The sequence below is a fragment of the Miniopterus natalensis genome, chromosome 6, assembly GCF_054644295.1.
Source record: "Miniopterus natalensis isolate mMinNat1 chromosome 6, mMinNat1.hap1, whole genome shotgun sequence".
In the NCBI taxonomy this organism is placed as follows: domain Eukaryota; kingdom Metazoa; phylum Chordata; class Mammalia; order Chiroptera; family Miniopteridae; genus Miniopterus; species Miniopterus natalensis.
This window is the reverse complement of record NC_142086.1, coordinates 88,450,217-88,520,497: the sequence shown is the minus strand read 5'-3', so window position 1 is coordinate 88,520,497 and position 70,281 is coordinate 88,450,217. Positions and strand designations below refer to the sequence as shown.

General features: G+C 52.9%; 1 protein-coding gene and 1 long non-coding RNA gene across 3 annotated transcripts in view; one reads left to right on the top strand and one right to left on the bottom strand.

Annotated features, from left to right (window-relative positions):
- The window catches only part of LOC107537464 (uncharacterized), a 5,001-nt gene extending 4,405 nt beyond the window's left edge, over positions 1-596 (top strand). Inside the window, exon 4 of the long non-coding RNA XR_015714658.1 lies at positions 531-596. This is a non-coding gene — a long non-coding RNA (uncharacterized LOC107537464). The remainder of the gene's footprint in view (positions 1-530) is intronic.
- Positions 597-13,568: 12,972 nt separating this feature from the next.
- Positions 13,569-47,348, bottom strand: LOC107537472 (interleukin-10 receptor subunit beta-like). Of its 2 annotated transcripts, XM_016213506.2 has the most exons (11): positions 47,093-47,348; positions 45,660-45,783; positions 44,198-44,370; positions 41,642-41,802; positions 39,325-39,493; positions 29,777-29,900; positions 26,251-26,408; positions 22,874-23,040; positions 19,328-19,475; positions 15,091-15,248; positions 13,569-14,226 (listed from the first exon to the last, which is right to left on the bottom strand). In XM_016213506.2, the coding sequence occupies exons 2-11, from the start codon at positions 45,662-45,664 to the stop codon at positions 13,954-13,956; spliced, it is 1,536 nt and encodes a 511-aa protein (XP_016068992.2). In that variant the 5' UTR covers positions 45,665-45,783; positions 47,093-47,348; the 3' UTR covers positions 13,569-13,953. The 2 variants fall into 2 exon arrangements, with proteins under 2 accessions (XP_016068992.2, XP_016068993.2); XM_016213507.2 differs by lacking the exons at positions 13,569-14,226; positions 15,091-15,248; positions 19,328-19,475; ... (1 more) ...; positions 26,251-26,408; positions 29,777-29,900 and adding exons at positions 32,552-34,695; positions 36,828-36,961 and having other exon boundaries at positions 47,093-47,344.
- Between the last annotated feature and the right edge of the window lie 22,933 nt (positions 47,349-70,281).

The following is a 70,281-nucleotide window of genomic DNA, read 5'->3' as shown; positions in this document are numbered from 1 at the left end:
GGGGCAGGGGGGCAGGGGGGCAGCGGGGCAGGGGGGCAGGGGGCAGGAGGGCAGGGGGACAGCGGGGCAGGAGGGCAGGAGGGCAGGGGGGCAGGGGGCAGCGGGGCAGGGGGGCAGGGGGCAGGAGGGCAGGAGACCAGGGGGGCAGGAGGCAGGGGGCAGGGGGGCAGGAGGGCAGGGGGGCAGGAGGCCGGGGGGCAGGGGGGCAGGAGGGCAGGGGGGCAGGGGGGCAGGAGCAGGTGCTGGAGAGAGGCCCTTGGAGGAGGGGTGAGGGCAGTGAGAGGCGCTCCCCGAGTGGCGGCAGCAAAGGTGCAGGGTAGCCCCCTAAACGTGCCCAGACGTCGGGGAAGCGGACCTTGTCTCGGTGGATCTGCATCAGGAACCGGGCCTCGGTTCCTCTGAGAGGCTCGCGGCGGCCGGCGGGGGGCGCTGGAGAGCAGGGCGCCGGGGCGGAGCTGGAGGCGGGGCGGGGCTGCTGAGCGCGCCGCGCGTGCCACCTGCCACGTCGCCTTTATTACACGTCCCTGTAGGTGCGCTAAGAGTTCCGAGGAAGGAACACGTAGACTCGGGGAAACTGTGATGCATCTGATGACAGGTAGGTGAGGCGTTTGTTCCGGGAAACGGGAGTTGCCTGATACGTCGCCGATGGGCACACGGGTGATGTGCGGCCACCGCAATAACCGACGCCGCGTGGTGTGTGATTTCAATTCACCACCGCAGTGGACGGGTTTTTGTTCGCCAATCTGCTCCCCCCCCCCAAAAGTATGATTCTGATTCATGCGCACCAGACGGCGGCCGCGTTGGCTGCTGTCATTTTTTTATGGGACAGTCCAAGGGAAGAGAGGTCAGCGCCCCCAACTGGACAGCCGGGCGTCGCGTGCTTTCAGCATCCCTGGGGCTCGGGGTGAAAATCGCCGCTCCACACGACGGGCGTCGGGTGGTCTGGATACTCGACTGGCTCGGGGAACTAGGGGTTAACTGGGGGTCTGATGGGCACTGACTGGACACCTCAAAAGTTCAAGTTCCCAGACTAGTTAAAACAAGAAGAGAACCTTTCCTTCACGCCTCAGCCCTCCCGGGGTTAGCATCTAGCAGCTCGCCGACGGCGACTCCGTTTTACCTGTTTCACGCCGTCACTCTGTTCCTCGGGCCCTGGCTGACGCGGCCCCCGCCGTGGGCCAGGCCCCGGCGCAGCCTGCGAGGGAGCCCATCTGCCCGGTTCCCGGAGCGCCTCCGCCCCCGGCCCTCACTCTGGCCCCTGGCCCGCGGCCGCCCTGCTTCTCGGGTGGCCGGGGGGGGGCTGTCCCGCCGTCCGGCCTTGGACGCGGGCTCCTGCCGCCCGGCCCTTACTGCGCTCCTCTCCGCTTTGATTTGCCAGAAGCCCGCCTGTCCTTCCCCAGCTGACCCGGCTCTTTGGTGGCGAAGCCAGAGAACAGTAACAGAGCAGTTCTGCTTCCTTTTGGTTTTCCTTTCACAAAACATCCTCTACCCGGAGCACAGGGCCCCCCTGAGCGACCTGGTAAAATGTTTAACATCCATCTGCCCTAGTTTTCTAACCTGTAGCATGGAAGGTGGTAAAAAGGACACCCATCCTGAAGACAATTAAGGGTTAAATGGGGCAAGGACCTAAACTGACACCTGATTAGGGGGAAAGAGTTCTGTGGAAAGTAACCTATAGGGTGATCTGATCATACATTTCTAACCGGGCGGGTCATGCTGGGCAGTCACGCGCCAGGCCACTTCTAGATGCCCATCTCCAGATCACTGACGCCTGACTGGTGACCATACTGGACCATCCCATCCTCGGACTAAAGGTGCAGGACTGACAGTTCTCCAGGCCCAGAGAAGCAACAGCTGACCTCAGGACCAGCTGCGCTGGATAATGACCCCTGCCCTGGTGCCGACCAGTCGATCAGTGGAGGCCACAACCCTGGAAGGACACTTAAACTGCTTAATACTCTATTAAGATCTTCCTCTGGAATCCCCCTAAAATCTCCACCCTTAAAAGCCTTAGGGCGGAGAACCCAGTGTGCTTTTCCTCCCAGAAGGGCGAGCACACCAACCAGTGCCTTTCCCTTCCCCCTCCCCTCCCATCCTCCCAGGTACCTTACCATCACCTTCCTCACTCCCACGCTCCAAGGGCCCTTCCTTTGCCTCTATAACTTGTTTTCTTAAGCCCATTTCTTCTATAAATTACTCCTTTCACCTCTGCGATTTTACAAATAAATGTTCCCTTCTAGTTTGGTTCTTGGCTCTGAATTCATTCCTGGCCAGAACTCCAGTACCGAGGTTGCTGGACCCAGGTGTGGTCTGACCCCAATGGTCTAACACCTGTCACCGTTCCCTCCGCCTGCTACAAATCCACTGGATTCAATTCTCAGGAATCCTCTCCTTCCCTTCCCAACTATCTTTTTTTTTTTTTAATATATCTTTATTGATTTCAGAGAGAGGAAGGGAGAGGGAGAGAGACAGAAACATCAATGATGAGAGAGTCATTGATCGGCTGCAGCCCATAACCCGGGCATGTGCCCTGACCAGGAATCGAACCCTGATCTCCTGGATCCTAGGCTGATGCTCAACCGCTAAGCCACGCCCGGCTGGGCAAATCTTTTTTTTTTTTATTTTTTTAAATATATCTTTATTGATTTCAGAGAGAGGAAAGGAGAAGGAGAGAGAGATAGAAACATCAATGATGAGAGAGTCATTGATCGGCTGCATCCCGCAACCCGGGCATGTGCCCTGACCAGGAATCGAACCCCGATCTCCTGGATCCTAGGTCGATGCTCAACCACTGAGCCACGCCCGGCTGGGCTTTCCCAACTATCTTATTTCCTAGCCAGCCTGGGCACAGATCCTCCAGCCTACCCCCCCCCCCCCCCCCCCAGCGCTCTTCCTCTTGGACGCACATGGGGATACAGGGAGATCTTGGCGACTCAGGACCGGCCAGAGGGCTGCAGCAGACATTGTAAGAGGGGAAAGACTGAGGAGGAGATCAGGAGGAGCTGGCTTGGGGAGGGGTAGGAAAAGCATGTAGAACTTTACCAAGAAATGTGTCTTCACTCCACAGTGAGTGTCAAGGCCATTAACGGACTGAGGAAGATGGGCTGCGGAGAACAGAGAGCTTTAAACGGGCAGAACCCCCGGCAAACATCTGTGAGCACCTGTGTCGTTCCAAGTGCTGGGGAGTCAAGACAAGAAGAGGGTCTTGTGGGTCTCAAAACCAACGGTGGGACAGTCGCTGTGAAGCGGTCGGTTAAACGCGGAGAGCTGCTTTTGGAAACAGGCCGGCCGTTCCTCGAACAGCTAAAAAGTGCCGCAGGACTCGGCGGTTCTACCCCCGGGTACGTCCCTCCAAGGGAACCGAGAACACACGTCCGCACAAAAACCGGCGCGCGGCTTGTAGCGGCATTGCTCCTGGCGATCAAACAGTGGAAACACCCGAATGCCTCTCCCCCGATGAATGCATAAACTAACTGTGGTTCGTCCATACGACACAACGGGATACTATGTTGCAATCAAAACAAACGAAGTATCGCTACGTGCGGCAGCGTGGATGAACCCGGAAAGCACGCTCAGCGAAAGAAGGCCGTCTCAAGGGATCACACACTGTGTCATCTCACTTACCTGAAACGTGCAGAACAGGGAAATCCACAGACACAGAGGGAAGACTGGTGGCTGCCTAAGGGCTGGGGCGGGGCGGGGCGGGGCTGGGAGTGACTGCTGATGGGTAGGAGGCCTGACTTGGGGGAGACGAAAATGTTGCGCACTGAGACGGTGAGGATGACTGCACAACCTCATGCACGTACTAAGGACTTTCGGGTTGTACACTTCACGGAGGTGAATTGTACGGTATCTGAACTGTACCCCAGTAAAGCTGGGTTTGTTGTGTTTGAAGTGCTGAGACTGCAGTCCCCACAGGATGCCGGCCAGGACCGGGGAGGGCTCGCTGCGCGCTTCGTGTTCTTCACACCGACACCACTAGCTCGCCCTCCGTGCTGCTTCCTGGAAGGCCCCCGGCGTTGTCAGTTGCGAAGGCTTCCTCTGGTTTGAAACAGAAACTGTCCTCGTGAGACTGTTCCTTTGTTTAAATAAATAAGCAAATGCAATCTGTTGTTATAAAAAAAACACCCAAACCCGTATTTTCTAGTTACGAGTTCTACATAGAACTTCTGGAAAGCTAGAAAAAGAAAGGGAAAATACTGATTAGGAAAAACAAAGCTTGCCCTGGCTGGTTCGGCTCAGTGGTTAGAGCCTCGACCCGAGGACTGAAGGGGCCCGGGTTGATTCTGGCCAAGGGCACGGACCTCGGTTGCAGGCTCCCCCGAGCCCTGGGCGGTGCGCCTGCAGGAGGCAACCGATCGGGGTGCCTCTCTTACTTGGTCTCTCTCTCTCTCTTCCACTCTCCCTGAAAAGCAACCGAGAAATATCCTAGGGCGAGGGTTAGAGAAGAAAACAAGGCTTTTCTTCTGGGTCCAGCCGTATCACAGACCTCCATCGCTTCCTTCCTCACCTTCTGGGGAGTGTCCGAGGCGGGGCAGAGGCGTGCGGCCCGGGTGAGAAGGTGTGTGCAGATGGAGAGGCGACGCAGGTGACTCCGTGGGATGTGACAGGATGTATACAGGGCGACTGACTTGCGGGAAGATTGGGTCGGAGCGGAACAGGCAGCCCGGCAGTCCTGTGCAATTATTCTGTGCCCCAGGCCCCTGTAACTCGGGTGCTAATGACCAACAAGACAGAGGGACAAGGAATGCAGTCGTGCGGCCGATGGAAATGGGTTTCGTGGGGTGTCTTGAGAAAGGCACTTTGGGGACCGGGCATGGGAGGAGACGCATGGTGGTGAGACGTACCGAGCCCGAGCTCCACAGAGGACTGTCCCGGGTCCGCTCGGTCTCGCTGTGGAAGGAACCCGGCCTCACCATCGAGCCCGGAGCGAAGACCAAGCGCCAGAAGTTCTGCGCCGTCGGTGCAGCCGGTGCGGAAGCTAGTGCACTTCAGCTCAGCCTCGGCCCGCGGGCCAGCCGGGGCTCTGTTCCCGCTGGGCTCTGGCCCCGCTGCTGCTGTAGGGGGAGGGAGGAGGGGGAGGGGGAGGGGGAGGAGGGAAGGGGGAGGGGAAGGGGGAGGGGGAGGAGGGAAGGGGGAAGGGGGAGGGGGAGGGAAGGGGGAAGGGGGAGGGGAGGGGAGGGGAGGGGGAGGGGGAGGGGGAGGGGGAGGGGAGGGGGATGGGAGGGGGAGGGGGAGAAAGGGGAGGGGGATGGGAGGGGGAGGGGGATGGAAGGGGAGGGGAGGGGAGGGGGAGAAAGGGGAGGGGGATGGGAGGGGGAGGGGGATGGGAGGGGGAGGGGGAGGAGGGAAGGGGAGAGGGGGAGGGGAGAGGGGGAGGAGGGAAGGGGAGAGGGGGAGGGGGAGGGGGAGGAGGGGAGGGGGAGGAGAGGGGGAGGGGAGGGGAGGGGGAGGGGGAGGGGAGAGGGGGGAGGGGGAGGGGGAGAGGGGGAGGGGGAGAGGGGGGAGGGGGAGAGGGGGAGGGGGAGGGGGAGAGGGGGAGGGGAGGGGGAGAGGGGGGAGGGGAGGGGGAGAGGGGGAGGGGGAGGGGGAGAGGGGGAGGGGGAGGGGGAGAGGGGGAGGGGGAGGGGGAGAGGGGGGAGGGGGAGGGGGAGGGGGAGAGGGGGGAGGGGGAGGGGGAGGGGGAGAGGGGGGAGGGGGAGAGGGGGAGGGGGAGGGGGAGGGGGAGGGGGAGTCCCACGTGGAGGCCCGAGGCTGTGGTTAACAAAAACGTTTGTGTCTCCGTTTTAAGGAACACGGACAGTCACCCACTTGGACGGGCTGGTCAAGGTCACAGCGTGAACCCTGAAAAACGAAAGGACCCCGGGACACAGGTGGGGTGCTTCTGCTGACATCTGCTCCGACGATGAGAACAATGGCTGTTGGGTTAAAACGGAGTCTGCCCCCAGGGCGGTGTCTCTGACCCATTTTAGCAACACGAAACCAGCATTAAAAATGGGGAACAGAACTGAGATGCTGCAGAATCAGAATTGCGAGGGACTTCAGCTGGAAAGCGGTGGGCCTAACCTTGCAGAGCGCGCGCCCTTCCCGCTGGCTTTGTTTCCCTCTTCGTATGTTTCATGGTGCTTTGTTAGTGTACTTACAGAGAATCGCCTCTATTTAATCTGTGTGTTAAAGGCGCTCTAATCTGCATGTATAACCGTCATGTATCCAAGGTGGCTTCAGTTCACCACTTTTTTTTTTTTAGGCCTCCCCTGAGGATAGTTTTTCCGCTGCTTTTCAGAGAGAGTGGAAGGGAGAGACACCCATTGACACGAGAGAGACACATCGACTGGCTGCCTCCCCCTTGTGCCCCCACCAGGGCTGGGGATACAGCCTGCAACCAAGGCCTGTGCCCTTGGCTGGAATCAAACCCCCAACCCTTTGGTCTGCGGGCGATGCTGTGACCGCGGAGCCAAACCGGCCAGGGCCCAACAGGTATTTCTTAGCAGCGGGCGCTGCGTCAGGTGCTGACTTGGAGAAAGGGGCCGTGTCACGTCCTGTGTGGGTGGCTTCCCAGGTGAACCGCAGTGAGTGGGCTGCTCAGAAGCCTGGAGCAGTGATGGGAGGGAAAGGTGTGGGCCACGGGAACATGTTCCCGAATGTGCCTCCCCAGGTCAGGTAACTACTGACCTTCCTGCAGGGGCGCGGGGCGGGCCCTGCCGGCTGGGTGTGGAAGGCAAGAGCGGCTCCTTGGGAGGCTAGAGGACAGGGTGACGTCTGGGATGCTGCGAGCCGGTACTTACAGCCTGCAGACCCGCTCTGCACCTGGGCTGCACACCCGGGGAGCTTCCAAACGCAGGGGTGCCTGAATCCCACCCCGGAGAGCAGGAGTTAAGTGGTCAGGGCGAGGTCTGGGCACTGTCCTTTCTTAAGCTCCCAGGTGGGTGCAGTGGGCACCAGGGCTGAGAACCAGTTGCAAGAGGAGTAACAGAGTGCCTGGAGGCGCATCCAGTCCGGGGGGGCCAGGCAGGGGCCCCCTGGGGAAGTATCATGAGCACCTTTCCCACAAGCCTAGGCTGCCAGCAAGAGCCCAAGGGAAGGGGGCAGCGGGGGGAAGGGAGAGGAGGGGGAAGAGGGAAAGGGGGGAGCAGGCGATGAAGGGGCAGCTCCACTGGCTTCCCTCGGGGCCTTTCAAACAGGCCCCCCGTTTCTGATGGTTAGCCGTAGTCCCAAGGGGACCTGCTGCATCCCGCTGGACCCTTGCTCACACGTGTGCCTCCTCCTGCCTCTTCACTTCCAGGCTGCAAAGTCTGCAGCCTCGGTCTGTCGCCCACATCCTTCCCCATACAGAGTGCGCCAAGTCCCAGCAGGGCACGGACGCCCCCCCCCCCCCCCGCCGTTAGGCATCGTCTCATGGGCTCTTCCTTCACACGGTTTCAGAAGTTTCCGTGCAAGGTTCAACCACAGAGAATCAAACATAATAAATGTCACGTCTTTCTTACAAAGCTGGGCACACCGTGAGCACTCGGTACACGTTACCTCTGTCGAAAACAATTAAAGAGAAGAGAGAGAAGATGCACATATAGCTAGAGGAAGATGCCCACGTAGTTAGTTCCATGATGCAAAAAAAGAGATTGAAACAACCTTGGGGAGAAAAGGCCTCTGGGCGCCTGAGCTGACCGAGCAAGGCTTCGCGTGAAGCCCTGGCCTGTGTGGCTCGGTGGTTAGAGCGCGGTCTGGTGCACCCAAGGGTCCCAGGTTCAATTCCAGGTCAGGGCACATGCCCAGGCTTGGGGTTCAGTCCCCAGTCGGGGCCTGTATGGGAAGCAACTGATCGCCATTTCTCTCCCATTGGTGTTTCTCTCTCTCTCCCTTCCTCTCTGTCTAGAATCAATGAAAAAAAAAACATATTCTTGGGTATTAAAAAAAAAGGAATGCAAGTGACAAAGACTCAGACAGGGCAGGATTGGCTCCCCAGGGCCCTGCCAGCGTCCTCCTGGCGCAGCGTGACTCCCGTTAGTCCTGCTGTTCTCCCTGACTCCCCAATAAGACACCCTCCCTGTTAAGCTGCAGTGGGAATGTCCCCCGTCGGACAGAAAGACACTGGGACAAACATTTCATCAGCGTAAGCAGCAAATGAATGTGAGATGCCCGAACAGGTTTTTTCCTGAGACGGAGGCCCATCACCTGTGCTTTTGAGAATATTCTGAGGGTTTTAAACTCGTACGGGAATTGAATACATGTTGGAATGATAACTCTTTGTAAGCATTTCTGTATCCATTACAATTTCCCCAACTTTTTATTTTGAAAACTTTAAAATCCATAGAGAAGTTGAATGCTTAGCTGCCCTTCATCTGGAATTGCTATTGACACTTCCACTTTCTACACACACATACCACACCTACACACACAAATACACCACACGCACCTGCACACGCACACGTCTGAGCGTCTCTGAGTGTCTGACAACCTAGAGTGAGGCAGAGCTTAAGGGACAACCTCTGTTCTCCCCAGTGGTTCAGACACTAATGGCGCGTCTTACAATGGTCACACCTTAGGCCCAACAGGCAAAGGCATTGGTCACGTGCTCAGTACAGTGTCCGGCTCACCGCCAGTGCAGAACAGATGTTGTCGATTATTACCAATACCGATTATTATCAATAAGAGGGTGAACTGTCTAGGTTTCCTATGGCTCCGTCAGTTAGATCTGTGTCGAAGCTATATTGTTCAGTGCATACATAGCTTAGAACTGTTTTATCTTCCCCATGAACCAAGACTTTTTACGATTATATAATGGTCCTCTTTAACTCTAGGAATACTTTTTGCCTTAAAATCTATTTTGTATGATATTAATAGTGAAATCAACTTTCTTGATTAGAATTCGCCTGGTATATCCTTTGCCTTCTTTCCACTGCCAATTTTTCTATAGCCTTATGATTTCTGTGGGTCTTCTAAAAACAGCTAAAGATGTACTATTATTTTTTACAGTCTAACAATCTTGTCTTCTGCTGGATCATGTAGTCCACTGACTTTTGGATTTATTTCTATTACAGTACTTCATGTTTTCTATTTGTTCTGCCTTTTTAAAGGAAAGGTATCTTTTCCCCTCTCTTGCTGGAGCGATGTCTTGGCTGAGTAATAGTTCTCATTCCACTTTTCCTTTAGGACAGCGTTTCCCGGCCTCCGCTGTTGGGGCAGATAATTCCTTGCTGTGTGTGCCGCCTTGTGCATGGGGCGGGGGGCGGTTTAGCAGGGTCCCCGCCTTCTATTCACCAGATGCCGGTAACCCCCCTCCGGTTGGAACCACCCAAAATGCTTCCTGACATTGTCAAATGTCCCCTGGGGGCCACAATTTCCCCCCCTCCAGCTGGGAACCACTTCTCTACTGATGTTACTCGAGAAATGTTAGCATGTTCAACTCATCCACGTCTCCAATAAACCTCGATTACTCTCCGAAACACAACAGGAACTTGAAAACACGTTTACCATCCATTGCTCCCCTCTCTGAGTTTTAGTTGTTGTCTCTTAAACCCAGAATATATTACTGTTGTTTTGTACAGTTGACATTTATTTGAATTTACTCGTGTGTTTACCAGTTTCCTTCCTGTAGTTCTTACGTCATAGCGTCGATCTGGGAATGGTTTCCTTTGGCTAAAATACCTTCTTTAGATCTTTATCCAATAAAGGTCTTTTGATGTCAAAAGCTCTCAACTTTTGTTCGTCTGAGTCTTTACTTTATACCCTTTTCCTGAAAGATTTCTTTTGTTTTGCAGGATATCCAGTTCTAAGTTGACACAGATTTTTGATGTACTTGGAAGGCATTCCATCACTTTTTGGCATCTGTTACCGCTGAGGTGTCCTCCATGGATTTAACTGCTCTTCCTTGGAAGGTAATCCGCCTTCTCTGTGTTCAGGGTCCTGAAGTTTCACTCTGATGTGATTTCTTCTGACTTGTTCAGCTTGGGATTTGTCGGGATTCCTGAATTTGTAAACTGGTAACTTTCATCAGCCACTATCTTTTCAAATATTCAAATGTAGGCAAAACTTAGAAATACTGTGGGTTTAGTTCCAGACCACTGCAAAAAAAACCAAATACTGTAATCGAGAGAGTTGCACGCAGCTTTTGGTTTTCCGGTGCACATACGAGTCCTGTTTACGTGATGCTGTGTCTGGTAAGTGTCCAACGGCACCATGTATAATAAAAGTGTATACACCTTACTGAAAAAATATTGCTAAAAATGCTAACCATCATCTGAGCCTTCAGTGAGTCCTAATCTTTTTGCAGATGGAGGGGGCCTTCAACTCTTTAGAAAATGCAACCTGTGAAGCACAGTAAAGTGAGGTATGGATGTATTGCATTGGCCTCACCCCTACTCACCTCTCCGTCTGAGTCTCTGATTAGACGTCTAATAGATCATCTCACTCTATCCTTCATACATTGTGTATCTTAACCTCTCATATTTTTTCCATTTTTATGTTTCTCTGTACCCCACCCTTGGCAATTACTTCAGATTTACCCTTTCGGTGCTGGTTATTTTATGTGTCAACTGGACAAGGCCACAGCGCCCAAATATTTGACCAATCAACACCAGTCAGAATGTTGCTGTGAAAGTGTTGTTTTAGATGAGATTAACATTTAAATTGTAGACTTTGAGTAAAGCAGGTTACCTTCCATGGTGTGGGTGGGTGTCATCTAATCAGTTGAAGGCTCTAAGAGAAAAAAGACTGAGGTCTCCAGAGGAAGAGGTGATTTTGCCTTGAGACTGATTTGGACTCGACTGAAATATCGACTCTTGCCTGTCAGTATTCCCCTCATATTTTGGGACTTGCCAGCCTCCACAGCTGCTTCCTTAAAATAAAAATTTCTTTCTCTCTCTCTCTCCAGACACACTCACACACACACACCTTATTGGTTCTCTTTCTCTGGAGAATCCTAATACACTCCTTCTATCCAGTTTATTTTTTCTCTCTTCAGCTGTGTCTAATCTGCTATTAAGCCCATCTTCTGACTTTTAAATTTCAATGGTTATACTTTTCATTTCTAGAGGTCTATTTTTCCTTTCCTCTAAAAATATTTGGTCATTTCTTAGCGTGCAGCAGATTGTAATTATTGCTCCTACTTATTCTCTCCCTTCCTTGTAAGAAAATCATACATTCTGCATGGCCGGGAGTGGCTCAGCGGTTGAGCATCGACCTGGGATCCAGGTGATCAAGGTTCGATTCCCTGTCAGGGCGCATGCCCGGGTTGCGGGCTCGATCCCCAGTCGGGGGCGTGCAGGAGGCAGCCCATCAACGACGACTCTCTCATCATTGATGTTTCTCTCTTGCTCTCTCTTTCTCTCTCTCCCCCTTCCTCTCTCTGAAATCAATAAAGATATATTTTAAAAAAAGAAAAAGAAAAAGGAAAATCATACATTCCTTCCTATTGCCATGTCACTACATTTCTCCCTGGGAGCAGTACGTATCCCCACTCTGTTGACATTGAACTTTAGCCAAAGGACTGTGGGCGGAAGTGACTTGCTCCATGTCTAAGCAGAAGCTTCAAGCACTATTGTGGGGGTTGCATTTCTTCCCTCACTTCTGAATGTCCTTCAGCCTAGATCCCAGAATGCAGAAGTCACTGAGATTAGGACAGAGCCACAGCTGACTTCTAGCCACTCATAAAGTAAGAAACAGGAATTTGTTTTTAAACGCCACTGAGGTTTGGGATCTTCTGTTACCACCACAATGCTGAGTAATTCAGCCTCTGTGGTTTCCAGGCATGTGCAATGTCTTGTTTCAGTATGTAACTGCACTGAATGTGCTGTGGGATCTCTGACTGTTTCTATCAGGATCTGAAGTGTTCGGGGGTCTGGCTTAGCTGCTTAATGTTATTGCTGGCTCTTGCTTACGATGTTTCCCGTTTGGATCCTGTGATGTCTAACAGCTAACCCTGAAGTTTTTTTTCTAAGCCAAGTTTTTTAAAAAACAGCATTTTTATTGGTTTTTAGAGAGAGAGGAAGGGAGAGGGAGAAAAAAAGAGAAATATCGATGAGAGAAACATCAACAGGTCGCCTCCTGCACACTCCCTGTTGGGGATGAGCCGTAACCGGGCATGTGCCCTGATCCAGAATCAAACCAGCAGCCTTCTGATGCACTGGATGACACCCAGCCAAGTCACACCAGCCAGGGCCTGAAGTTTTATTTGACCACCCAGAGAGTGTGATTTGGGCCTGCAAACCTACCCTTTGAGACTATAACTTCCCAGGAAAGCTACATTTTGCCCGATTCACTCAGAAAACCAAACCAAAACCAAAAAAGGATTCCTTGCAGTCCCTGGGAGGGGTGTGCGGAAGGCTGAAGAATGACCCCAAGGATACCAGGTCCTAATCCCTGGCACCTGTGAACATGACTTTATTTGAAAAAAGTCTTTGCAGATGTGGTGAGATTTGGGAGATTCAGGTGGGAGAGTATCCCGGGGTATCTGGGTGGGCCTTAAATGAAACCTCTCGTGTCTTTAGAGAGAGAGGTGGCGGGGGACCGGGGGGGGGAGGGACTGGAGTGACACTGCCACAGCCAAGGGGTGGGTGAGGCACCTGGAAGAGACAAGGGACGATCGTCTCCTAGAACCTCTGAAGACCTTGACACCTTGAATGCGGCCTGTTGATACCGATTTCGGACTCCTGGCCTGATTCCAGGACTGTGAGTTGAGTTTCTGTTGTTCGAAAGCCCCCGCCTGTGGCACTTTGTTACGGCAGCCACGGGGCACTAATATGGGGGCCGGTGAGCTCTGTTTCTCCTGCTTTACCCTACACGGGGCGGGAGGCTCCTTGGGATTTCAGGGTGATGAGGAAGTCTCCTTTAGACTCCGCCTTGGGCTAGTCCTGAGCTTTGTCTTCTGTCCCCTGAGCCTTTGTGAATGGCTGAAAGCTACGGGGTTTGTCAAATGCCCTCCAGGGGAAAGGTGGCACTGGACTGGCTTGTCTCAGCTCAGGCCTCGGACATCCCTTCCTTCCTGGCTAAGAAACATTTGAAACATTGCTTTTCAGACATTACATCCCAGAACCCCTCTCTGTACTGCTGTTGCCCATCTTCTAACTCAAAGCTGGGTCCCGGGTTCAATTCTGGCCAAGGGCATGTGCCTTGGTTGCGGGCTCGATCCCTGGCCCCAGTCGGGCCACCTGCAGGAGACAACCAATCGATGTGTCTCTCTCACATCGATGTGTCCCTTCCACTCTCTCTGAAAATCAATGGAAAGAATATCCTCAGGTGAGGGCTGGAAAAAAAAAAAGACTAGCTTTATGGAGTGCCTGCTGTGTGTGGGCACCGGGTAGGTGCCTTTAACGGGTGTGCTAATCCTTAGGTCCCCACTTCCAGGTAAGGAAGCAGAGGTCACAGGCTGGTAACCGCCTGAGGTGGAGCTCAAAGCCCAGGGCCCTCCTGCTCTCCCATCTTCCTCTGCTGGGAGCTCCCAGGCACTGTCAGGCCCTCGCGTGTGGCAGGGACCAAGGGGCACCCACTGAATGAATGGACATCAACAATGGCATGCAAGGGGCTCATCCAGCACCTTACAATTCTGCAAATGTAGTGTCACGAATACCTACGGATTAGAGAATAAAACTTTATTAGAGCACCAGCACCATATGAAACATGTACAGATAGAAAATGCAACCCCGTCGCAGATGCATCCGTGAGAATCCAGAGCCCGCACTCTGCACGGGGCTGTTTCCCGGCTCGTCTGTGGCCGGCCGGTTGGATTTTACAGCATCTGCTTTTATTCCTCATTTTAGGACTTTCATTTCTCACAATTAAGGCCCGTTCCTTATGTTAGTGAGCCTAAGAGGCTGGAAACGACAGCCCCCGTGGGCGGCTAGTTTTACCCATGAAGGCCTCTAAAAAGCAGCCAGTTCCCAAGATGAAGCGTCCTTCCGCCGAGCGAGCCCTTCCATCCAGCTCTTGCGTTGCTCAGATGCGGTCCCGGCGCTGAGAGCTCTACACAGGGGCTTGCTCAGGGGGTCTCGGCCCTCGCTTGTTGCTCACCCTCAGAGGCAGCAGTGGGAAGTGGGGTGTGCCCCCTCCTTGGAGAACCCCTGGAGGGCCAGCCCCACCCCCAGGCGGGGCCCCGAGGCTGCAGCTGTCCCCGGGATTCTGTTTGTTGCTTTCAGAGGCTTCTGTGACGACACTCAGTTTGTCAAAAACTTCATTCTCATCGGAGAGTGGGGAGGAGAAAAACAGAAGCCTGTTGTGATGAGGGTGACTCAGGAACTGCAGGCGGGAAAAAAGGAGGGGAACCATTAAATTTCCCCATCGCCTGTTCCGGGCTTACAAAGATCTTATACAGAACTCCTGGCTGGAAAACACTGCTTTAAAAAATGTGACAAGGCCCGGCCGGCGTGGCTCAGCAGTTGAGCAGGAGATTGCGGTTCGATGCCCGGTCAGGGCGCATGCCCGAGTTGCAGGCTTGACGATCCCCAGTAGGGGGCGAGCAGGAGGCAGCCGATCAATGACTCATCATTGATGTTTCTCTCTCTCTCCCTCTCCTTTCCTCTCTCTGAAATCAATAAAGACATATTAAAAAAAAAAAAATGACAAGAACAGTATGAGAGTTCCTCAAAAACTTAATAACGGAATGACCATAGGACCCAGCAGCTCCATTTCCTGGGAGACACCCAGCAGACCTGAAAGTGGGGTCTCAAAGAGATACCTGCACACCCATGTTCACGGCAACAGGCACCACCCCAGCCCAGAGGTGGAAGCAACCTGAGTGCCCATCAGTGGCTGACGGATACAGAGTGTAGTCTGTCCACACAGGGGAATATTACTCAGCCTTAAAAAGGAAGGAAATCCCAACACCTGCTACCACATGGATAAACCTTGAGGACACTGCTCAGTGAAATAAGCCAGACACAAAAGGACGGACGCCGCGGGGCTCAGGCAGGGAAGGCGGGAAAGGGCGCTGTGTCCCGGCGGAAGGGACCGCCTTTGCCCTCCCTTCAGGCTGTGGCATGAGCACAGGCACCGGGGACTGAGCAGCAGGAAAGCGTGCGGGCCCAGGCGAGGCGGCCCGGGCTTCGCGGGAAAACTCCACGAGGTGGGGGGTCTCTCCTCCCACCTGGATCCCCCACCTACCTCCTTGAGGTGCTGCGGGAGCGTGTTCCCGGGGTAGAAGGCATACTTGGTCCTCTTGTAGATGTACCACAGCAGCAAGAAGCAGCCCACGAGCAGCAGGCAGGCGCACACGGAGGCCGCCAGGACAACCGTCACCACGATCCAGACGGGGGCGCTCTCTGCGGGAGGACAGCGTGTGTGACAGTCTGTCCCTGGAGATGCCCACGGAGACCTCAACGCCGTTCCCTGCCAGGAGCCGATGGCGGTCCCCGAGAGCGGGGCCCAACACCCGGTTATCCAGGGGGGCATGGGGAGGGAGCCCAGCAGCTGTGCGAGGACCCAGCGTTTCCCACAAGTCTCGCCCTTTCCGATCCTCTTCCAAGTTTGGTTTCTGGCAGGTTGCTGCGCACACAAACGGAGTAACAGGCAAGAACTCCCATCCACTCTCCTCCCGTGTGGGCGGCGAGGAGCCCCTGTTCGGGACAGCCCTCTCCTCCCTGGGCCGCAGAGCCCCAGTCAGACGCGCGCTGCGGCGCTGGGTACTGAGAGCTGCCGCCGCTCTGGGCGCAGACAGCTCCAGGCAGACCCCGCGCTCAGGGACCCCCACGCCAGCGCCGAGGCCGTCCTGCTGGGCCACCCGGCACCCTCTGGGGTCCTGTCGGGGCAAAGCCAAGGCTGCCGAGAGAAGCCTCCATCTGTCCCGCCAACATCTGACCTTCCTTTCTTGGAGCATTTACTATAAAAAGCTGGGGATCCCTCCTCTGCCCCTTTGAGATGTGTACGTGTCTCCTACACCCCCAGAGTGTCTTCCTTGAGGACCCAGAGCGGTTCCTCATCAGAGGCCTGTCTCTAGTCTCTGTGGGAGGGCAGAGCCTAACTTGATAAATGCCGGCTAGAGGTAGACACAGATGGCCTACTGAGCTACCCTGTCACCGCTTCTTAGAATCTGTCACTTGCCCTCCCCGCTTCTTCCCTTCAAATGCGCAGTAAGCTCTCTCCCCTCCTGAAGCCCTTACTGAACAAAATCTGTTTCTACCACTTTACCTTACGTCCGGCTTCACCTCTGACGGTATCTATCCAGGATGTCACCCTGGTCATCGGTGGTCCTTGCTCCCGATTCTGCACCAGGCCCTTCTCCAGCTGCTCTGGCCACCTAACGTCTCTATGCCCAACCCCCACAGTCAGCACTGCCCCCCCCCCCATCAAAATCCAAAGCATTTGGTGCTGAGAGCAACTGAGAGAAGGGACTTGGCCCTTTCAGAGCAAGTCATTCAGGGGACACTCTGTGGGGGAATGTCAATTTCTGCCGAAACAGGGCAGATCAAAGAACCGAGACAGCAAAGGCTCCGGAGCTCCATCGGCTGCTGGCGCCTGCTGGGTTCTGCCAGCACCTCCCGCCTCCGCCTCCTGAGCTTGGCTGACAGCGGCTCCCTAGGCGTCTGGTGAGCCGACCTGGCCTTTGCAAGGGGCAGAGGCTGGGAGGAGCCTGCCTCGGCTTTGGTCTGCCCCCTTGCTCCCTCTCACGCTTTAATTTATTCTGAGAGCCACCTCCTTGTCTTCCCAGCTCGTGCCCTGGCTGAGTTCAGAGCAGTTCCTTATCCCAGTTCCCCTACAAATTCTTGTTCCCTTTACTGCAGTCAAGGGGTGGTGCTTCCTAAGCCACACTTTTCACACAAACATGCTTTCCTGGTGGATGCAGGCTCATGTGTGCGGGGGGGGGGGGGGGGGGGGGTGCTGGCTGGAGTGGCCCCCGGGCTACCCCCTAGCGCACAATAGGACATCCACTTGGGATCTGACATCCCAGCTCTTGAGGAAGTTGCAGGCTCCTACATGTCCATCTGTCCTTCCTTTATTTCAATAGCTCTCTAATGTGGCAAAGCCCCAGAGTCGCTCATCACACACAGATTAAACACTGACTGCCAGGCCCACCCAGCACCCTGGTGACACTGCGATGAGCCCGGGTCTCCTTGTGTCTCCAGCCGGGACATCTCGGCCTCTTAGACAAGGACAGTCCACAGGCACACCGGGTTGCTGGTGACAGAATCCAAGGGATGCTTTTGTGACTGACCCGAGGGAGAAGAGGGCACAAGAGAGGGCACTACTTTACACGGGCTCTGCGCTGTGGGAGCATCTAGTCACCGGCAGCCTCTCGGCAGAGCCCTCCAACTTGCCGGTTGCATGCGACCGCGGCCAGCAGACCTGCCTTCTCTGTGTTACCCACAGGGACGTTGCGCCTTTGCTCATCTATGGAACTAACCGGCAGGTAGTCAATTCCAGCCAAGGTGACCTGGCTGAGCCTGGCCTGTGCTCTGTCACTGAGCAGCTGAGCGACTTTGGGCAAGTCAGCCCGTCTGCCTGACCCTTCACGTTCCATCCGATAGGAGAGACGATCCTTACAAACCTCTCACTGAAGATGCGTCTGAGGTTGAAATGAGATCATGGTGTTTACACGAACCTCAAATGATGTTTGACAAAAGCCCGTTTTCAATGGGTTATACTTTCCTTTGATAAAATGTTTTGGTTTTGTCAATTAATAGATGATCATTTATAGTCCCAAAATATTTGAAAAATTGTTGGTTTTGGCCAAATTGTATGGCTCCTGCCATGTTTCATGATATAAACCTTTAGGAACACTTAACAATGTGATTTTAATAAGATCATTACTAACAACAGTAACAGTACTGCTCTGCGTGCCCCACCCCAGTGTCCGGCAGCTTTTTTATCCCTCCCATTTTACAGATTTGGCTGCTGAGGCACAGGGCGACTCAGGATCTGCCCGTGTCACGTTAGGTTGGAGCTCACACGGGGAGGGACACGGCTCGGGGACAGTCGGGTGGTACTCAAGGCTTTGGGGAGGCAGTGGCAGGAGTCTAGAGGAAAGAGGGATGATTCCAAGGTCAGGGGTTCTGGTGGTTCAAGCAGGATGGGGGCCCCCAAGGTACAGAACTCAGGTTCAAGCACAAACAACTCATGAGAGGAATAATAAAGTGAGGAAACCTGCGGAGGGGCCATGGAACAGCCTTGGCGCACCAAGGGCAGGCTGCTGTTATTTGAAGGTGCCTCTGACCATGGGAGGGGCACAGGCAGGTCCTCTCAGCACTGACCTTGGGCCTTGGCCAGGACTGGGGGCAACGGGAAGAGAAAGGAGGGAGATCAGAGAATCCCCTCCAGAGAGACAGCAGACTCCCCACCCTCGCCCAGGCGTTGCAGTCCCGAGATGGTGGCGGAAACGACTGCAGAGCAGCTCTGACGTCGAGGCAGGTCAGGGACCCAGGAGAGGTGACAGTCCTGCATCCAGGCAAACTATTTGTGGGTTTACCAAAGAAGAGAAAAAAAACCCAAGATTCGGGAAACTACAGGCCAATAAGCTGGATGCCGATCTCCAGAAACAATACAAACCCCCCAGGGTAGATCAGGGGTCAGTTACACGCCCTAAAAAAATAGAAGGAAGGTAAACAAAATGAATCACATTCGGGCACCAGAAAGGAATTTGCTCCAAGTGGCTGCCTTTTCTTCCTGGGACTGGGTTAGCTGTTGGGGAATTACGGCATATTATGGGCTGGTTTTGCTAACCCTCCAAAAGGCTGTTGAAAGAAAGGACACGCTAAGAATGCTGGCACCCAGAGCGACTTGCCGGAGAAGAAAACGCCACCCACCTCAGGCATTCCCGGCTGCAGGCTTCTTGTGTTGAGAAACACCCAAAAATACAGATCACAGGTGGACAACACCGCCCTTGGCCCAGGGTGTCCATTTCAGCTGATACCTGCAAAGTCTTTCCCACGACTTTGTGGACAATAAACCCAGGCAGCTTATGTAACAGGGCACCGCACCCCGAGGGGCCCGCGGCCTGCACGCAGGTGGGTAAGCAGTCCCAAGGGAGGTGCGTCCCGCAGCTCCTCCCAGCAGAGCTGGAGACGAGACAGAGCAAAACCGGGCGAGAGATAAGCTCAGTGACAAAAACCGACATTCAAGAAGAACCCGGCAGGCCGTAGTGCTCCGTCAGTGTGAACGCGGCACTGCAGTGTTCTCGGATCTACACAGGGGCCTGACGATGACCCGGTCTCTCCCGGGCGGGAATTTTCAGTGGCCGCCCTCTGTGCTGTTGTGGCCCCAGCTCAGCGCCTTGCTCCCAGGAGCCCGGAGCCCCGGGCGGGAGTCCGAGCGGCCTGGGGTGCCTGAGGAGCCTTCCCACCCTCGCGCCTACAACGCTATTTGAAATGCCGGAGGAGGGTTCCCGACGGCGCGTCCCGAGACTCACCGTCACTGATGGTTTGCTCACAGACAGGCTCGCTCCATTCCCCGGTTTTGTTCCGATCGGGGAGAAACCCCTGAACTTGAACACAGTAAGTTGTCCACGGCTCCAGGTTTCTGAGGACCTCGAAGTCATACTGACAAGTCACTGGATACTGGTCATGGAGACATAAATAAGAACAGGTCTCAGCAGTGAAGGGACACTGACCTTTGCCCCCCCCACCACTTATCAGTTATAATCTTAACTTCAGGCTCAGAATGGGGAGATGAAGGAGTCTCACACGTCTCCCAGTTCACTCTGGGGTCCCACTTGTAAGGGACGGGCAAGGACTGACCGATCCTCACAAACATCTCCTTTCTTGAACTTTCTAGTTTAAATGACATGCAAACCATCCCACTTCCTTTTTAAAAAAGATAAACTAGTTGTATACACTGCATTGTGCGCCCCCTCCCCCCGCCAAATTCTCATATTGAAGTCCTAACCCCTTGTACCTCAGCCAGTGGCTTAGTTGGACATAGGGTCTTTACAGAAGCAGTCAGGTTATAACCACGTCATTCGGGTGGGCCCTAATCCCGCACGACTGGTGTCCTTATAGGAAGACGAAACGCGAACACAGACACGCGCACAGGGAGGAGGCCACGTGAAGATGAGGGCAGATACTGAGGTGATGCTTCTACAGGCCAAGGAGCCAAAGATGACCAGTGACCTTCAGAAGCTGGGAGAGAGGGTGGAACAGACTGCCCCTCAGCCTCGGGGGAGCCAGCGCTGCTGACACAGTGCTCTCAGGCTTCCGGCCTCCGGAACCTTGAGGGCACATTCTGTTCTCCAGGTCGCCCAGCCTGTGGTATTTTGTTACAGCAGCCTGAGCGGGCTGATACCCGGGACATATACAGTAAGACTCCGTGCGATTTTCTTTCCAAGTCGAGAGTACGTTTCTGACTCTGGCTCCCCGGGGTTCCCCTCTGAGTCACTGCTCCACTCATGTACCTGGGGTGCCCTCCTCCAGCGGCTCACCTCGCCTGGAGGGCACACACCACAGCCTGCCGGGGAGGGGGGGGGTGCATCCTGACTCCTCTCTGCTTAATCGGAATATAAGATATCATGATTGATGGTACGTTCCTGAGTTTGAGAATCCAAAACAGCTTCTGGCGAAATAAAGGGAATTAGGAGCCTACACTAGTATTTCCCTCCTGGTTGTCATTTCCTTGTGACAGAATCCCATGCAAAGTCTGTAGTAGGACTAGGCACTTACAGAAAGTGAACACAGACTTTGTTACTCTAGCAATCCGTTATTTTTCTCTGGGTATCGGGCTTGTTGACATCTTGTCGATACTCCTTTATTGCAGGAGAAGCTAAATTCATCGAGGGCAAGAACTGGATCATGCCAATTGGATACATGAAGGGTATGGTATGACTTCTAATAATTAAAAACAAAAGTAAAACCCCAAACTCCTGGCTTTCATTTCTAGAAATCCAACACCCCTAGAACCTTACGATGCTCTCTTGTCAAAGACCACGCTCAGGGGGGGCCTGCAGGTGGCAGGCAGGGAAGAGAGCGGCATGGATGTCCCCTCTGATTGCTTTTTCTAGCTGGCCTTCCCTCCTGGGCAGCTTCTGGTTTTGTTTTCTCACTTCCTCCCATCAGGAAGCCATAGAATTTCTAAAAGCCTTTTATGCTATTAGTTTATGCTCCGGGAAGCATTTACATTCTAGCAGAGAGCCAGTGTCTTCCTCCTTTCGGGCTGCCACGCAGAACACCACGGCCTGGGGGGCTTATAAACAGCAAGTGTCCTCACAGCTCTGGAGGCCAGAAGTCCAAGGTCAAGGTGCCAGAGAGCTGTTGTCTGGTGGTCCCCACCCTCGTCCCGGCTCATAGCTACCACTTCCTCGTGGAGTCCTCACAGGGCAGAAGGGGCGAGGGAGTCTCTGGGGGTCTCTTTCACAAAGGCTCCACCTTCAGGATCTAATCCCCTCCAAAGATGCACCTCCGGCACCAGCACAGGAGGGATTACGTTTCAACATATGAACTTGGGGAGTGGGACACAAAAATTCAGTCTATAGCACATATCAACGGGTAATGGTGACACCGCGGGCACCAGCAGGGAGGAGCTGGGAATAGGCGTCCTCTCCGACACTTGGCCGGTGGCACTCGAGGCTGCCGCTCAGCGGCTCAGGGATGGCACAAACGTGGAGCCAGCTGCCTGTCCTGTGGGCACAGGCAGGACAGGAAACTAAAGGGAAGCTGGGATTCGCGTTTCAAGCCGGCGCAGGACGCGCTCGGGCTCTGTGAATCCAACCCTCCACGAAAGCAGGCTGCAGAGCACGCAGCGGGTCAGTCCGGCCTCGCCTTTGCATCGCAGAGGCCAGCAGAGTGACCATGCCACGCATTATTCTGTGTTGCTGCTCAGACATACCTTTCCCGGGGTCTGAACGATGGGAAAAATTGTCTACTCTGTGCAGAAGGCAGATAACTTGCATCATGTAATGGAGCACTTTCTGGGGGGAGAAGTTAACCTGAGATTTTTGGGGGGCTGTGCAGTATGTAGATATAAATTTAACTACATCATTCCTAAGACAATGCACCTATGTGACCCTTTCCTCCCAAACACTTGAGAATTAAGGGATAAAATCAACATGTAATGAAGAGGAGATAACATCTATGTAACTTAACTTATGTAACACACGTGTAAGTCAGTTTAGGGCCACGGATGGCACTCGGCTCAGGAATAAAGCTTGACCAAGGATGAGTGAAAACAACCTTAGTAGGTCCACATAAGGGGAAGGGACCTCGAGAACCGACCACATACATTGGTCAGGCAAGGGGACAAGTTTACTATTTTCATTATGTCATTAAATCCCCCAACAACCCTATGAAGCAGTTTATTCCCCCCACTTTGTTAATGAAGTGGGTCAGGTTGGCCACTGTGCAGACATGAGGAAGCTGAGGTCAAGCATGTGACCGGAGTCACAAGGTGGCAGGGGCAATGTCCCAACACGTCTCTCCACCCCCAGCCCATGTTTTTAAAGGAATTGGCCCCTGAGAAGGGAGAGAGCAAGTGGTTCCAGTAGGTAAAAGGTGATACTGTTCACCCAAAGTCTACGTGTGGGGCTGCCTGACCATGGACTCGACTATTCTGTGGTGTGTGTGGGGCTTAGGGTTCATGCCATGAAACAGTAGTCAGTCAGTGACTCTGCTGGCTTCCTGTTCCCCCAGCCAACTGCTGAGTCATCTCTGCCTCCTCTTACAACTTCCCTTTGGGGAAAGAATGGCCTGTTCTCACTGCACCAGCACCCAGGACGTCTGCTCTACGCATTGCACTTAGGGCCTGGGAAGCACGAACCAGGGATACTGGTCATCCCTCAGACTGGGAACTTCTGGCGCTCAGAGGACCAGGCCTTAGATCCTCTGGACCTTAAAGTGGCACCACCTTGCAAGATCCATACTAGATGGCGGCCTCCTAGCCTCCGCCCTCCATTGTCATGGCCTCAGACCAACACTGAGCAAAGAACAGGGAGCCTTTATCTGAAATGCATTTGATTTGCCAAGCTTACCTTTTCATCAGAGCCATTCTTCCAATACTGCACATTATAAACCCATGAGTTATAGATATTCTTCATGGTCCATGTCTCATGTTCCTTCTCAATTCTCGGGGCCAAGAAACGTATGTGCAAAGAATTAGCAAGCGCTTCTACTTGCAATCCAGGAGGTCCAATAATGGCTAAGTATGAGGAAAAAAGCAAAAGGACAATAAAAAAACCACATTTTAAAAACATCGCCATTTATTTTTTGTGACTGTGCGGACCAATTGGTCTACTGAAGTACTCTGCTCTTCGATATGCCACTGCTGTGACATTGATTGACCTGGCTAAGGAGGATAGTTGGACTTTGTTTCTGGAAAAAAAAATAAAAAATCTGATAACCTTTGCTTTTATTAATCATTTTGGTCTGTTTATATTTATTATGATTTCTGATATATTTGAAATTATTCCAAGTACATTATTTTGTGTTTTCTGTAAAGACTATTTTTTATTTTTATTTTTTGGCTTATTCCTCTCCTTTCTTTCCATTCGGTTGAATTTACTTGATTTCCTTTGCTGCCTTGAAAGCTACAGATGGTATTTCTATTATTTTTAGTATTTAACATATATAATTAACTATATACATTTTCCAATAGAGCCTGAAGCTGTTCCCTTTCAAATGCTCTTTTACTAGATATTCCTATGGTTGGCCCTATTACTTTGTTTGGGACTCAGCTCAAATGCCCCCTCCTGAGAGAGGCTGTCTCTTACTACCCCACGTAAAGAGCAGCTCCCATCGCTCCCTGTTTTATTTCCTTGAGAGCCACAGTCACTATCTGTCATAAAACATGTATCTGTTTGCATATTATCTGCCTTCCCCATTAGAATGTGTGCTCCACAAGGGCTGGGGCCTCGTCTTGTTCACTGTTGTAGCTTCAGCACTAAGAACGTACCTGGCACACAGTAGGTGCTCCGTAACAACTACAGAGCAAACAATGAATGGCTCCTGGCAACCGTGCAGTTTGAGTTCTATTCTTTACTCTTCTTTAGCTGCTGTTATTGGGCCTCATTCTAGCATTCTACCCCATTTCTAATCTGCTGGTAGTTAAAAACCAGGTATAAAAACCGATTATTTTTCCAAAGCAAGTATAAATACGCTCCGTGTGACATCTTGAAGCATTTCCCTATCACATGAATGTCAAGAGGCAAATATCCAATGAAGGGTACTTGTTGCCAAGAGCATGGGGGTGGGAGCCTGGGTCTTAATCCTTGCTCCATCACTCTTTACTTATGTGACCCTGGGCAAGCTGCTCATCTATTTTGTATCAGTTCCTAAAGGGAACATACAAAATGAGATTCTCTAAAATAGGATATGTAGCTGGTCAGGACCTGGTAAGTCACTTAGCAATTACAGGTTGTTAAGCTGTATTTTTTTTTTTTTAACATATCTTTATTGATTTCAGAGAGAGGAAGGGAGAGGGAGAGAGAGAGAGAAACATCAATGATGAGAGAGTCATTGACCGGCTGCCTCCTGCACAGCCCCTGCTGGGGATCGAGGCCGCAACCCGGGCCTGTGCCCTGACCAGGAATCGAACCTCGATCTCCTGGATCCTAGGTCGATGCTCAACCGCTGAGCCACGCCTGGCCAGGGTGTCTGTATTTTTTAATGGTCGCTTTTTTCTTAGATTTAATAGAGATACCTTTAGAAAAGATAATATAATTTTGATAATTTCTGACTCCAGAAATAAGAGTTTTTTTGCCCAAGCCGGGGACAGAATTGGGGAAGGAGAGAAGGGCATCCCAGCTGCATCCTCTCCCAGAGTGAGCGAAACTGGGAGCCACGGGGTCGAGAGCAGGGGAGTGGTACAGAGATGACCCTTCTACGGTGTGTCTCTACTCCTCGGAAGGCTGCTCTTGAGTTTTGTTAATGAGGTTGTTGTAACCTCTCTCAATTCCTGTGTAGTGGTTTAGTTTTCAATTCCTATTGTTCTAGTTATGTTCACCTCATAGCCTCCGGTGGGTCCCCATGACCCTCCAGATCTAACCTGGGGACATTTTTTTTGATGCTTACCTGCCAGTGTGACCCAACACATATGCCATTAGCGGAATCCACCCTCTGTCCTTCATTCTGGGAAAGGTGGTTGTCTGCACCTGGTCCTCCTCTCTCCACATCGGCCTATAATAGTTTTGTTCTTTGCCTGGGTCACATTTCTTTAACTCATAATTCCAAACTGAATTCCTCCCAGAAAATGGACTATGGTCAAGCACCACGTAACAATGTTTTGGTCAATGATGGACCACATCTATGATAGTGGTCCATAAAATTATAATGGAGCTGAAAATTCCCATCACCTAGTGACGTTGTAGGCATCGTAATGTCATAGAGCAATGTATTACTAATGGGTTGTGGTGATGCTGGAATAAAAAAACTTAACTGTGCTCCTAGTGGTATAAAAATATAGTCCATACAGTTATGTATAGTACCTAATATTTGATAACGACAATAAACAACGATGTCATTGGTTTAAGTATTTACTATGCCATACCTCTTATTGCTGTTTTAATGAGTGTTCCCTTCCTGCTTATAAAATAAAAGTGTGGGCTATGAAACAGTAGCTGTGTTATACCAGAAGCAGCCTCACACATCTTGTGTTTACCGCGCCTCTTGATTGCATCACCTTGTGCTTGATTTAATCTCGTGATGTTTTATAAATTCGGCATGGCCTAAGTGTGCAGTGTTTACGAGGCCTACAGTCCTGCGCCGTAGCGTCCTAGCCTTGGAGCTCACGCACCGCTCACTCACTGACTCACGCAGAGCACCTTCCAGTCTGCAGGCTGCGTTCACAGTAAGTGTCCTATACAGGTGAGCCGTTCTTCTCTTTTATGCCATATTTTTACTGCACCTGTTCTATATTTAGATACACAAGTACTTGCCACGGGCTTACAACTGCCTACAGTGTTCAGTACAGTAACGTGCTGCACAGGCTTTGGCCCGGGCACAAGGGGCTAGACCACGGCCTGGGCACGCGGTAGGCTGGGCTATCGAGGTACGTGCGAGTGCACCTGTGATGTTCCCACGATAGTGCAATCACCCAGTGACACATTTCTCATTAGGTGACATGTGACTGGACATTAATCACTCCAAATGTTCTCATTCTCACCCCGAAGGCATTAAGTTATTAAATTTATATTTAATTATCTTACTGACTTTATGCCGATCCTTTCCTGTCTCTCCCATGAACTTCTTGAAGGCCACCATCCTCTCTCTATATATATATTCCCTAAGCTCCTGGTGCAAGGCCATCCACTCTGTGGGAACTCAGAGAATCCTCGCTGACAGGCCAGCCGAAGGGGAAACACCTAAGGCGCGAGGATGACATCACACGAAAACAGGAAACAGAGTGACTTACTGTCATCGACGGGACAGAAGGTGAGGTTCACCCAGGCTGAGTGCTCGTCTCCAAGTTCAGCCCTGACTCGCAAGGTGTGGTCCCCGTACTTGGAAAGGCTGGAGAAGTCGCACTCCGTTGCGGGGGTGCTGGTGCACGTGTCCTGGAACTTCCTGTAACTGCAAGATCGGAGAAGGACAACCATGAGGGTCCGCACTCCAGCCTCTCGGAGGCCAACCGGGGCCTTAGTCCCCCCGCCACGGGAAACAAGGAGAGATCAAGAAAGCAAACTTCTTGTTTTTTGCAATTTTATTTTCAATCCTCACCTGAGGATACTTTTTCCATTGCTTTTCAGAGAGAGTGGGAGGGAGGGGGAGAGAGAGAGAGAGAGAGAGACATGGATGTGAGAGAGGCACATGGCTTAGCTGCCACCTGCACGTGCCCCAACTGGGGCCGGGATCGAGCCTGCAAGCAAGGTACGTGCCCCTGGCCGGAATCAAACCCAGGACCCTTCAGTCCGCAGGCGACGCTCTAGCCACTGGGCCAGACCGGCCAGGGCAGAAAGCAAATTCTTCAACGTCAATTTTGTTGACTAGCACACATCATTTATTAGCATTTTATACACTGTGCTCCACGGGACCTTAACTATCCTTGAGCTGTCATGAGGCATTTAAAAATAGATCCGTTCTGTGGTCAATTCGGGGCAAAAACTGAGTTGAACGTGAAGAGGTGTCTGTCTTCACAACGGAACTTCTCAGAGCCTTTCCTACCCTCAGGAGCATGTGCCTCTCCAGAAGGGGGTCAAGTACCCCTCACATGTGACGGAGAAGCTTCCTCCCCTGATTAGATGCTTCTGACAATGGCGGGACACGGTCTGTGCAGTGTGGACATACAAAGATTAGCCGCAGTAAGCACCGTACATTGAGTTCAATGATTTTGTTGTAATTACGTTGGAAAAATGAGAAACGACTCGTTGACCCCAGATCCTCAGCCCTGACACCAGCCACTGAAGGGAGGTTGGCAGAAGGAAAGGAGTGTTTGGCAACAGCTTCCAGGTGGCCAGGAGCATGTGACATAACCTAACCACAGCCTCGAGAGGTGTAATTAACTCCATTTAACCCAAGAAAAGCCAGCTTTTCTCCGGCCAACAGGGAGAGCTTTGTCTGACTGGTTCCCCAGCATACCTTCCTGTCGTGGCCACAGCCACTGAGGCTGCGCTCAGAGGTGACAAGGAAGGTGCTGATAAAAACACTGACAGCTGACTCCTGTTGAGCACTTGGAGTCGGGCCTGGCGCTCAGCGGGTGGTCAGCGTCTTCCCACGAGACGCTCAACGGCAGAAGGGCAGAGCCAAAATCGCTCCTATTTTATAGACGACGTGTAGGTGTGGAGACCCTAAGAAAGTGGCCTAACTGGACTCAGGGCTGCTTGACTTCAGAGCCCTGGGTCTGAGGCCCCACACCACACCTGGCCCAGTCCTAGGGACGCCTGGAACAATCTTGTGCGAAAAGCAGGTGGAGATGATCAGGCTCATAGTTTACGATCTGTTCTCTCCACTTCATACACCACAAACACGTCCCAATCAAGCAGCGGCCTGGGGCTGCCTCGCATCCCACCGTTTGGAAAATCTGGGGTCGTTTCATGAAGGGGGTTTTCTCACAGGTGGCTGCTTCCTTCATTTAAACTAATGCACCCGTTGGTTGGGACATAGAGTATTTCCAAAGTTGTTCTGCAAACTTCTCTTTCACTAGGTCAGTTTTATCGCATTTAAAAATATTATTCTTCCTATTAAATAGGCAATATTTACATTTAATTTTTTTTTTAGATGCTTCTATGCTAAAATCACGAGTGCCCCTCCTCTGGTCACCCCCACCCCATTCACACACATAAGACAGTCTGTGCAGAGGGAATTCTAAACACAGCTTTCCAGGGCCATGGGAGACTAACCCGTCTTCTGGATCAAATTTCTTCCCCCAGGACACACCCAGCACATTCCGTTGTCCCAGTGCTTCCTCGCTGAGGAGACCTGGAACCCAGCCCCGACTCTCGGTTTCTGGGACGTCACTGGGAACTCTCATCTCCGAACCAAACAGCTCTACTGCGAGGGCAAAGAACCGAACACCAAAATAACCCACAGGGCAGAGAGGCAGGGAGGGAAGCTAAGGCTCCACAGTGGGATCTCTGGGGCCCTGGCGACTGAGTGGAGAGAGCAGAATGAAATTATAACCGGGACCGTGCTGGGAAACACAGCGCGGGAGAGAAGCCCGTCAGAGAGACCGTCTTCAGTCCTTGGGAGGACGCACAGAACGGGATCGTGGGCTGTGCGTTTGCCGAAGGGATCGTATCGGCCCGAGAGCTGCCCATTGATGACCGTGGATGTAGGAGGCTGTCCTCGCTCCCATGAAATGCACAGGGAAATATGAAGGAGCAGGGGGCATGGCGTGCGAGGGGGAGAAAATTCGGTGAACCTCAAACCTACAGGCTTTTAGGAAGTTCTTTGTACTGTACTTGAAAATTTCCAACGTTCTGTTGGCTTGGAATTATTTCAAAGTAAAAAGTTAAAAATAAAAGTAAACAAAAACTGCCTTCCTCAGCTCCCACCCCTCGGACTTGGCAGGTCGTGGCTACGTGTGCGTCCGAAGGCTGGGTGGGGAGGAGCGTGGGGGTCCTGGACTCCGGGGCCCACGTTTCCTCCTGCTCCGCTGCGGGCATCCTCTATCTTTGTACGTTTCTGAGTCACACTGGAGGCAGGTGGCCCGCTGCTGTCTGCGCCTGGCATCGCGGTGCCTCGCCTGCAGTCCGGCCTACGGCGGGCAGGGGCAGGCTGCTAAGGGAGGGGACACAGAGGAAACGGCAGGCAGGGCAGGTCCTGGGAGGTCAGGGCACCGGGGAGATAATCGTCTCTGACACTCACCTGTCCTTCCTTCCTAAGTCTCCGATGCTGTCAGAGGACAGAGCTCTTACTAGCCAGCAGCCGCCTTGTGTTCAATTTCAGGGCATGAAATAACTGAGCACCCACTATGCAAACTACCTGCACCCACAGCCCTGGGATCTAGTTATTGAAGGGGGTGAATGGTGCGATGGCGAGGGCCTTTCTGACTTTGCCTCCGCCTTCTTGGATGGCTCCCGCCTGTCTATTGCTGATTCCTAGCAATACTCCTCTAATAAGTGGGGATGCTATCAGCGACGCTTTTCTCTCAAAAAACATCCGTGTGATAAACCAGATATATTCGCTTTACAGTAGGCAACCACTATGGCCCGTGGCATCCACACCCCTGTGATAAAACGTCTCTATCCAGCACTGTCCCTTGGATCGTCCCACCACAAACCATCCCAAGACAGACAAGAGTTTCACTTGTGTGTTTCAGAGAAGAGCATTCACAAGCACTTCTTGGACAGAAGGGAAAGGCCAGCAGGGAGGCTCCCGCGGGCTGTCATGGGCATGTGGGTGACAGCAGTCAGATTTTCTCTGTGGCCCAGCCCAGCTCAGTGACCAGCTCAGGGCCACCATTCTCGGGCACCTTCCTGCCAGCAACACTCCAGACTCACCTTAGGTACTGAGCTGTGAAAGTCAGATTCCCTTTGGGAAAAGCAGGTGACTCCCACTCTAGAATGTTCTTGAAATTAACTGAATTCATTCTGACGTTTTCAGGAGGAGGCACCATTCCTAATGCTGTAAAAATAAAGGGGAAAAGCTTGCAACTTTTTTCCTCAAAAAGGTTGCCCAAGAAAATGACCGGATCCGACACTGAGGCCTCCCCTACGGCTCCACGTCTTCAAATGGGCACATGAGTGGGGAAGCGAAAGGTGTGAGGGTGGGCAGGACTTTAGACACATTCCCAGAGGTAGAAACTCTGGACTTTCTGACACACAGACTTAGTCTCCAGGCCCCGCTTGAGCACCTGGCACCCTGATTGGGGCTGGGGGCAGGGAAAGCAAGAGTCTCGTTTTAGCTGCATGAGGTTTGGGATGCTGGAGACAGACACAAGGAATATCAGGGTCAGCGGGATGAATGAGCCTGAGGCCCTGCACACAGACCTGGGCTAGAGAGAGAAATCATTTTTAAACTTGTTAACAGAAAATGTCAAACACACACAAAAGCAGAGAGACCAGCATGAAAAACCATCACTGGCCCATGGCCGAGCTAGCGCCAATAGAGACGGAAATCTGAGTCATGGGCCTAAGGCCCGCACTTAATGCCAGGGTTCTGCTGATATCCCCCAAAGCAATGGCATAGGGGAAGGAGAGAAAAGGGCCCGGGCATGAACTTGGCAGAGATCTGGCAGAGGTAGAGCGTTGGGAGCGGAAATAGCCTGAGGGGAAGGAGACACCAGGGGAGCGTGTGTCCCGGAGGCCAGGAAGGAGCCCATCAGAAAGGGAGGGGCCCATCATTGCTTGAACCTGGGCAGGCAATTCAGAGAAGGGTGAAACCGAGGGTCTTTAGGACTTTGATTAAATTTAGGTTTGAACCCTAGCTCTAGAAATCACATCCCTTTCTACACCCTTCAGAGACCTAGTCTTTCCCCCAGATAACCAGCAAGCCCCCTGAGGCAGCAGAAGACAGTTGCCTGGACCCGACTTAAGGTCACCGCGTGGGACCCCTGCCAGCTCAAGATAACACCTGGACCTCAGTGCAGTTTCAGCTCCTGAGCCCTAAGGTGGAAGGACCCACCCCCAGGCTATTTTCCCACGAGAACAGACAGGGGGACAAGGGAACAGACCCCAGAGCTGTCCCCAAGACCTGAAGAGATGACTGGTCACCCTCACCTCTGACAACCAGCTCCCAGCAGGCCCGACCCCTAACCCGGTGCCTGTGACTCTGCCCTGCAGAACCTGCCACCCGCGCGCCCTGGGGAGTTGGGGCTCTTGAGGGGAGCCTCCCGTCGTCCTGGATGGAGCCATTCATGATAAAACAGCCGATCTTTCCCCCCTGCAGGCCTGTGTCCAGTGTCTGGCTCTGGTGTCTAGTGTCTGGGGGGAAGGCCTTCCTGTCCTGTCCCAGGCGCAGGAGGTTTCACTGGATTAGAACTCGGAAGCCACAGAGCTGGGATTTAAGGGGCCAGAAATCAGATGTTGGGGTGCTGAGCTCCTGAGTGCGTGGCCTACTGAGCACCGGTCACTTCCAGGGTGTCCAGGGGTCCGCTCGGAGGTGGCCCTTGGGGTCATCGCTTCCCCCAGGTCCCAAGCGCGCGTCGGCCGGGGCGCTCGCGGCCCAGGCGGCGGTCCGGGTCCCCCAGCAGGTGGCCAGGCCTGGGGAGGGGGAGGGCGAGCCGGCGCCCCGGGGCGCCCGGAGCCCTAGTCGCGCAGCCTCACCTGACACCAGGAGGCAGCCGCCCAGCCAGCTCCGGAGGCCGCGCGCCATGGCCGCGCCGGGAGCCCGCGGGCGCAGGGGCGGTGGGCAGCCGGCCGCACGCGCCCCCGAGGCCCCTACGCGCCACGACGCACCCGCGGCCCAGCCCCAGGCCGCTTCCGGGACCCGGGGGGCGTGGCTACCGGCGCCCCACCTTCGCTCGCCCCGCCCCTCCCCGGGCCTCCGGGTCCCCGCGCGCCCCGCCCCGGAGGCCGCCGTGCGCGCAGGGGACGGGGAAGACGGGGAGGCCTCGCTCCTCCCCCCGGTGAGTGGAAAACACCGACTTGCGAAACCGTAGGGCAGTGCAGGGTGCCCCAATGGAGCCCTCGAGTTAACGACAGCCCCCCCCCCATCCGGGACGCGCCCCCTTGGCCGGTGCAGTGACAGGCCGTGGCCACGTCTCCTGGCACCAGCGGGGCGTGTCCCCGTGTCCCCCAGGGTCCCCTCCCGCACACAAGCTGAGTTAAGAGCATTCCACTGGCAAATCCAGTTTACCCCTTGCCCCCCAGGGACCAATGACACAAACCCAGCTTATTTGGCAATGACTTGTTTCTCTTCGAAGATTGTTGAGAAGGGTTTCATTTCCTCCTGGAGAGGCTGGAAAACCCAGGGCAGGGTAAGCGCGGGGACCGCCTGTCTGACACTGGAGCACCCCCGGTGCGGGTGCCGCGAGCTCAGAGGTCCCCGCAGGCCGCCCCGCAGAGGTGCAGAGATAAAGGCCCTTCGCGCCACCGTGGAGATGCCAGCAGAACCCCAACTCCTTGGCATGTGCGCTCCCTCTCATGAGAAACTGCTCTCAAAACCTACTGCATTTGGCCCTGGGAGTGGCTCTGTCGGTGGGGCCTCCTGCCTGCCCTGAAGGGTTCTGGGGAGGCAACCAATCTGTGTCTCTGTCACCTCCATGTTTCTCTCCCCCCTTCCTCTCCCTAGGCATGTCTTTGGGTTAGGGTTAGAAGCAACACAGGACAACATACTGAGTTTGTACTTAAAAAGTATTTCTGTATTATCCTTCCCTCACCACCAACCACGATACAAAATTTAAAAACACACAGGTACACACGCTGCCATGAAGAGGTTATCCCGGAAGATCGCTCTGGAAATCTTTCAAGGCACGAGAGATGCACTTGGAGGCAGAGAAATGGACCGTGTATGATACAATCCCTTTTCCTGCAGCATTTCATCAGATTAACACTTCTCCTCTCATGGACCCCTCCTTTGAGTAACTTCAGAGCAGTTATAAAAAGAATCTATTCAAAGTCCTTGAACTAGGTAGAACTCATGACATTTTTGTCCCCCCGCCCCCCCTCCTTTGAATGGATCCAGAAGGAAGGTCTGAGAACCCTGCTCCCGAGTGAGGGGACTGGGTAGGGTTCCATACCTTTCATTCGCCCTGGGAGCCTCTCCAGGTTGCGACACCTCCACCAGAGTCTGTAGTCCTGTGCATTTCCTAATCTGTCTCCCAGCATCAAAGGATCTTGGAGATGACCTAGCCCAGTCTCCTTATTTCATGAGTGAAGAAATAGGCTCAGAGAGGCTAAGCAAAGTGCTCAGGGTCACACAGTGAAATGGACTCCAATGAATGAGTCCCAGTCCTGTGCGTTTGCTACTGACGTGCTGGACCCCCCCCCTTCCCCCTTCACAGGATTAAGATGACCTCCAGGAGTTCTAGGCTTTACTTTTTCTGAAGGTCTCAAAGCATATTTGCATTTGTTGTCTTACTGGCTTTAAAAAAAAATAAAATATGGCACCAAGTTCTCTGCCTCATGCAGATGCCTGTTTCCTCTGTTCTCTCCTGCCTGACGCTGGAGAGATGTGTGTGTCTGCCTTCCTCACTGGAGTGAGGAGGGCTGGAGGAGGGCCGGGTCCAATCCAGGCTGGAGGCAACAGAACATGTCACCTGAGAGGTGGCCAAGTCTTGGCTGGCCCTTCCTTACATCAACTGGGAACATGTCCTCTGTTTTTTGTGAGTCCCCCCTGTGGTCCACCCTCCACGGCTTTTTCTGCCTGTTTCCTGCTCTTTTCTGGAGCCTGTGGGAGGCACTGCTGACTGCTCCGGCTGTGAGCCCAGCCGTCTTCCCTTCCCTGCCACGCTCACCCTCGCCCCACTGAATGACTCCCCAGGGCCCGGGCCGCTCCTGAACCTCACTCCTCTGGGAATCAGGCAGAAACGTGAGGAATGCATGAGCACAGGACAGGGCATCTTCCCTGCAAAGCCTGTCACTCTGAACATGTAAAAATTGCACAGGTAATGACACCTAGGTTTGCCCTTCCCTCCCCTATTCCAGGAATTTGTATAGGTGATGTCTCCAGGAAGAAGGGGGGCTCTGCCCCCCAAGAACACCTGCAGACCACAGGAGCAGTGAGGGTCTGGGAGAGGTAGCTGTCAGTTAATTCAACATTCTGGAATTCGTCTCATATAACCGCCCCCGATGTCAATGTCTGACTTGGAAGTGTCACTTCTATTAAAAGGTGCATCTTCAGGCCCCAGGCACTCCACGGGGGGGCCTGGGAAGGCCGGCTGTGCACCTTCTCCACTGGCTGCCAGAAGGCTGCTCTCCCTTTCAGCCGCCTTGAAGTCATCCAGCTCTTCTGGAAGACAGAACCCCGGAGGGTCTTCTGAGTCATCGTTGTCATCATCGCTGTCGTCGGGGACCCTCACAAACACGGAGTTTAAGTCCACATTGAAGAAAATTCTGTCCCCAGAGCTCTCCACAGAGCTGCTGTCCTCCTTGGGAAAGGGGTCCGCCGGCTGAGCCCCTCTCCCCTTGTAGGCCCCACTGGTGTGTTCCTCTGGCCAGGGCCCGGGCCCGGGAGCCATCAGGGCCTGGGATTCGGCCTCGGGCTCCTGGGAGTCCTCGGTGTCCGGGTCGCTGCAGTCGTCCAGGGTATCCTCCAGGGTAGCCGAGCAGGTGGGCGCCGGACACAGAGGCCTGACTATGAGTTTGTGCATGGTGTAGCCCCCGGCGCTTGCTTGGGGCACCGCTTCATCGTCACTTTCGTCGTCATAGTTATAATCCCACACCTTTTTCTTCCTACTGATGTGAATGACCTCCAACACGGCCACGGCTTCCAGGGCCGGCGGCTCGGGAAACGCCCAGGCTGCCAAGTTTCTAAAGTCCTGAGAGAGAGAGAATCAGTTGTGAGTGCCTGCCCTTCCTCTCTGGACAGAATGCGACTTCATGGGACTGGCTGCGCAGTGACGGGGGCGGTGATGGCGCCAATCGCAGCTACCAGTTCTAGGCTGTTCACTGTCGGCTGGGCGCTGCTCCGCGTGCCTGACACGTTCATTTCACCCTCGCAGCCTCTCCGTGAGGTAGGCTGACTGTTCCCACCCGCCCTTTACAGGCGAAAAAATGAGGCAGAGGCTGAGAAACTGGCCCAGGGTTCATGAACAGTCCGTGCAACCCGGGTTTCAAACTAGGCAGATGGCCCGTCCTCCCTACACCCGCCCCTCACTGCTGCCCACATGCAGGCCAGAGAGACCTCCATTCTGGATCGCCAAGGCCTTCTGAGGGGTGCTGAGAAACTGTGGGGGATGAGAGACCATGGGAGCCCATTCCGTTGGGGTCAAAGCCCCCGGACTGACCTCTATAGGGTCCGGGACACCGGAGACTGGGGCTCACTCTATTCCAGCCCTTGGAAGAAACGCCTCCAGAACACACAGGTGGGGTGAGCTGAGAATACAGGCAGGCTGAGTTGCACCCTGGCTCCCAATGACTGACTGCCAGGGGGCCGACGATGAGGCGGGTGGCACGGGATTCCTTTCGCCGGCCTGGAATCTTGACAGCATCCACCCCCTCCCTGTCCTACAGGCTGCTTGGGTTGCTCCATCTAACAAACCTCCTCCCTGCTCTACCCAGACCCAGGCTTGGGCTGAGCTTTCTATTAGGCTGTTCATCTTTTCTCTTACTGATTCACGGGAGCGCCTTACATTATCTGAATGCTGATGACTTGTTGGTTATTGTTACATATGTTGTTTCCTGTCTGTGGTTTCATCTGTTTACTCTCTTTATCGTGGCATTTGAGGAAAGGAAATCCTTAATTTTCATGTAAGAAAACGTATCCATGCTCTTCCTTTAAGGGTATTGCTTTTTGTGTCTGAGGATCTTCCCTACCCGAAAGCCACAAAGAGTCTCCAGCGCGGCCCTCTCAAGCACGAGCAGCTCTGCCTTTCCCATCGCGGAGCGGAGGGAGCCCAACACAGAGCCCTCGCCTCGCAGAGGGCACAGCCAGATGCCAGCTAAGTTCAGATACTCATGGGAATTAAAATCCCCCAAAGCGCCCATACCGGCCCCATAACGACCCTCCCCAACCCCACCCCAACCAACAGAAACAGCAAGAGAAAGAAGGCCTCAATCTTATCAGCTGCGGAGGAATATTTAAATATGCGGCTGTCAAACGCTTAGGAGACGAAGGTGAATGGGTTCAAACACATAAAGGGAAGACATCTGTGAATGAAAAGTCACAAAACTAATACAGAAAGAAGGCAATGGGATAGGAAGATGATAAATGATGGGGAAACATAGCTGAGTCACAAGACATGAGGAGCATTTGGAAATATGTGAAATACCCAGACTGGGCTGATGGGTGAAGGCTCTGAACAGAAACTCTGCTTTGGGAACGCAGAGGAAATGAAGACAGAGTAGGAAATGAAGACAGAGTAGCCACGTTCGCTAACAGTGAAAGTAACACAAAGGAGAGCAAGCGTGGGGGACTGTTGCATGCACAATAAATGGACGAAAGCGGTAACATTGACTAATCAGTGTCAGCAGAGCTTCGGAAAAATGTGCACACCTACGTGTCACCACCGGCGTCACAAACTACTTCCTCATCTCCTCATAAGATAAATCCACTTTATGTGCACGCTCCACTGAAGTACTCCGAAATAAAAAGATACAGAAATGTCCACTGTGTTATTCTTAATGGCCAAAAAAGAAAGAAGTTAAAGGAAAAGAAACAGAAAAGAAACCAATCTAAATGCTCCACCGCTGGGAGATGATAAAGGGAAGGATGATGCATTCACGCCAATGGAATAAGATGTGATTGCCAAAAACAACACGTGGACAAAGCCAAAAAGGAAAACATACGATGCAAAATGTGTGTTTCTAAGAATAGAGAAGAACCCACTGTGACGAAATGCCTTGGCGCTTTTAGAAAATGGGGCTTTCTTCTGTGCAAATATTTGAGTATAGAAGAAAAACTCTCAAGGTAAAATAAAAATAAAGACAGAAATAAAAAAAAACTACATACCAACACTTTGGGGACCTCATGTCGTAAGAAAATATAACCAATCCGTTTCAGTAATACTATGGTGCTTATGAACATAGATGCTGTGAAAAACAAGGCAACCAGTCCTCCTATTTTGACAGATTCTGATGACTCTGCTGCAAAAAAATTAAATAACTTTATTTCAAAAGACATCCAATCGATCAGAGGCTGGAACAAACAGGTGTGGGTCTGGTGGTAAAGGAGTCATTGAAGGAGCAATAGTTGGAAAAACTCTCATTACGTACAAAAATAAAAATGGGAAGTAATCCAAGTGTACTTTAAAAAAACATAAAAATGACAGATTTCATTTTCAAAAGTAAAATTACTTCCACTTTATAATTACGATCTATGACAGCACTGTCCAGTACCGTGGCGATTAGCTACCCACGACTACCTACATTTAATGGATCAAAACTGAAAACACCCCTCAGCTTCTGAGTCACATTGGCCACATGTCAAACGCTCAGTGGCCACCTGCCAGTATGTGCTGCAGGCAGCAAGAAGTTGGCAATGGGGGGGGGGGTTCCGCCTGAAATCAACAGCTGGGTCATCCTCAGGCCGGGACCCCAAGTCCAGGCTCTGCTCAGCCCTCTGTCCTCGAGTTCCCCCTTAGCATCGCGTCTAAATTCCCTTTGGAAAACTGCAACATTCCCACCGAAATTAACTTTCCTCTGTAAGTCCGACTGGACTGAGAAGAAATTGGTTGTGAGGGAAGGACCAGCGGGAACTGCTGAGCTGCCCTAAGTTAAACCACCGCGAGCCCGAGCAAACTGAACCAAGAGATCAGTCGGCACCAGCCCGGCTCACGCACCTGCACGTCTGTGGATACTTTGTATCAACTTGTCTGTGGATACTTTGTATCAACTTCCCCGCGGAGGTCTGACCGCCCCCCCAGGCTTGTAGGAGCACGTGACGGCCCACAACCAATCAGGAAGCAGTGAATCTCTCTCCCTTAGTGACAGATGGGCACCTTTCCCCGCCCCCTTATCTGCAGCCGGTGGAAACGCTTTGGAAACAGCTGGCAGCTTTCTAATCCACGCTCGTTGTGCACCAGCCGTGGGCCCCAGGGTGGTGGACCTGCGGCTTAGGCCGTCTGTGTCCCGGCCCCAGGTCCTTTTTTCCGGCTAGACTAGGGCTCCATAAGCCCTTTCTTTCACAAGAGCTGCTGGCCTCCAGGTTTCAGTGTAACAGTACCTAAAGCTCTCTTCCATTTCCAGAAAGACCTTTACCGGGATGACTGTTACAGCCTCAGGCCAAACGGAAACAGGAGAGAAAAGAGAAACCGCCAGCTCCCCCTAAAAGCCAAGGGTGGCCAACCTCGGGCTAGGCATGAGGAAGGGGGGTGAGGGCACTGGCTAGTGCTCGGGCCACCTGGACTTCAGGGGCTCTTGCCCAGCCACACCTGCCCCTAGCTGTAACCTCGGGCTTCTCTAACGCGTGATGTGAGCCCCGACAGTCTACGGGGTGGTTGTGAAGATTGTGAAAAATAAATAAATAAAAACAACAGCCAAAATGGAGTCACTTTTACTATGCAGCTGTCACCAAACCAAAACTTAACTAAGCTAACTGCATCCTCTCCCAGGCTGGGAGAATTTTAAACCCACCCATCAGTCTGGAGTTTCTGGGATCAACACGGGGAACACGGTAGGCCGAATGACACCCCTGCGGTCTCTGACCTACAGTGACTCACTCTGTTCACGTCAGTCCCATCCCCTTTCTGCCTGTGAGGACACTGCATGTTGTACGACTCATTGGAGCACCCTTCTAATTGCTGGATGGGTTGCCGCCCGATTCACGGATCGCTTCATAAAGCCCAAAAGATCTTCACATTTTCGTGGCTGACTTTCTAAGAATCAAGCAGCAGAGTAGTGAGTGTCCCTATGCCTGACTGTTCTCACTGTCAAGCTCTCCGTTGGGAGGAAGGTGAGGAGGTGACACTGTCTGCTGTTCTAATGCCTCTGAGATGGAGAGGCTATCAGCCTCCTCAGTGACTACATCACCCCCACGGGCCAGTTTCCCTTTTATCTGTAAGCTACAGCCAACTGTCTCCAGAAACAGGCCAGATGTGCAAACCATACCCAACCTCGCCGCCCGCCTGTATCCATCGCCCTGGGACACCTTCGCCTGTGCTTGCCTCCAGTATCCCTGCCTCCTCCAGCACCTGGCTTGAGGAATGCTCCAGCTAAGGGCACACAGAGCCGAACTTTATTCTGACTCCCTGAAATAAAAGCGTTTCCACTGCAGGAGAATTTCTGACCTTATAAAGGATTTCTGACCTTATACCCGACTGTCCCTATGATACGGCAACATCAGGGTGATCACCACTTAGTGGAGACTGACCAGCAGAAAGCCCCTCTGCCACGTGCCTTTAGTGGAAGAGATGCTCAGGGCTCTCCGGCTTTCAGAGTCTTTTCTTTAGATAGGTTTTCCCTTGGAATAAAAGTCAAACATTTAAAACAATTTTTAAAACCTGTCATACCTGATTCTTGTCCAGGCTGAAGAAAGGTACATTTCAAAGGAGATCTCTTTATTGTTTGCAGGTCCTTAGGCTCAAAATAAACAGATACACAGTAGTTTGTGTTTGGGATTAACTTGTCGATGGTGTAAATAAAATTCCCAGTGGTGTTTTGATTTATTCTGAGTTTATGCTGTAAAAATAAACAAAAACAAAAACAAAAATCAGTAGGACATGGAGTAGAATTTTATTTAGAGGCAAGCTCTGAGAATATCTCTGGGGATTTGTCTTCAAATTTTATATAGAGATACAGAGATCACAGGCTTGGCAAGAAAAAGAATTCACAAGTCACCTGGGGCAAGCAGTTTATCACAAAACTGCATGTACATGTATATACACTCATTTCTAAACCATGAAATCTCATTTTACAAACAAGAAGAAAAAGTCCCACTGAGGAATAAAGGTCTCCATGACGTCATTTTTGCAAGCTACTCTTATCTTGCAGTAAGATTATCTTGTTTTATTAATGGCATATATCTGCTTTACATTTCAGAAAGTACTTTCATTAATATTAACTCATGGGACAGTCAAAACAGTCTGCAGCCCGGCTGGGGTGGCTCATCGGTTGAGTATTGACCTAGGATCCAGGAGATTGCAGTTCGATTCCCAGTCAGGGCACATGCCCGGGTTGCGGGCTCAACCCCCAGCCAGGGGTGTGCAGGAGGCAGCCGATCAATGACTCTCTCATCATTGATATTTCCGTCTCTCTCTCCCTCTCCCTTCCTCTCTCTGAAATCAATAAAAACATTAAAAACAAAGTCTGCAAAGCAGACATTATTCCTATTGTCCAGATGAAGAAACTATAGTTCAGAGTGGTTAAGTAACTTCCCTGAGGCCACACAGCTTGTCTGTGGCAGAATGGAGGCTGATATGTGGTTTCCTGTCTCCTCCCTTAAAACACCTTGCCCCCCCTTCCTCAGGTAGGTAGTTCTGTTCCATTTTGGAATTAGAGAGATGCTTTGAAGGTTCTTTTGTATAATCACTTAGAGTTGTCAAAGTACAGTGCTTCTTTTCTGTTTCAAAATAGGCATGGCCCAGTCCTGCTGTGTTGTCTGTCTAGTTCTCCCTCATCTATGTCCAAGGCCCAAGACGAGCACCATGTTTCTGGGTTTTTTCTTTAGCTTCTCTTTCATATTTCTCAAGTGTCAGCCATTCCAGCCAGGTGGGTTATCTGTCCTGCAGTGGCTGACTGGCCCCCACCTGCGTGCCCAGTGAATACCACATGGGCATGTCTTTTTCTTTTCTTTTCTTTTCAAAATATATCTTTATTGATTTCAGAGAGAGGAAAGACGAGGGACAGAGAGAGAAACATCAATGATAAAAGAGTCGCTGATCGAGCCCACAACCCGGGCATGTGCCCTGACCGGGAATCGAACCCTGATCGCCTGGATCGTAGGTCGAGGCTCAACCACTGAGCCACGCCCGGCCGGGCGGGCATGTCTTTTTCCAGGAGCACCTGGCAGGCCACCTAGCTTTAGGTTTGGACGTCTCCTCTTCTTCCTCCATCATCCTGTGGTCCGTTCTTAACACCCCAGCCAGGAGGCTCCATCACACTCCAGGCTCGGACCCACAAAGCCCTACCAGATCCTTCCCCATTTCCTCCCTCCCTCCTTCTCTTGTCTCGGCCACTCCATGCCAGTTCCCTGCTGTTCCTCAACCCCCTGGGGCCACTCTGGCCTCAGGACCTCTGACTTCCTGCGCCTGAAATGCCCCGCTCGCAGCCTGGCGGGCTGGCCTGACCCGCACGGGGCCTGGCTGTGCAAACGTGAGCTGCCGTGTCGGCGAGGCCCCCCAGCAGGCACGGTGTGTCCTTCTTCACTCACTCCAGCCTTCTGAGGGAACAAATAACTGAAGATCCAGCTTCCCCGATGCCAGGATCACCCCGAGGTTACTGATGCTTAGTTAGGTTCTTTGGGGAAACCAGGAGGAAACAGAATTGCCCAAACAGCCCTTCCTCTGACAGAGCGTGAGGGCTGGAGCCGTGGGGACTGATGCTCCTCATCTGCTTCACAGGCCCACCCTGGATGCTGAAAGGTGCCTGTTCTCCCACCCACACCGGGCACCCCTCCGGCCCGGGTGCCCCTTGCGGGTGGCTAATCCTCTGAAAGAAGACTGCTTGCTGGGCTAAGCTGGCGACGAGTGAGCTGTGGAGACCTCTCTCCTGAAATCAGACCACACTGACCCAGACCCTTCAGTCCTCATTGTTCAGATCATTACAAATACCGTTTTCCTTTTCATAGAAGAGAGCCCTTGCCAACTCACAACTGCTGTCACCTCTTACCTGCTTCACAATCCCCTCCGACTCCTCTTCAATGATCAGCAGCAGGTTAGACCACATGCCTTCCCCATCTGGCAACGTGGGCAAGGCGGGTGGGAACCTCAGGATCACATTGACGTGCTCCACAAAGCCAACGATCTCAAACTCGGGGGGCTCCAAAGACACTGTAGAAAACAGTCAGAAGCAAACCCCATGTCAGTCAGCGAGAGCTCTGTTGTTGCGATACGGCAGCTGCCCATGGTCCTCACTGAGGCCCCGGTTTTATTTATTTTTAATTTTTTTTCAGAAGCATTATTTTATTTCTTATTTAAAACAAATTTTTATTTTTATTTTATTGATTTCAGAGAGAGGAAGGCGACGGAGAGAGATAGAAACATCAATAATGAGAGTCACTGATCGGCTGTCACCTGCACGCCCCCCACTGGGGATCGAGCCCTCAACCCAGGGTATGTGCTCTGACAGGGAATCGGACGGTGACCTCCTGGTTCATGGGCTGACGCTCAACTGCTGAGCCACGCTGGACAGTCTATTTCTTATTTCTTTAATGGATGAAAAACTGGGACCAACAAAAGAGATTTCCTTAATATTATCACAAGAAATGGAGGACAGATTTTGGGATGAAAGTCAGTATTTTCCCAATTTTCAGGCTGAATTCTAAATACAGAGGTAACAGTGACTTCCTTCCACATTAGAGTAATAATATAGAAACCACTGCAGAAATATAGGAAAATACTGATGACTGTCCCCGACTGTGGTCAATTGTCTTCTGTCTCTGCTACATGTGTGTAAACATACGGACATATAAACTGAACTAGTGTGCACACACACACATACATGCACACCCCTAAGCTAAAACTGAACCATTCCCTACCCACATTGTTTTACACAGTATATATTTTCACTTATTTCATGAATATATTAATGCACGTGTATCTACATCAAGGGCTGGCAAACTCTGGCCTGTGGGCTAAATTCCTACACAACCTGAAAGGTGAGAAGGGTTTTTATTTATTTATTTATTTTTATTTTTTCAAATCCTCACCCAAGGATATTTTTTCCATTGCTCTTCAAAGGGCGTGAAAGGGGGAGAGAGAGAGAGAACCATTGATGGGAGAGAGACACATCAATTGGTTGCTTCCTGCATGTGCCCAGGCTGGGGCCAGGGATTGAACTGCAACTGAGGTAAGTGCCCTTGGCTGGAATCGAACCCAGGACCCTTCAGTCTGACGGCTAACACTCTAACCACTGAGCCAAACCGGCTAGGGCGGGTTTTTATTTTTGAAATGGCTGTAAACAAATGAGTATGTCACAGAGACCAGACGTGGCCCATGAAATCTAATGTGTCTTTTCTCTGGCCCTTTACAGAAAGTCGGCTGATCCCTGCCCTTCACCACAGTTTTTCACGTATAATTCTGCCCCGCTGAGCGGCTGCGTCAGGGCTGAATGGACACACTGTTGGAACACTCAGGTTGATTCTGACTTTTCTGAACAGAATCTGTGTAGCAGTGAGTATTCTTGGAGCTAAATCTTTGCTTTTGCTCATAATCTCTTTAGGAAAAATTGCTAAAGAGGGGTTCTGGATTAGGGCAGGTATGTGTTACGGTTTCTAATACTGCAAATACCTTCAGAAGGACTGTGTCAGAGCATAAACCCAGGTATTTACATATTTGTAATACCTGCCATTTTGAGTCCTAAAGAAATGATCTCTCACTATTACTTTAATACACTTTCTTTAATGATCTGAATACCAGGACCTGTAAGTTGTGCTTTTCTTTCTTCTCTGTGTGGAGACACACAGATATGTCTATTTATACACGCACAGGATGGGCCCACAACTCCAATGACTCTCACAAGTATCTAAGCTGTCTGCCGGTGGGATGCACCTGTCATTCACTTTGCTAAGCATGCCCACACCGGTGACAGGGAGCCAAGACCGCAGCTTTCTCTTGGAAACAGGTTGCAAAATAGGACACTGGAAAAGTGGTGGAGTCTGGCAGAGGCCGCTGACCCTGCTGTGGAGCTGTTGACACAGGTGCCATCGAGAGCTGACTCCAGCGGCCACGAAAGAAGGGCAGAGCCGCCTGGACTGCCATCTTCTCTGAGTCTGGGCCCCGGTGCATGCTCACCTAGGTGCTCATGTGTCAAAAAGCTACGGGGATGTAGTCTGGGGGGGGGGGGTGCGTCGCAGTACTAAGGAAAATACTGGCCCAAGGAGGTGTGACAGCCCAGCTAACAGGCCATGTAACCCCGCTCCCCACCTCCTGTCAGGCTGTAAAACAAACCAACCAGACAAACCAACCAGACAAACCTACCCTGCCCGAATGTCTGCCCTCCACAGGCGGTAAGCAGCCATGGGCAAAGTACCGATGACTGCTCCACTTTCCAGACAGGAAAACTGAGGCTCAGGGGAGCAGGGTAACCATCCAGCTACAGAGCTGGGCAATGGCCGAGCCAGGAGGCAAACCGGGCCCAAGTCGAGAGCATCTCTGCAGACCCACCTATTTCACGGCAGAGAAAATGTCTTGACAACACTGTAACGACGACAGACAGACAACTCACTGTGCACATCTGGGAAGACCGAGCTCAAACAGCTGACCAGCTTTGTGCTCCCTCGGAAGCCCTCCAGCCTGGTGAAGTACATCTCGGCCGAGCTGCCCCACCTGTTCGTGAGGTCACAGAATGTTCTCGTGATGTTGGTGCACTCCTCGACGATCTTCATCTCTTTTTCTTTACTTTGATAGGAAAAGAAACAGGAGAAGGAAAACCGGCATTTACGTTATGAGAATCCACTGGGTGCATGGCCCGCTTCCCCCTGCCTTTGCCGCTCTGGGCCACGTGTCACTGTATCCGGTGACCTGGCCCAACCACCTCACTTAAAACAGAACACCATCCCCCCCACCCTCCTTACTTGCACATTTTCACCTGCACCGTCTACCACCACCTGACCACTGTATCTCTGTTTATTGGCGCCTGCGCCTACTTTCAGAATGCCCACGCCAGCAGGGCAGGGACCCTGGTTCCTGGTTGTCCTCTGCATGTAGCGGGTGCTCAGTAAATCTGCCAGGTGGATGTGCGCACAAACCTTGGGCGTTCATGGTGGAGGCCCTGGGTCCCCCTCCACCCCGACACCCAGTCTCTCTCAGGCTGAGGACCCCACGGCCCAGTCCTAAGTCAGCCTGTGCTACATAGGACAATACAGACATCCCATCTCTTCAGCTTCAGACAGGCAGGTGGTGATGCAGGGGACGGCCCAGACCAGAGAGAGACTGAAGGCTCTAGCAGGCCCCAAACTCAAAAGGCCCTCCGGGTCTGTCCGTAGTAGTAACAGCTTTAAGCCGAACAAACAACAAACAAAAGGCCACTTTGAGGAGCCTCTGGGCCCAACTGTGACTGAGGAGGGTGACTGTTCCACATCGGGAGGAGAGAGCCAAAGGAGGCATTGTGATCATGTTGTTAAGCCTGCATTGACTCCTCAGTGGAAGGGTTGTTAGCTCAGAGTCACAGAGCTCTGTGCCCAGGGTCACACCAGGGTCACAGCTGTGACCAGGCAGGACGCTGGACCCAGGCCATTCCTAATCGGGGCCAGGAAGCTTTTTCATGTGCCACTTCTCTCCTTGAGCAAAGAAAAGTGCACACAGACCATTGATCTGGTCCCCTGACCTTTGGACTCCTGATCTTGGAAAAGGGAGCACTTTTAAATATTCGCACTCACTGAATTAGAGAAATCATTGTGAAAACCACACACGATAATTACTTTGCTTCTGAGGCTTTGAGCCATAGAAATTGGCTTTGGTTATCAATACGAGCTTTGTCAAAAATAGCCTTGAATTGTGAAGTATTCTATTTAATTAAAAAAGGATTTGTGTTTTTGTCTTTGGACTTTTAAAGCTCTGAACAAAACACACACACCCGAGGTGGGGGGGGCCAGGAGAGAAAAGCTGTTGCACTAAGCCAACCCCCCACCCCCACATGGTAGACAGATAACATATTTAGCAAGAGAAGGCTGAAACGGCAAGCTAACCTCATGCACGTGTACCATAACGTGTAGTGAGTTGGTACGATGGAATGGTTTCTTAATTCCCATGATAAGATTGGCCGGAAATTTCTTAGCGTTATGTTGAAAATGCACGACTCTTCTGGAAACTCTAAAGGGAACAAGAGAGAAAAAAAGAAACATTGAAATCTGGAACCCAGGGTTGGATCTTGGCCACTGTGCGCAGACTGTCCCTCGGGATCTGGAGCCCTCACTCCTGACAAAGAAGCCCTCCCCAGAGCCCAGGGTTCCTGAAAACACAGGAAGAAAATGGTCCTACCGGACACGAGAAATGAACTCATGAAATTACTTAGCGATTAATACTTAGGAAACTGGAAGTCAACAAGGTGTAAACAGAACTGGGGCTTTCCCAGTTATCATCTACTCTCAGTGGCTCATTGGATCCCAATCCCCGTGTCATCGTGGGCTACCCCATTCTTTCAGCTCACCTCCCAGCTCCTCTGGTGACCCTCCCCGAACAGCTCGGCCCACCGCAGGCCTCTCCTGCTCTGAATTCCCCACCACCGAACTCATTCCCTGACCCAGAGGAGAGGGAGAGGACAATGTGAGCCCAGGTTGGCCCCATTCAGGCAGTTAGTCCCCACAACAATGCTGGAGTAGGTGCTATAGACCCATTCTTCAGACTGCGAAATTGTGAAGTTGAGTGACCCAACGTCAGGCGGCTGGGAAGTGGAAGCAGCCAGTGAGCCTTGGGAGCTATGCCTCTGAAATCTGCCTTATTTAGTTTTTCAGATCACTTAAGTTTCCTGCAGCCAGGACCTGGCCCTTTGCCTCTCGGTCACCAACTCTTCACTCCCCATGCTCACCACAGGCCTGGACACAGGTTTAACACAGAGTGAAGTTTCATGGACAGATTTGTATATGTATGCAAGAAGTTTAGTTTAAAAAAATTACTTTTGACTTGGGGAGGTAAACACACTATACAACATACGGATGATGTATTGTAGAACTGTATGCCTGAAACCTGTATAATTTTATTAACCAACGTCACCCAAAATAAATTCAATTAAAAAAATGATTTTCCTTTATCTGGTGCCAGGTGTAAAATAACAGGTGGGAGAATGCAAATCAAAGGGAAGCTATTTTTGGACCATTTTTGCTTGGCACAGTCTGTGTCTCCTAACTCTTCTGTTAAGGGTTTTAAATGGAAGATTCTTTTAGGTGTTTTTAAATAGTCTCTAGTGTTAATTTCTCACGACAGCTTTGTGAGATGAATGTGAAAACCACATTGGCTAATTTTGGCTCCTTTTACAGAGAAAGTATTGGAGGAAAAAAAAGAGTCCAACAAAACAGGCAACGGATCTGGGATTGGAAATCAAATATCCCACCTTGTAGACCCCTGGAGATCACCCCCACACTCTGCCCCTTACACGAGATTTTAGTCAAGAAAAATCTCTTACCAGACAAAGCTTCCAAAGCACCGACCACAGGCCCGATGTGCACTAGGAAGAAGAAAAACAGTTAGACCAGCATCGCTTTCTCTGGGCTCCATTTAGAATTGCCCTCCGGGTCCAGCAATCTTTCACACACACGTGCTAAAACCGCATGAAGACTTTCCTGTGCTGAGTCCACCCCAAATGAGCTGATACTAACCACAGTGGTTGGCTGGTTGAGGGGCTGCCCTGAGAAGCAATGATCTGTCTGGAAAAATTCTCCAAATATAAATAAGCATGTTGCTAATTTAAAAACTTGAAAGGTAAAGATATTCGCCAAGGGTGGTGGAGCAGGAAAGGCGTTGGTGATGGGAACGGGGCTTCTCATTTGCTTCCCGGAGGCCGCAGTGAGTTGGGGGGAAGGGTTGTTGGCCTCTTTCGCAGGCGGAGGCCGGGGGTGTTTTTAAACACTGCAGGGCGTGGGCGGTCCTGCCCAGGGAGATGCCCACTCATAAGCTATGGAACAGACGGCATGGCGATACTAAAGCAGAATCAGTAGAAAGGCGGAGAAAGGGCGCAAATAGGGCCGTAGGAAAAAATCAGTAATAAGTGAAGCGCTGACCCAAAGTTGAGATGGCTTTTCGGGGTGGTGATGTTGGTAGCAGGTGAGGGGCCTGGCCTCTTTCTAACCATGGGTAGGTAAGAAAGCCCATCCTGCCTCGGAAGGAGGGTGTTAAGAGAGATTACTCTTCCAACCACAAAGGAGGCTATTCCCCATCACTAGGGAACCTTAAGTCATTCCGTGTTCATATGTTTGTCTTCCTAAAATTAACAGGAGGGCGGAAACCTATCGGCACAGGCCTCCAGTCTCCGTTCCGCTCGGCTCTTGCCCTTGGGCAGGCTGACACTGGGTCTCAGTGATGATGACGCCACAGGCCTGCTCCTACAAGAGCGGTGACAAAAACTAACACTTACCCAGGAGATACAAATTAAGGAGTCCAACCGCGTAGGCATGGTAGTCCCAAAGCATCTTTGTTGCTCCCTCAGCCCTTCCTTCCTTTCACATATGAAAGGAAATCAACATTGGGTGACCAAAATGCAGACGTGTCTAATTAAAACGGGCGAAGACCAGACAGTGAAAGACTGGCGGGAGGTTCCGGGGTCCAGGCTTCCTGACCCCTCCTGAGAGCTGGACCATTTACCCCCATGTACTCGAGCAACCTGAGCTCAGCTTCTGGGACCAATTCCCCACCTAGGCAGGAAGAAATTTTAAATTTAACTCTCAAAACAGTAACAATCATCTGGTTCCCAAATTCTAAACATACAAAAAGGTAAATAGTGCCCTTGGCCTGGCCACCAAAGGGTCATGGGTTCAATTTCCGGTCAAGGGCACATACCTGGGTTGCAGGTTCATTACTGGCCCGTCGGGGCTCGTGTGGGAGGCAACCAATCGATGTGTCTTTCTCACATCGATGTTTCTTTCTCTCTCTTCCTCTCTCCTCCCTCCTTCCCTTCCACTCTCTCTAAAATCAATGGAAAAAATATCCTTGGGTGAGCACAAAAAAAAGGGAGAGAAAGAGAGAGAGAGAGAGAAAACCTCATTTAAAAAAAATAGTGAGGAGACTTGCTTCCTTTAGAAAAGTACTTTTATTATTATTATTATTTTTTGCTGAGTCCTTCAGAATACCTTGATGCATAAGCGAAAACAAACCTATTATTTCTCCCGTGTTTTTATACAAGAGATAGCATATGCATGCCCTGTCCCACCCCGGCTTTTCCCACTTAAAAACATATTTGGGAGATCTTTCTACATTAGCAGCAAAGAGAATTTCCTTGTTGTTTTTAAACTATTCTACAAACATGTATCATTTATATATATCATCGGTCCCTATGATGCCCTGAATGATCCTGGACATGGTCGTTCTGCACATGGGATTGTCTAAGGGAAGGGAAACCTCCTGGAAGTTGGACGGCTTAGCAAAAGGGCCCATCAGTCAGAGGCCCAGCAGCAAGCTGTGCCTTTAAGCCAGGAAATTTTGAGAGTCTTTAATCAAATGTGTGGACAGGATGTGGGCAACCCATAAGAAGCGACCAACTGCAGGGGCTGTTGCCACCCTGGGCTCGAGGGGCAAAGGGAAGCTGCCAACACAGGACTTTGGGAGAAGAGAATTCCATGTGAGGAGCTGTGACCTGAGCCAGGCTCAGCCAGCCCAAGGTGACTGTGCAGGGAGGGGCTGAGGGACAAATAAATGACCCATCACTGTTGTCCCTCCCTGCTCTTGGGGCTCAACCAGAAGCCAGAGAACAAGAATGCTGGTGGCTGTCCCCATAGAAGACAGGGTCCCAGCGCAAGGTCTCGAGTGGGGAAGGTGGAGGCGGGTCTGAAGGGCAGACAGAAGAGCCGGGGCAGAGGGGCTCTGCGTTTGCAATCCCGATGGAAAAGGCCACGGCCCCGCCTTGGTGGCTGCAGCAATTTACACAGCGGCCTGCAACGCGCGCGAGCTCTGCGCGCCTTCGCACACAGCAGCCTCCTCGCAGAGCCGGTGGTCAAGCTCTGGGTTTCTAAGAATCAAATTCATCAGAGAAAAACGGCGCTGACTCTCAGTGGGATCGAGCATGTTTTCCTCTCCGTGAGCTACTTTTCTCATTAACTGTCTGCTTGTGTCTTTGCCCGCTTTTCTAAGGACTTCCTGCGTTTTCTTCTTGCTGGTTTGCAGGAGCCTTTTCGGTTTATTTACTGGTGCACAGGAGGCAAGCCCTCCCCTCTGAGATGAGTCAGCCCTTTCCTCCCGGGTCCTTGTCGGTTGCCCGCTGATTTGTTCATACTGGGTTTTGGTTTTTTTTTTCAGACCACGCAACAGTTTCTGAGTTTTCTTTTTTCGCATTTAAAGGAACTTTCTTTCTCGGCGTCTGCATTTTGAGTCCGAAAGCCTTCCTCACTCCAGGGTGACAAAGGAAGTCTTCTCGCCCTCAGAGCTTCTGTACCCATCTAAACGACGAGCTCTATAGAGGCCGGGTGGCCTTCCGTCCCCAGCACTGGGGCAGCAGCAAGCCCAAGTTAACGTGAAAAATGACCGCAAATGAGCAGGCCCGAGTTCAAGATAAAAACAAGTTTACAAGCCCTCACCCGGAGGGTGTTGCTCAGGGGTTGAGTGTTGACCCATGAACCCGGACGTCAGGGTTTCATTTCTAGTCAGGGCGCAGGCCCGCGCTGTGGGCTCGGTCCCCAGTAGGGGGCGAGCGGGAGGCAGCGGATGGATGATTCTCATCACTGACGTTTCTCTCTCTGTCTCTCTCTCTCTCCCTCTCCCTGCCTCTGAGATCAATAAAGACATATTTTAAAAAGAGAAGGAAAGGAAAAAAACTAAATGTGAAGACTCTTTTTCTCCTTCCCTACTTATTAGGGAGCATTTTCAAGGCTTTTGTTGACTCACCAGTACAGTTCCTGGTGGTTGGGCACATGCAAATTTTAAATATTTTTAAAGACCTCAGAATTAAAACGACAACGGCAATGCTTAAGAATACCTCTCCGGCGTACAGTCTGGAAAACCGTGGCTTCTGGGGACACCAAGTGTGTGCATTTTCCTGCTGACTCCAGAGATTGCCCCTCCGTGGCTCTGAACGACCCCCCCAGCTTGCATCTTTCGCTCCCCTTTGCTACCTCTTTCCTCCAGTTCTGAGCACCCCTACTTCAGCCAACCCGCCCTCCCATCCAACCACCGATCCTCTGTTCTTCCCCAACCGCACACGACCAGTTCCACCCCTGGCAGCAATGGGAAGTCCTCAGGAGAACGGGCGCTGGGTCAAGCCCTGCTCTAGCTCAGATTGTTTTTCCACGTCATAAAACGCCCGCTTCCTCCTGACATTTGAACACCTCTGAAATCCGCCTGCTCCCTGGGACAGCAGGAAGCTGTGGGACTGTCGGTGCTTTTCTCTTACTTGGTCATGTGAAATAAAAGTGCATCTTGCACTCGGCAGCAGTTTAGATTTGGTAAAATACAATGCCTGAGAGTCAAAGAACACATATCCCACCCGCTCGTCAGTGGTTCGAAGGCATTTAAGGGCAATAAGAAAACGGGGCCTACGTGCTCTGTGCGCGCGAGCCGGAGGCATGGAATATCCATTTTAATAAAAGTTTCACTTCTAAGGTAGTATCTCTGGGACTATGGTTCTTCTAATTTTATTTTATTTTAATTTTTTTAAGAAAACCTACCATTTGCCAAATCAGAGGAACCAAATTTCAGGCAGAGTTCCTTTCACTTTCAAGTAAAAAAATGAGCCGTGTTAGAGGAAATGCAGATAAGAATAAAAAAGCCGTAGGGATTTTTGATAACCTAAAATTGAAAAGCAACTTGCAAACTACAGAATTTACAAGGTGAAGTCATTTTCTCGGACAAAGGGGCCAGCTCTTCCCGGGCACACCCACAGCGCCCGGGAAGTCGAGTGGACGGTGTCCGTGGGGCTTGGCAAGGCCTCGCCCGGGCCCGGCCCGCCTGAGCCTGAACGGCAGGTGCGTGGGACGGGCAGGTGCGTGGGACGGGCAGGTGCTCAGAAACCTCGCCAGCCCGGGGCCAGGCGGCGTCACCGCGGGGGGAGGGCCCCCCGGGACCCCCCCACTGCCTCTGCCCCTCCCACCTCCACCTCAGGGCTGATCCTCCGGCATTCATATCGGTTTCTAAGACCTCTTAAAAAAACACCCACAAAAAAGCAAGGAAATCAAAGAAATATTACAAGGCGGCGGGGCAGCTAGCGTTTTCCAGTAAGAGCCATCGCTGGGCACGCGAGTGGTCTGACTCCCTGGGAGACTTGCTGGGGCTGAAACGCAGATTCTCACCCAGTCCTTCATCCGCTCCCGACCCTGCCGGGGGTCCCCTCCACCCGTCTCTCCCCCTCCAGCCTCCAAGCGACGCCTCGGGGAAGACGTGGGCGCCCCCGCCCGGCGGCCCCTCTGCGCGCCCTGGCGCGGCTCACCCTCCGCGGCGGCCGGGGCGGCATCCTCGCGGGGCAGCCGAGGGGCGCGGGGCCCGGTGGGACGGGCACGGGCGCAGGGCCGAGCGCAGCGCCGGGACGAACGCCCTCAGCCGGCGCGCAGGGCGCAGGGCGCGCGAGGCGGGAGGCGGGAGGCGGGCCGGGGCGCGGGAGGCGGGCCCGGGAGGGATTCCGGGAAACGCCGCGGGGACCCGCGCTGGCCGGGCGGTCACCCCGCTCCCCCCGCCGCCCCCGTCCCGCCATCCCGCGGTCCCCGCGTTACCTTGGCCGCTTGGTGTCGCCGCTCCAGTCGGGGCCGCTGCCCGCGGCCCACCCCGGAGCCCAGCGCGGCCCCGCCGGCGCCAGCACGCGGCTCGGCGGCGCGGGCGGCGGCCCCTCCCGCAGGCGCGGGTGGGCGCGGGCGGGCGGGCGCGGGGGCCTGGGTGCGGGACGCTGCGCTGCGCTCCCGGGGGCGCCGGGCCGACCCTCCGCCCTGTCCCCGCGCCGCGCGGAGAGGCCCCAGCGCGGGCGCGCGCCCGCTCCCGCTTCCTTCAGGGTCCGGGCGGGTGGGGCCGGGGGCGGGGACACGCACGCGGGATTCGCTGACCTCCGCCGCCGCGCACCCCCTTTCCCCCGCCGGCTCCGCGGGGACGGGGCAGGGCGGCCTCGCGGCCCGCAGAGCGCGCGGTGCGTCTGCTTCATTCGGCGCGAGTGAGCGCCGTGGGCCGGCCGCTGTGCTCGGCGCCTAGCGCTCCGGCCCCACCCCCAAGGCTCTGGGTTCGAGTCCCACCAAGGGCAGGCACCCGGTCCTGGGTCCGCTCCCCGCCCGCGCTCCGGGGAGGGTCCGGCCCACGCGCGGGGAGGGAGAGTGGGCGCCCGCCGCAGTCGGCCGCCCGGGGCGACCCTGCCACAGCGCCAGCGGCGTTTTTCACAGAACAACAGATAATTCTAAAATTATTTATAGGGACACCAAAAAAGACCCCAAGTAGCCACCGCAGCTGCGATCCTGAGAAAGAAAAACAAAGTTGGAGGGATCACGCTCCCTGCTATCAAACTGTCCTTCGAGGCCACAGTTAGGGCCACCGGGACAGCCTGGCGCGGGCAGGAAAACACATGCAGGCCCCTGGGCCAGAAGGGAGAGCCCAGGAGTAAACCCGGCCTTCATGGTTAGTTCATTTAGGACAAGGAGGCCAGAGCATAGGGCGGGGGAAAGACAGTCCCTTCAATAAGTGATGTTCGGAGAACTGAGTAGACACAAAAACACTGGACCGCTGTCTTTCACGGTGCTCAAGGTAAACCCCAAATGGGTTGAAGACTTAAATGTAAGACCCGAAACCATAAAAGTCCTAGAAGAAAACATAGGCAGTAATCTCTTTGGCATCACTCTTAATAATATATATATATACACACACACACATATATATATATAGTCTTCCGGGGCAAGGAAAACAAAAGAAAAAATAAACAAATGGGAGCCAGGGGGTGCCGTGGGAGACAAGAGTGGATGTATATTTTTTAATTAATAGATTTTATTTTTAAAGCAGCTTTAGACTGACAGAAAAATTGAATGAAAAGTACAGAGAGCTCCCACATGGCCCCCTCTCTCAGGGTCCCCTGTTAACATCTCCCGTGAGGTCCATTTGTTACAACTGATGGGCCAATATTGCTACGTTATTACTAACTACAGTCTGTAGCTGACACCAGGGTTCACTCCTTGTGTTGTGCGTTCTGTGGGTTTTGACAAATGAGTAATGCCACGTATCCACCGTTAAGAGGATCACACGGAACGGTTTCGTTGCTCTGAGAGTCCTCTCTGCGCCACCTATTCGTCCCTCCCTCCCTCCCTCCCCGCGGACCCCTGGCAGCCACGGGTCCCTTTACTGTCTCCATGCTGTGCTTTTCCCAGCATGACGTATGGTTGAAACCATACAGCGTGTGGCATCTTTCACTTAGCAGTAGGCACTTAAGTTTCCTTCATGTCTTTTCATGACTTGACAGCTCATTTCCTTTTAATGCTGAGTAACAGTCGGTTGTCTGGGTGCACCGAAGCTTGTTTATCCATCGCCTGCTGAAGGGCATCTTCGTGGCTTCCAGGTTTGGGCGATTATGAATGAAGCTGCTGCGGATGTTTGCGTGCGGGTTTGTGCATGCACGTGTTTTCCAGTCATTTGGGTAAGTGTCAAGGACTGCAATTTTGGATCATATTGTTAAGAGCATTTTCGTTTTGAGGGGGGTCCAAGAGGCAGCAGAATAGGTGGAAGCTACACTCGCCTCCTTCCAGGACCAAATTGGAATTACAGCTAAATTATAGAACGATCATCCTAATGACCAACTGAAGACTAGCTAAAGAGAAGTCTTATGACCAAGGATTTATGGAAGCCACACTGAGACTGGTAGGAAGGGTGGACGCGCAAAAAGAGCTGGCCCTGCTCCCATGGGTGGTGGCTGAGGGTCCAGAGGGATATCTCAGCTGCAGGGGTCTCCCCTGAGAAGCATGGGGCCTAAACTCCAAGCCAAGGTCCCCAGCCCAGAGCACCAGAGCTGGGTGTCAGTTGAGGCAGAATCTGGGACAGACTGAGTTGTGTGGCTCTGGGGCGGGGGCCACTCCCCCTCCCTTCGCCCAAGCCTGACCAGCACCCCTCCTTCGTGGGAGACCCACTAGCCCCATCCTCCCAGCTCCTGGTGGCCTCACCCTGCTGAGATGGGGCTCCTGGCAGAATCTGGGACAGACTGAGTCATGTGACTCTAGGATGGGGCCTGCTTTCCCCTGGCACACCAGAGCAGTGTAGAGCCCTCCCTTCACATGGCTAAGTCTTGGTTTGTTTGGGCCTGATACACTGCTAGCCTCACCCTAAAAACTCCCTGAGACAACCCCCCCCAAGGCCTGTGGGCACCAGGTGGCAGCAGCTCGACTTGGTATACCCTGGGGCATTTGCTGAGTGGCCTCAGACCTGGCACTGCCACTGAGTTGGAACCTATGTCAATCTCGTGAACACCAACTCGCCCCTACATGGTGACTCACTGGGAAGCCGCCTCATGTGACTCCGTACGCCAGAGGCTCTGTCTGAGCCTAACAGACAGACAGCAGGTGGAGGAAGGCTGAAGTAGATCTTGGGATGTTTTGGGACTTTTTTTAAATCCTCACCTGAGGATATGTTTTCACTGATTTTAGAGAGAGGGGGCGGGGGAGAGAGAGAAAGAGAGAGAAGAAAATATCGATGCGAGAGAGAGAAACATTGATTGGTTGCCTCCTGTACGCGCCCCAACTGGGGATTGAACCCGCAACCCAGGCATGTGCCCCGACCAGGAATCAAACCTGCAACCTTTTGGTGCACGGAACGATGCTCCAACCAACTGAATCACCAGCCAGGGTGCCTTGGGACTTTTGCTGATTTGCCCCCAGGCCTGGTGCTGATAAAAGTCAGCCTTGGTGCACAGCTCAGTCCTTCCTGCACACACCAAGGCCAAGCAGAGGCAGCTCAAAACTGTGGGTCACTTTGTGGCTCCAGACAGGTTGCCCAGGGCCAGTTACAGGCAACATGTGACATTGGCCTGCTCCAGAGTCCCTTTAAGAGGCCCCAGAACCAACACTCCCAGTGGACAGGTTCAGACAACATCAGAGCAGGATCCAACTAGCTTCACAATCTGCACATCCAAAGGGAGATCTAGGCAGGCACAAGACCCTGCTGAGGCAAATGCCGCCCCAAGCGGTCAGCCCCTGCACGGCAACTCCACCGCTGTGGTCAGGGCTGATCCTCACAGTCAGCCGGCTGGAGGGTCGCCCCCACGCATGACCAGGCTGATAGCGATCGAGACCTACAACAGGAGGGCCAGCGTAACCCACACAGGGGGCATTCGTGGAGCAAGGAGACTGCACCACTGGGTCCCACAGGACACTCACTACGTAAGGCCACCCCACGAAGACTGGGAGTCATAGCAGATCTACCTAATACATAGAAACAAACACAAAGAGGCAGCCAAAATGGGGAGACAAAGAAACAGGCCCCAAATGAAAGAACAGGGCTGGTCTTCAGCAGGGACCTTTTGTTCCCTGTAACGGGAGAAAGGAAGGCAGAAAAAGTGGGTCGACTTGGAGGTGGAAGGTGAGAGAGCGTCTGCGGGCTTCTGCTTTTCGCAGGAAGTACGTGGCAGAGCCGTGCACTGAGGACGAGGTGAGCGGAAGGGTCACGAGGGAGGCTCGTGGGGAAAGAGCGATGCCAGTGGGGACACTCGTGGTGTGGTGGTGGCATTCTCTGGGCTGGAGAGAGCACCGATTGACCGGGTCTGATCCCTCCCTCGTGACACCCACAGCCCGTCTCGTTTCGGTTCTGAAGGCTCAGGGAGGGGACGGCGTCAGGGGTTTGGAGAAGCGGATCTGGACTCAACTCGGGCGTGAACATCTTCTCGGTCAAGTTTGCTTCTGAGGCCCGGGGCTCGGTGTTAGCTTCCTCCCGGGGGGCCCTGCTGAGGTTCTAGGTGGCTGTGCCAGTGACAAGCCAGGGCCACGCTCTGCGACTTGCCCTCGTGAGGACGGTGGGGCCAGTTCCTCCTCAGTGTCTGTAGTCTGACCGCACTTAGCAGCTGCGGGAGGGGAAGCGGTGGGGACCGGCTGCCCGGCTGCCGCTGTGCTAAGGGCTCAGGGCTCAGCATCTTCTAGCTTCCTCCCAAGGAGGCAGCTGCCTGCATCACACCCAGCCTCAACCCGGGGGCCAAGCCACAGGCACCTGACCCTCTTTCCTCACCTGACTTTCAGAATTACTCTTTCCTTCCTTCTCAGCCTCTTTTAAAGCCACACCACCCATGCCTTCATCCTATTAGACTTCTTATGGGGAAGGTGTCAGGGCCCTGCGGTCACCGCAGTCCTACGGGGCCCAGGCCGTGCCCCAAGCTTGACTGAGAAATGGGTGCTGCCAGGAAATGAAGGGAAAGAAAAAAGGAATCGAGGGGATTCGAATCTGCTTTCTCATCAAGAACATGCTGATGGACCTGCGGGTGAGAAAGATGTTCTGTGGAAAGGAAGCTTACAGGCGGCCGGATCATAAATCCCCCACGGGGCAGGCCAGGGCGGGCAGTCATGCCCCAGGCCAGTAACTTCTTCAGTAAAAGGCTCCTCTCAGCCTGAAGCCAGCCCCGTCCATCGTTTCTGTGCATCTAGGTTAACACACCTCTGATAGGCCCCCTTTCAGACCCTCCCTCTAAAGTGGGAGAGCACACAATCTATTTTTATTTTTGTTTGTTAATCCTTACCTGAGGATATTTTTTTCTTCCCATTGAATTTTAGAGAGAGTGGAGTGGGGGAGGGAGAGAGAAACATCAATGTGAGAGACTCACATCGACTGGTTGCGTCCCTGACCGGGCCTTGGGGATTGAACCTGCAACCCAGGTACATGCCCTTGATCAAGAATCAAACCCAGGACCCTTTGGTGCATGGGCCGATGCTCTAGCCGCTGAACCACACTGGCCAGGGCAATAATCTTAACTAGCCTGCAATCCTTTCCCTCCTTGCTTTCTTCCACCTCCATGTAATCGTCCTTAATTAGCCCCAGACACCGGGCCACCTTGAGTCACTCCACACTCAGCAAAACAAACTCCCCAAGTCTGCTCTCCACCCTTTGCCCCAGGGGGAAAGACTGAGGAAGAGGTGCTCTTCAGGCTGTGACCTGGAGGTTTGGAAAAGGGAGTGTCAGAGATGGGAGTCAACTGTCTGGGGCTTGTTTCTCCCCACCTGTTTTTCTCAGCTCCTCAGGAGCACAAGACTTCTGAAAAGCCTGGATCTTTCTCCTGGGCACAGGTCTGAGCCAGCATGGTGGGGTGGGGTGGGGTGGAGTGGAGTGGAGTGGAGTGGAGTGGGGTGGGGTGGGGTGGGGTGGGGGGCAGGCTCTGTTTGCCCCTGGCATTGGTGGGGGAAGGCCAAGCGCAGAGTCCACGGTTCCTTCCACAGCCAGCCCACCACATGCTGCTTCTGGCCAAAGCCCCCTAACGCTTCACAACAGCCTCACCCCCACATTCCCTGGGAGTTCTTCATAATTTTATCAGTTTCCTCCTACAGTTCCTTTTGGGTTTATCTTGGGTGAATCGGCACTTTGCTGATTCAGCATCTTAGTTGAAACTAAAACTGAACTTCGCTTATTAGATATTGACGGATGGTCCACGCTGCTAGGCCCTGCCCTGGGTGCCCCACCCCCTGTCCCGTCCCTAACGGCTGCTTGTGGAGCAGTGAAAAAAGATGGAAAATAAACAGCCATGCAAGCAGGTAATTCATGGCAATTAGGATCAGTTCTAGAAAGGAGACAGGCCAGGAGCCTTATGGGGGGGACTTATCCTAGGGGGTAGGGAAGGCTTCCTGGAAGAGGTGGCATTTGAAGTTATAGTGGAGAAATGTTCACATTAGCCACTGGGAAAGTCTGGGTGGGGGGACCAGAGAGAAGGGCATTTGTTAAGGTGAGATGGTTTAAAAAAAAATTGCTGTGTACTTAGGGTTAATTATAGAGAGGTTTGGTTAACATAATAAAATGTTCTTTTTAACATACTGACTAGGTAGTTTATATAGTATTTATTTAAATGATCAGAAACAGTAACTATATATTTTTGCTGATAAGTCTCAAGAAAGTTTCTTAAATGATGAAAATTGCTATTTTGCGTAGTAAAAAAGTTACATAGTAGCTGGCACGTATGTGCCATTGAGGAGCTGGCAGGCCACCGTGGCGCCGGCGTCTGAACAAGGGGTGAGCGGTGCTAGGCCGGCGGGGTCTTTCCCCGCAAGCCCGGTAGGGATTGGGGCCACTGCCGAGCGGAGCGGCGTGAGGACACTGGTGCATTGAGGCGGAACAGTGACGGGCCGCGGGGCGCTTTAGAAGACGAGTCCAGCTGCAGTGGGGCCAGGCATGGGAAGCAGGGCGGAGGCCGCTGCAGGAGTGCAAGGAGACGTGAGGCGGCTGTGACTGGTGCCGGCAGTGGGCGTGGGGAAAAGGGGGTGGGTTTTGCAGGTAGGTAGGAGCTGGGCTTGGTCGGATTTGGTGATTGGATTGGGTGCAGAAGGCCAGATGGTGGTGCTGAGCACGGAGGAAGGGCGTCCTGGAGGCGCGGTGTGTGGAGAGCATGAGGGGACGACTTTGCCGCACCTGGTGGGTGTCCACGTGGGCTCCAGAGCTCGGAGGAGAGGCCGGCTGGGCGTCGTTGGCCGTCAGAGGGTAACTGAGCCCATGGAGTGAGTGGGCAGTGTTTCTCAGTGGGGATGAGCGCTGGACTTGGGTGGCTGTTCTTCGGTGATCTTGAGCTCTGTTTGGCCTCTCTGGCCCCCACCCCCTTAGATGCTAGAAATGCAGCCTTTACCCCGTCACTGTGACACCCCCAAACATCTCCAGTGCCACCTCCCCAGAGAGCTTGACACCAGGAGAGAGAGCTCAGTGTGAAAAGGGCCCGGGGCAGGATTTGAACACTGAGGCTTTGTGCAGGAGGAGCGATGGCCGGAGAGGTACCAGGGACGAGCGGCGCCTGGGGAAGCCGAAGGAAGCGGCTGCTTTTCCAGGCGGGAGGCGACCGTATTGGACGGAGCTGAGGCGGCAGAGAGCCAGTGCCCATTGCTCTCAGAGCCTGCAGCTGGGTGAGGCCCTCAGCAAAGGGGCAGCGGGGGCGAGGGGGGAGACACCGGTGTGCACAGACATGTAACCTACAAGGCGGCTGCACATCCTGGGTTTTCTAGGACAGCACCACTAAAAAATTGAATTCTCCCCCACAAAGGCATTCGTTAAAGATTAATTTAACTTTATACTTTTTTTAGAACTTTCATATAACTCATGCAAGTCAGAAAAAAGTATTAAATTAAAACTCCTCATCACTGTTTTTAGTTGCAAAAATATTTTTTTTGTTTTTAAGAAAAAAGCCCAACTAGTCTGGAATGTTCTGGCAACACTGCCATGACTCAGAAACGTGATGCGAGGAGGCCTGAACAGGGGCTCTGAGGGAAATCCCAGGGCAGGGTTCCCACGGGTCCAGGCGGTGGGCCAAGCACACAGGCCCGGGGAGGAAAGCTGAGAATGTTCCAGGCCCGAGTGCTCTGAGTGGCTCTCAGCCGGTGAGTCACCGCCGACTGTGGGCCAGTCCTGCTCGGGCCTTTTAGAAACAATCAGCTGAATTGAATATTAGCCAGGAAAGAAAATCGGCTGAGAGAGTCAACTTCAGCTCTCGGAGTCATTCCCTGGCAGACTGGCCACTGGCTTCGGGCGCTGGACACCTCCTGGGTCTTCCCTGAGCTGCTCCGCTCCGCACTTCTGTCCGAATCACGGGCACGATGGGTTCCCTCTGCCCCCTGTTTAATAGCTGGTGTGAAGGGAAGTTACAACGGCACAGACATCCCCCAAACAAGTCAGGACTCATCCTTACTACGTGCCAGGTACCCTGCCCTAGCCTACTGTATCCTACCCTTGTATCCTACCCTACTGTATTCAACTCCATTCCATCCCTTCTTTTCCTTTATTTATTTTAGTATTTAATTTTATTTTTTTGCCGACACTGGCCAGTTTATTGTGGAAAGCCATTGTGGGACGGGGAGGATGGGATGGACAGGACCAGGGCCCATCTGGGGGATTTTCCTGGACATCAGGCATTCCTCCTTGCAGGTTTAGAGGAAACACGGTCATGGGTAAAGCCCCCAGAGGGCAGCGCTGTGACTGCCAAGCAGGAGGGCTGGGGGCGGGGGTGCCCTAGGCACTGCGGGGCACCTTGGTCAGCAGGGCTTCGATGTCGGGCTCGACCTCAATGGTCGGAAAGCGGCCGCTGTACCTGCACACAGGCACCCGGTCAGGGCCCATCAGGAGACATTTGCGGCACACCGGACCCCGGGTGATGAACTCGGGGTCGGTCATGAGCGCAGGGGCGTCGTCACTGGGTGCGGGCAGAGCCTCCCGCAGGAAGGCGAAGAGTGGGTGCGCCTGCCCGTCGGTCACCTCGCGCTTCTCGAAGAGCGTGAAGTTGGGCTCGAACCCGCCCCCAGGCCTGACCTACTTGAGGGAATTCGGGATCTCTTCGTTCTTGGCTTCTCCTGGTGCCTGAACTGGTTGCACGGGGCCCGAGGCACTGGGTCTGGGTGTGGTTCCGGACCCTGGGGCCTCAGAGTGAGGCCTCATCCTCAATGAGCAGCACCTCGCCCCGCAGGGAGCCCGGGCTCCCCAGCTCCCCGGCTCCCCTGCTCCCCACGGGCCAGCCCGCACAGAGAACGCGACCCGGAGCCTGCTGCGGCCATCTGAGCGGAGCGAGCGGCGTGGGTATCAGAGAAGAAAAGGGAGCGCTAGGGACAGGAACACCCCCTTCTTTTCCTTTAACAATGTCAGAGGAGCACTAAAGTGGTTTCATGCCCCACCAGTAGGCCCCAAGCTGCAGTTTCGAACACATTGATTTGGGGGAAGGCAAAGGAAATCCACAGGCCACTGCCAGTGGAGGGGCGATGAAAAACAAAACTGGTGAGGTTACTTCTTGGGGTAAAATTAGACTGCAAATACAGTGAGAGAGCCTTTCCTAACCCCCATCCTGGCAGGCTGACTGCAGGGTGGAGGTGCACCAGGCCCCGGAGGTGCCGGGCTGACCCTGGGCTAACCAATCAGCACCACTGCCCAGCCTGTGTGTAGGAAGCTGGGGTGGGAGGGGGCGCGCAGAGGTGGGTGGGAGTCTCTGAGACTGGGCTGGAGGCCGGTGGAGGTGGCTCTTACTCTCCTGGCTTCACCATCTGCCACCCCCCCTCCCCTGTTGGTGCCTCAGGAACCTGGCTCAGCCTCTGGGGACGGCTGCCAGCCACCCTGCTTGCGTCTCGACCTCACCATTCCTTCCACATCCGTGCGTGACTGTCCCAAGAGGCGCTGGGTCTGGGCTTTGGGGCCGTTGGAGCATGCTACTATTGCAAGCCAACACAGCGGCCAGACAAAGACCTCGAACTGTTGCAGGCAGGCCAGTGTGAGCAGAGCAGGACAATGGGCCAGGTACAGAAGGTCACCAGGGTACAAAGCCCTGGGTGCCTAGCAAGGGACAAAACTGGGAAAACATGAACCTTGTCCCTAGGGTAATCTGTTCTCCCCCAGCATATTGCTGGTTATGTGGTTTAGAGCCCCGACCTTTCCTCCTTAAAGATAACACCTAGGCCTCAGTTTTATTTTAGCTCCAGGCCCAGAAAAGCAGGGAAAGGGGCTCCATGGCTGCCTCAGTCAGCTGTATTGACTGATGACCCCCTGCCCTGGCGCCCACCCGTCAGTGGCAAGCATGACCTGAAAGAGCACACCTGGAAAGCTGATGAATATTTTATTGAGACCTGCAAGAGAGATAAACACCCTCAACACAAAGGACCCAGGGGAGCCTGCCCTCACCATTCCCTTGCCCTTCTTCCCTCTAGGGGACCCCATGAGACTTGCAACCAGGGGAGCAATGGGCAGTGGCAGCCAGTCCCGGGCTTACCCCCTAAACCTGTCTCCAAGTCCTCCTTTTCTCTGACCTCTCAGTGAGCCAGAGCAGCCCAGCCTAAGCTCTCCTGTAGTTTTTTCTATGCCCTTCCTTGTTTTTCTGTCCTAAGTATATTTATGCTGCTGCCAATAAATTCTTACTCACTTTGTTACACTTTGTCGCTTGACTAAAATCTGACAAGAACCGAGGTCTTGTTGACTCGCCGGTAACAGAACTAAGGGTTTATCATCATTAAGGTGATCTAATTTTAATTTTATTTTTAATTTTTTTAAAAAAATATATCTTTATTGATTTCAGAGAGAGGAAAGGAGAGAGAGAGAGATAGAAACATCAATGATTAGAGTCATTGATCGAGTCCACAACCTGGGCATGTGCCCTGACAGGGAATCGAACCCCCATCTCCTGGATCCTAGGTCGATGCTCAACCGCTGAGCCACGCCCGGCCGGGCAAGGTGATCTAATTTTTAGAGAACAATGGAAAAACATTTTAAATATGTATATCTTTTAAAGGGTTAACAGAATTGAGAACAGGGTGACTGTTAGGGACTGCATTGTGCCCCCCAAATTCCTATGTTGAAGTCCTAACCTCCAGCACTCCGAATGAGACTGTATTTGGAGACAGAGCCTTAAAGAGGTAACTAAGGTAAAATAAAGTCATTAGCATGGGCCCCAGTCCAATATTAGGTGTCCTCGTTAAAAAGAGGGGGTAGGGACACAGCCTCGGGGGAAGACAGCTGTCTGCCAGTCAAGGAGAGAGGCCTCAGAAGGAACCAGCCCTGCCCACGCCCTGGTCTCAGACCTCCAGCCTCCAGACCAGTGAACAGATAAATTTCTGTTGTTTAAGCTGCCGGGTCTGGGGTACTTGGTTGCCGCGGCCCTAACACGCTAACATGTGACCCTCTTGCTAGTGTCTGTGGCACCTGAATGCTAGGGGATGGCCCCTTCTGCTGGGTCTTTGCCCTGAAAACACCAGATTTCCTGTTTGAACAGCACAGAATTAGGACCAAAGTGCTTACCCTCCTCCACATGAGAACCCAGGGGAAGAGGGCCACCCATGACCAAGAAGCTGACTCAGCCCACACACAGAATCCGCTGGCACCCTGGTCTCGGACTTCCCAGTCTGCAGAACTGGAGGACATACATGTTGTTTACAAGCCAATACCTACATACATAAATAAATGAATGAATAAAACATGTGCTTAGATGCTTCTTTACTGAATCCTTTATAGAATCTTTGTAGAATAAAGAATATAGACTCTATAGAATCTTTCACCTGTAATCAAGGTTGATATTAAAATATTTAGCAACGGGTGTGGCTCCCTACAGTGCCAAACGGGAGGTTGGACTATGAGGGACCGTGGGGAGGGCCGAGGGGGAAGGGCTGAGAGCCAGGCAGTGTGGGGAGGCCTGGGGGGGAAACGCTGAGCCAGCCTGTAGGGAAGACACAGATTGTCTGGCTGAAGGTCAGTTTAGAAACGTACACACACAGCTTTCTAATAATTCCCAACAAAATTGCAAATCTTTAACTGAGGCCAGTGCTCCTAGAAACAGCCTGTGAGCAAGCGCTCCTTTCCAGGCAGGACCCCGTGTCCTGCTGTGGGGTGTGGCTGTTCGCCGTGTCCGGAGGCCGGCTCTGTGCTGTTGCTCTCACTCTGCTCCTGGCGGCCAAGTTGCCAGTCGCAGCACAGCAAGTCCGGGCACCATGCCGGTGCATCGGTCAGAACGCTGAGCTCTCAGCCTGGGTTGCTGCTGCGAAGCGGAGGGCAGGCCAAGCAACGTGTGCTCTGCTATAGCCGTCAAGGATGGAAAAGTCAGCCCCTAGGGGCTGCTCGGCACATAGTAGGTGCCCAATAAATCACTTTTGACTAAGTGAGCGGTGATGCGACACCACAGCATGAAGGCCCTGCAGCCTGTGTTGCAAAGCTGCAGAGAGAGGGTTTTCTTCTACTGTGCAGTCCGGGGAGCATCACAGCACATTTTTGTAACGTGCACAGAGCGTGTCCCTCTGGACACAACGAGGGAAGTCGGGGTGAACGTGCAGAGAGCCCAGCCCGGCCAGCCCCTGCCTCCACGGCCCCATCTGATTAGAGGACCTGGCATTTGATGTAGGGACCATCCTGGCGCGTCCAGGCGGCACCGAGGGGGCGTGTGGTCCAACCCCACCTCTTCAAAGGACAGGAGGCTCCAAGGGCTCCTGGCTTAGCCCTCCCATTACCCCGTCACTCGCATGTCCAGGACGCAGCTCCTGTGAGCAGCCTGTGTGTCGGGCACAGGCAGGGGACGCGGCAGTGAACCGAGGGGCACACCCTCCTTTCTGGGAGCTTAAGCACTCCTGGGGAGAAAGGCACAGTGCTTGTCGCTGTTATGAGGCTAAATAACAAGGTACAGGGTGACAGGTGACATGAGAACACTGGGAGGGGCTGGGGAGGCACCTGAGACAGTCACCTCCCGGATGAGACCTGAAGGGGGCAGAGCAGAGCAGAGGTCGCTGTGGGGATGCGGTTTAGGAGGACGTTCTGCTCCCTCCCTTCAGGTACAACTGCCCCTCGGGGAGCATTGCTTAACCCCCCCGCACAAGCTCCCCCCTCCTCTGGACCTCACTGAATGCCCCGCCTGCTTACATTCCATTAAAACTGCCCCAGACCTTCATTTGCTGCAGTCGGTGCTCTGTGCCCAGTGTGTGGCACATGGTAGGAATGCAATAAAATGTGCAGTTGAATGGATCTGCTTTTAAAAACACGGCACCCCGTATTATGGGCACGCATGGATCGGTCCTCGCTGTGCACCCACTCAGCCCTAGCTCACCGTCTGCCACCCGCAAAGGTGATGCCCATTCTGAGTCTCTAGCACCCACCCCTCGGGAGCTACATCAGCCCTCCGGGCACCGCCAAGCACAAGGCAAGCAGCCTCGGAGAACAGTGCTCTGGGGACAACCCTCTGGGCGCCGCAGAAGCCGCTCCCAGCCTGTCAGCTCTGAGCTTGCACAGGATAACCAGCCCCGCTCGGGGCCCCCTCTCCTGGAGCCGCGGGCAGCCGAGGGTGGGGTGAGGCGAAGAGCGGGGCGAGCAGGTCAGCAGCACGCACCGCGTGGACACATGACCGCGGGTGGCTCACCTGCCATCGTTATTACAGGGGCTCCAGAAGGGTTCTGCCAGGTTCCGGCCAGGGCAGCTCAGCGGGCGCCACTGGCGTGGCCCGACACGTGGCGCGCTCTCGGGGGCCCGTGCCGCGTGGACAGTGCTGCTTTTCGTCTCCAGGTGACCCTTGGTGGTTGCTCTGTGACGTCAGCCCCGAGCCAGGCTGGCTCCCTTCCAGTCCCTCCTTTTCAGCCTCAGCTTCTGAGACACCACGGAGCCCACACTGGCCTCCTGGTGACTTGCAAAAACCAGACAGCGGCCGTCAGGCTCGCTTCCTCAGCTCCAATCAGCGGCAACCCGGAGTAACATGCTTTCCTCTGCTTATAAGGAGTTGAAATTCCTCGCTGACACAATATAGGATACTTTTTAATTTTCCTGGCATCTGCCTGTGGTTTAGATGTCGTATCTGAACTCCCTTTCCCCAAAGGGTCAACCCAGTTTAGCTGTCTTGTTCCCTCTGGGCCTTTCCCTACGTCCACCCAGGACCCCAAGTTCACAGCCAACAGCCAGGCTCCTTCCATAGGCTCCGTCCCAAAATAGCTCAGCTGTCGTCACAAATATGCCCGATCCCCGCAGCTCCTATAATTCCTGCTTTCTGCATGTGGACTGCATTTCTCCCCCACAGTACATCAGTAGCTAGTTGGTGCCCTCATGTTTAGTTGCCCTCATATTTAGTATTCCACAAAGTGTAGTGGAGATGCAAAGACTGAAAAACCTCATCCCACCAACCAGAGTCACCGAGGCACATGTGACTATGGGAATACGTGAGACACACAGCCCAGACCACCTGGCACCGGGCCATGGCCCCCCTGTGCTGCACAGGACATATACAGGGTGTCCCCCAAAATGTATGCACACACTTTGAATAATTATAAAGGCAGTGTTTATTAAAATGCAATTCATTTTCAAAATTGAGCTGTCAGCTGTTACAGTGTGTATACATTTTGGGGGGACACCCCGTATTTCCCGATAGGAGACACCCAGGGATTAGCAGTGGCTCCTCTCCTTTCCCAGCCAAGAAGACCTACGCAATCTAGGGAGAGATGGGATTGTATTGAAAGGACAATCTGAAATATTCTCTGCTCTGTTTCTCAGAAGAGTCAGCATTTAGAAACGGTGCTTCTTAATGACAAATCACAGTATCACACCTTAGACCGAACCCCATCCATGCAGCTTAGGGAGCTGTAGCAACAGACAGCTGGCAAAGACATGGTCGTCTTCTGTGTACAGATCACACATCAAAGAACTAAACCTGAGTCCTTGACCCGCCTTAACCCAGGAATCTGCCAGTTGCCATGAGCGGAGCTGCACTGTGCCAAGAGGTGAGCCTGGAAAGGGCCAGTGGCTGTCCTGTCTCGGTGGACTGGGCCCCTCCTCGCTCAGGACTGTGTGAATGTGTGCATTTGCTTGGAGGCCTGACTGTTATTCTGCTATTTCTGGGGCTTTCTGATTCTGTGTCCTTGTGTTGAAACACGGGGATCTTAGTTCCTACTTCGCAAGGGCTATTGTGGAAATGCCATGAAAGTTATTTTGTGGGAGCCCGCAGCACTGTGCCGGCATGAAGTGGCTGCTTGATAAATATTTGCTGGGTAAAGAGGTGGTATTTGCTTAAGTCTGCCGTCATTCTTCTTTTTCAAATTGACTGATTGATTTTTAGAGGGAGAGAGTGACACTGATTTGCTGTCCCGCTTATCTGTGTACTCACTGGTTGCTTCTTGTAGGCGCCCTGACGGGGGCTTGAACCTGCAACCTTGGTGCATTGGGATGATGCACTAACCAACGGAGCTACCCAGCCGGGCTGCTCCCTGACTGTTCTTACTGGAAGCACCCAAGCGGTATCTCCAAGTAGCAATCATGCTAAAGTACGAGCCGGTGGACACCTGGCCCGAGGTAGCGGCCTAAAGAAGAGGTGCCTGTCGTCATGGTTTCTCCGGCTCCCGCTAATCCAGCGGCTGTGGCTCCCTCTGGCCCCTCCAGGAATTGTTCTGGGGTGAGCTCCTTAGCGCGGGGCTGGGATCGTTAAACCACGGTCCCGCATCTGTTCCCCGTGGGCCGTTTAGTTCAGCTTGGCTCCATGTCCGTACACATTGATGCTAACCCAGCTGGCAGCCTCACAAATGTGCCACCGTGGGATGTGGCCGACGCCTACCTGCTGGAGGCGCTGCACCCGGAGCCGCGGTTATGGTCATTGTGGCCTGAAGGTGGCGCTGTTTCTCCAGGAACAAAGGCCTGCGGTGCAGGGACCTTGTTGCAAAGGGTCCTGAAAACGGCAAGGACATCATTTCACACAGACAGCGCTGGGCAGAATCTGCAAGGTAACTTGGTGCCGTTCCCTCGCTTTCCGGGCAAGAGCACTGAGACTCAGCGACGTAAAACTCTTGCCTCAAGCCACACCATGCAGGCCAGCCTAGACCAGGGGCTCCCGGGTCATCAGCTTTTACAATTTTCACTACCCTAAGGGTTTCCTGGTCCTAAATGGTGTCCAGCAATGAATAATGTTTGCAACAAAAATGAATGCGTCACTGATATCTAAACTGGCGATGTTTCCAAATAATTCACTTGTCGTTGAATTTTAAATGTCTATTAGTCCACAGGCCAGATTCAAGCTGTTTTGGTTTTTATTGCAAAAAGCACTTTTATATACCGGGGACTTAGAGGGCTAATTTGTTTTTCTTTTCCACACATCTGAAGGAAGAACAATAATTGGTCGGGGGGAGGGGATTGTATTCTATACTGACTTTTACTGAAATGTAGGTGAGCATGGTTTGTTTAAATGGGACATTTAAACCTGACCTAAGGAATCGGCGCCTGACCTACAGAATCAGCACCTAAGGAATCGGCACCTGACCCACAGAATCGGCACCTGACCCACGGAATCAGCACCTGACCTACGGAATCAGCACCTGACCTACGGAATGGGCACCTGACCCACAGAATCAGCACCTGACCCACGGAATCGGCGCCTGACCCACGGAATCGGCACCCGAGGTGTGGGGGGTCCCTGGTGAGTCGTGCGCACTGGAACACCCAGATCTACCGGGAGAGGGGAACGGACCCACGTGCTTACCGAGCCCAGTCTGTTTCCATATCAGTGTCTCAGCCTCCCCACGAGCCCCCCTCGTTCATGCGACTCCACGGGTGTTTGTTGGGCCCACCATGTGGCGCCCGTTCCAAGGGCTGAAAGTGAGGGTGAAAGTCTTGGCCTCGTGGAGCTTCGGGGGTGAGATGGCAAATAGACTTTACTTACTTAAAACACACAGTAGGCCGTGTAGTGGTAGCTACGGAGGAAATAAGGCAGGACGGGGGATGGGAGTGCAGACGGGCGCGATGTGGATGGGATGGTCAGAGGGCCTCTGAGCAGACCCTGGGGGAAGACGAGGAGCTGGGGGGCTGGGGAAACCACAGGACACCTCCTCTGAGGTCACCGCTCCAGCCACATGTGCCAGGGTTACCAAATTTAGCAGATAAAAATATAGAATGCTTCCTATTTTTGAATTTGAAATTGACCTTAAAATGAAAATAAGTTTTTGGTATAATATACTAACTTTAATGTTATGATATATGTATCTATAATGTAGTACATATACTAGTACGTGTACTCATGCCCCGGGAGGCAATGGCATCCTCTCCACAGGTGACCCCCCAGTACGATTCCTCTGGACTTCTGTCATCAGATACAAATTGTCTGGATGAAATACTCCTAAAATGTCTTCTCTAGTAAACCCCCACATGTTAGAATACCTCTGACTACCCCCTTATACTGTGAGTGAATCGCATGTCGCCACTCACCGGAGAGAACGAGCTGCTCCTCCTTGGTCCCCGCAGCGTGTCTGGGGAAACTCGGGTTTATTTCGGGGAAACTGCCACACCACGCAACCCTCCCAGTTTTTCAAGTTCTGCTTTTGGCGGCATGTGTGGCGCCCCCTGCCTTCTCCCAGAGGAGGCTGTGGCACAACGTGCGTCTGAGCCCGGCCGGCCTTCCAAATTCCAACAGGGGGCGCTCCTCCCCTCCTTCTGCCCCTTTATTTTTTTTTAAAAAAAGCCTCACCAATTGCCAAAAATGTGGCTGCTGGAGTAACAACAGCATCGTGTCACTTTTTGGTAATCGCTCCTTACAGAGCCCGAGGTTGGAGGGAAGGCTCTAGAACTGGAAGGTTTTTAGTTTTCTAATTAGGGGGATGGCTGGGAATGAGCCACCCGGCTCAGCTGAGCGAGCCTGAGGGGCCACTCCGATGTCTTCTCGTTTATACTTTCGAACACCTGTCATCACAAGTTAAAATAATCAATGATGCCCAACAGAACACACTTTAGTTGCATTTCATGCTAACAAGGCCCTCCAATGAGAGGTTACAGCTGAGCTTAGGAACAGACCTGCCTCTCTGCCTCTCGACTTGGGACCTCCCCTGGTGGCAGCGGGTGGCAGGAGGGACCCCGCCGGCCTGTTGCCATGAGTTGTAGGTCCTGAGCTGAAAGTCTGACAGGTTCCTGGGGTGGGGCTGGAGTGGGACAGTCAATCGAATAACTGTTGCAGAAATATATTGTGCATAGAGATGATGGATGGATCATAGAATTGTACACCTGAAACCTATATAATTAACTAGTATCACCCCCAATCAATTCAATAAAAAGAAAAAAGAAGTATTTTATACGAATAACAGCAACACC

Bases quoted from the DNA above. Each gene is read 5' to 3' on its own strand.
- LOC107537472 (XM_016213506.2), bottom strand. The intron at 29,901-39,324 runs GTATGACAGGTT...TTATTTTTACAG, and splicing joins TCAGCCTGGACAAGAATCAG to CATTAGGAATGGTGCCTCCT. The intron at 19,476-22,873 runs GTAAGCTTGGCA...CTCCATGACCAG, and splicing joins AGAATGGCTCTGATGAAAAG to TATCCAGTGACTTGTCAGTA.